This window comes from Neomonachus schauinslandi, chromosome 2, assembly GCF_002201575.2.
Source record: "Neomonachus schauinslandi chromosome 2, ASM220157v2, whole genome shotgun sequence".
NCBI classification, from domain to species: domain Eukaryota; kingdom Metazoa; phylum Chordata; class Mammalia; order Carnivora; family Phocidae; genus Neomonachus; species Neomonachus schauinslandi.
Window position 1 is genome coordinate 46,494,326 of NC_058404.1, and position 72,089 is coordinate 46,566,414.

Sequence of the window (72,089 nt, forward strand, 5' to 3'; positions counted from 1 at the left end):
GGAGTGGCCCAATTAAAATTACAAATTTAAACATAGCAGTGAATAACCATCTCTGATAAATAGTAGGTGGCTAGTAAATGGTAAATCCTCCTTGTTATTATTAGTAGTAGTAGTTTAAAAAGTATTAATTAAAGTCGTAGCATATATTAAATTATCATATTTAGAAGCGATACACATAAAAATTCAATCTATAGCAAACCTTTAAGAAGAGCTAGATACCTTTGAACTCTATTTACTATTTGTTAGTTAGAATCACAGAATCCTAAAAGTTGAATTCGCTTCTGATTTTGAACTCCCCTTTTTTGTGCCTGAAAAGTAGTTGCCTTTCCTATAATGGAGCACCTAGAGTGACAGGAAAAGTTACTTTGTCCTGAGGCATGCATCAGGCAGCTTTAACTGTTTGCAAATCCTTCTTTCCACCATTCCAATATCTGACCCCCTACACTGGTGCAAGTTCTGAGGAGTCATATCAATCTCAATTCCCTTTTTCCTAGAACGGACCTTCAGAAAGGTGAAGGCCCAGGCCCAAATCCAAATAACTCATCACAATAATAATTGTGAAGCTTATTATATGCCAGGCACGTTACATGTAATAAATCATTGAATCCTCATAAGAAATATATGTGCAAGTATTATTTTCATTGTCATTTTTTGCAGATGTTTGGGCCTAAGGATTAGAATTCAGGCCTTTCTCATATAAAGCCCATACCTTTTCCACTACATACATTTCTAGAAAAGATAGCAAATATATATTCTGTGTTTGTTCACCTCTGGAATGAATCTTTGTCCACTGGGCCTCGCCTGCCCTAAGCAGTCCCCATTGTTCTTTTTTTGTTTTTTTTTTAGTTTATGGAGGAATTAACTGACCTCCTGGAGTGTTCGTTTATAACTCATTGCTGTATAAATGGCAGAAACATCACATCCATCATCAGTTCCCCTGGGTTATCAGCTAGGTTCCATTATCCTCTGCTTGAATATGTAAATTTACTTTGTGGAATCCTCTTTACCAAATAAAGTATATTAAGGTTCTGACTGGTACATGAAACACCTCATGTCCCTATTTTTTCCATTTCTCACACTCTAAAGAAGGCAATGAGCAAACAAATGAATGTTTCTTCTATTAGTTACTCACCTATAACATAAGTATTCTGTAGGGTACAGCAACTGTACCTGCCTATCATCTTTGATCAACAATTTGTTCCTTAGAGAAAACAAGGAAAAGTATTTTGATTGGATTAAAGTGATTATTAGGTATCAAGTGAAATTATTTCTATGTATCTATCATTAAATAGGTTTGGACAGTTCTAATAAAAAGTGTTTCTTGAATGTAACCTGTTGGAAATTTGGACAAATTTTGTTATTTCACTTCCATAACCCACTCACTGCAATCTGTTACTATCATAACTTGAGATGAAATTTCCTTCGCTGGGCATTACTGTCTATCTTACTAATCACCATGTCCCTGTGAAAGAAGTTAACCGTGTCCATCTACTGGGTTCATTCCCTTAGCATATTAGAATGAGTATTATAAATAGAAACAAATCATGTGGTCATGACATTTGGAGGACTGATGCCCATCTCCATTCTTAATCAGCTGCCCATGAAATAGCCACCAATATTCCTAAAGTTTTCACTTTCTCATTGTCAATTAGCAAACTGCTCTGCTTCATGTCCTTTGTGAAGGATATGCTTATAGTTCTCAGGAAGAGACATGGATCTCAATATTCTCATTAAAAGATGCAAAATGCAAGGTCTGGGGGGAAAAAGTGAAAGAGGCCTTTCAAAGTATTTACCTCCTCCTCAAACTGGGTAAAAAGAAGTGAACTCTTACTGGAGAAAGGAGAAAGACTTGTCAAAGGATGAGAAAATTAATAACATTAGAGACTTATACCTTGCCCATATTAACCTTCTATAATTCCATGTGTTATCAGAAAAGAGAAAACTATATAATTAACTGCCATGCTAACACTCGATTCAGTTCCACGCTTGGCATTTCATCATATGATACATTTCATGATGTTGGCAAGGAATATCAATTTCCACATTGCACAGACACAATACCCCTGCCCCCCTTGCTGCAGCATTGGAGCAAGGCCACTAACAAGAGTCATCTATCTCTATGCATACTCCCAACCTCTGCCCGTAACTACAAAGGCTGTGTCTGAAATGTCATATTGAGAACTTCTCAAAACTTGAAACTTTTTTTTTTCCTATTTCCATCCTTTTCGGTGGTACTGGTCAGACAGAGCCTTGGTTTCAAATTATTTACTTGGCTCTTCCCCCAAATCTTCCCTCAAATCTCTGCAAACAATGAAAACAATCTAAGAAATACAACATAGCTTTTAAAAACACAGATTTTGGTTTGGAATCTCAGGTCTGAACTTCCTAGCTGAGTTGCTAAGTCAGAGGTCACTCAAGAAAAATACAAAAACATTCTAAGGGTTTCAAACAGCATGGGAATCAATGCAGGGAAATGGTAACACAAAGTTAAGGCAAGGTTGAGAAGTGAAAAGGGGGTGAATTAGTCAGCTCTGGCTGCCGTGACAAAATCTCCTAGACTGGGTGGCTTAACAACAGAGTTTATTTTCTCATAGTTCTGGAGGCTGGAAGTCCAAGATCAAAATGCCTGTATGGTCAGGTTCTGGAGAGAGGTCTCTTTCTGGCTTGTAGACAGCCACTTTCTCACTGTGTTTTTACATGGCTGAGAGAGAGAGAGCTAGATCATTTCATTTGTCTTCTTATAAAGCCACGAATTCTATCAGATCTGGGCCCCATCCTTATGACTTCATTCACCCTTAACCATTTCCATAAAGGCCCTATCTCCAAATATAGTCATACTGAGGGGTTTGGGCTCCAACATATGAACTTGAGGGGGACACAATTTAGTCCTTAGCAGGAGACAATGAGGCAATCAGAAATTAGTAACAGAAAGAAGCCGTTATCATCTCTGGGATTGGAGTGACACAAGTAGATGTTGTTACCAGAACCCAGAAGCCAGGGCCATCTGGCAGAAGCTTAGGCCCCTGGCGGCAGAGGCAGCCTGGTGAGAACTGAGACTATGGGAGGGAGGCCTTGTCCAACGGAAGCCAGACTCAAAAGGGAGATGCAAGCACCATGGGATAGGCTGCCTAAAGCAGGGCTGGGAATGCCAGGGAAAATCCTCTGATTCTCCCCTCTCCCTGTCCTCCACTCTTTCACCAGTACCTCCCATTGGCCCATACTCCCTGGAAGCTATTCAGCAAGGGAGTCTGGGATATGTGGTTCCTCTACAGAGCAGAGCAGGGCCAAGGTGAGGTATGGAGCTGAGCGCAAACTGACAAATGACTGGCACACTCACTGTGTGACCTTGGGCAACTCTCTTTTCTGAACATCAGTTCTCTCATCTGCAAAATAGGGCCAATAAAAGAGTTATTTGTAGATTAAGGGATATAATTCTTGTGAAGCATTAGGTCAGAGTAAATTCTCTATCCTGTGATTAGAGCTCAAAAATGCTATTTGTCAATTAGTCAGGGGATATATGTTTATTTTAGCTTGTCTTAACAATGAACAATCAGGAAGCTATGGTCAAGAGAACTAGTCTCAGGATCAATAAACCAGGAAAATCCAAATGCAAATTTGAACTAAGCTATCTTTAAAGTGAAACTTCTAAGAAGGTTAAAATAACTACAAAGTGCCCATCCCAGCTTCCTTTCTGCTGTCTGCTTCCTTTCTCCTTATACACTTCCATTTGAGGCCCCTGTCTTTCTCTTTCCCCTTTGTCCAAAAGTTCCAAGGTTGTGTATAAAAATTAAGATCATTAATCACTGGATCAATGAATTAAAACCAATGCATCATTAATCCGTTCAGATTTTTCCTCATTTCCAGCTTTAGACCAAGGGAATGTTTAGGCCCTTTATATAGATCATCTTCTTTATGGAATGACTCATCTTACTCAGGAACAAGGGTCTTAGCAGATGCCCTTTGTCTCTAAGAGACAAATAATGGCACTATTTGGAGCCATTCAGCATATGACCCCCTCACCATGAACTGCTTGCCAAGGGGAAGGCCATATCATTCTGCCAGTGTCACATCTTTCCTAAAGAGGACACAGTGCAGTAAAGATGGCAGATGGAATGAGTCTCAACTTCTCTGCATCTCACTTCCTGGAAAAACTGCACATCTCAGACCAAAGGAGGCCCAAATGCTACCCACAAAGCTGAGGTCCCCAGGTGGCAGGCATGGGCTATTTCTCACATGAATCAAGGTAAGGGCATCTGATCAGCTTTGGGACTAAAACAATGGTAGGATTTGAATGCAAATGCAGAAAATAATCAGGACACAGGTGGGTCTCAGGGACAGAAGGGTTATAGTTAACAGATTCAAAATCTAGTTTTTACCTACTTGAAAACAATGCTCAAGCAGGAATCATTTCAAAAGTAAGCTTCCAGGAAAACCAGAATCTTGTTGTAATCAAGGCCTTCTTCCAGGCCTACCTCCTTTGGAGTTGGACATGAGCATGTCCAGCACAGTCACCCAAGAAGCACATGAGGCCTGGCTGTGTTTGTGCCCCCCCCAAAAGACAGAAGGTCAGAAAATATGCTGGAGAAGAGTCATATCAAAGATAGCTGGTCACATGAGTCTCTATGCAACGGCGACATCGTCTCTACAGCAATGCCGATAATTAAAACACCTAAAACTTGTCTATTTCTCTATAGTTTAGAAAAGAGCTTCAGATACATCATCCTGCTTAAGGCCTCACAATATGTAGGACAGATATTGTGATTTCTCTTCTCAATTTGTGGAAATGGAAGCTCAGGGAAGTGATTTATCCATACATATAAGGGGAGAATCACCAGTGGGTCCTACCACATGCATTCCTAGGACATTCTTTAAAAGAAAGGATATTTAGGGCGCCTGGGTGGCTCAGTTGGTTAAGCGACTGCCTTCAGCTCAGGTCATGATCCCAGGGTCCTGGGATCGAGTCCCGCATCGGGTTCCCTGCTCTGCGGGGAGCCTGCTTCTCCCTCTCCCACTCCCCCTGCTTGTGTTCCCTCTCTCGCTGTGTCTCTCTCTGTCAAATAAATAAATAAAATATTTAAAAAATAAATAAAAAATAAAAATAAATAAAAATAAAAGAAAGGATATTTAACTTTTACATTCAAGTGTAATGACTTTTTCATTGTGGAATATTGGCATTGTAGAATATTCTTCCATATTCCTGCCATCTTAGATAACTGTTATATTTTAGCACACTTCCAACTTTTTTCTATGTACAAATCGATATGGATGGATGTGATCATGCTGAAAATATCATTAAGTAACCCACATTTTCAGTAACAAATTCAGTAACATTTTTCAATATATTATAAATGTTTTTTCATTTTTTTTAAATTAATCACCAGACTAGATTATTACATGGATGCAGCATTTATCATATCCCACCATCTTTCTGCAAACAGCTCCCTTGTCTGGTCATTGTAATCTATTTGTTCCAGTTCATTCAACAGTTTCAAAGCCACAATACTACAACCCCAAACTGTATAGATTATGAAAATAAAAAGATTTGGTTGACAAAAATAATCTTTATTATTATTATTATTATACTTGGCCCTTTCTTAAAGTTCAAACTACCAATTTATAATCCACGGATGTTCATTGAGCATCCAGTTCACGGGGGAGTCATATCAGCTATGGAAGTGAGTAACTGATATTTGATTCATCTGACTTGAATATGATGCAGGGGAAGCAATCTGTGGTGAGGTTGTTTTTGGCTTAAAAATTGACATTAGGCAAAATAAGTATCAATAGCCAGGGTCACGATGTAGGCGAAACAGGTTTGAGGAAAAAAGTTCAAAAAGGACAGCAATTCAAGAGACCAAAGGAGGATCAGGAGAGGTAAGAATCTTACCATAACTAAGAAAGAAAGCCTGAAGAGAAAGAACTGACAATGGAGTTTGGTGGGGAAAGCATGATCTAACTAATAGTCAAAAAATACACTTATCTCTTGGGTGGCCTTGGGCATGTCCCTCCACAGATTCTCAGAATCCTGAGGATGGAAGCAACATTATCATCACAGTTATATTTATGTTTATTATGCATTTAGTAAGTGTCAGGAAACAGGCTAAAAGGCTTTACATAAATGACTTTGCTTAATTTCAAGGTCATAACCACCCTATGAAAAGAAAAGTATAAAATCCATTGTAACAGATAAGGAGTTGAAGATCGGGGACTTTGAGAAACATCCAATGTCACACAACCAGTAACACTCAGAGAAAAGACTTAGACCAGTTCTCTCGGATACATGCTCTCTACTCTACACCAAAACACTGTCCTTGAAAGGACATCAAGTTTAGTCCTACCCCTGTGATCCTTAAGTCCACTTTATAACAATCTGCCAATACTGGAAAAACCCCGGTGATGAGGTCTACTGTCTACCAAGCAGTCCATTCCATCCTGAACAACTCTGAATGCATTAACTCATTTAGTCATTCAACAAATATTTGTAAGCACAAATATTTTATGGGACAGGCATAGCTCCAGGCCCAAGGAATATAGCAGTAAATAAATTGAGTCCTTTCCTTGTGGAGCTTATATTCCTGTGGGAGGGAGAAGGGAAAAACAAAACGAAACAGAAAACAAATATAAAGGATTCAGAGGGTGATAAATGCTTTGGAGAAAAGGAAAGTAGAGTAAGGAGATTAGGAAATATTGAATGGGGAGAAAAGAGTTGCTATTGTATATAAGATAGTTAAGGAAGTTCTCTCTAATACATAGGACATATTGAAGAGATAAGATGCAGATATCTATGAGAAAGATACAGATACATATGAGAGAATCCATTTCAGGTCAAAAGAACATCAAGTGCAAAGGCTCTAAGTGAATCCTTATTTGGCATGTTTGGGGAGTAACGAGGAGGCCAGGGTGGTGGGAACAGAATAGTCAAGAGGGAAGTAGACATTAAAGAGAGGTGGGGCCTGATCCAGTGCAGGATAAAGTGCAAAGCTTTAGAGGGTTCTGAGCAAAGGAATGACACAGGTGCATTTTGAAAGAATCACTCTGGCTACTATGTTGAGTATGGATGGGGGACAGGAGGAGCTGAGGACAAAAGGGCCAGTCAGGAAACTACTGCAAGTTTGGTATCAAACTTAGAATCAAAGAGGTAGCACCGGTGATGGTGAGAAGTACCAGGTCACTGGTCATATTTTGAAAGTAAAGTCACTAAGGTTTGTCAATGGAGGATTACAGAGAGTAGAAGAAAAGAGAAATTGAAGGTGACTCCAGAGTGTTTGGCCTAGGAAACAGGGAGCATGGAGTTTCCATATTGATATGAGAACACAAGGAGAAGACTAAGAGGGCAGGTTTAGGGAAAAGGAAGGGAAATGGGACAGACGCTTTGCCATGGGAAGTTGACTGCCCATGAGACATTGAAGTTGAGATGGTCTCTCAAAGGAAGCCAACTGCCACAACCTCTGTGCCCTTATTTAACCCGTAAAATGTGTAGAATGCATGTCCTCCGAGCTCTCAGTGTTATGAGAAAAGGTGAAAGTGCTATCAAAAGTAAAACACACTATCAAACCTAAACCTTGTGATGGTGATCATTTTTATAGTCATTGAAATTGAAATCTCAGCTGCGAAGAATGAAAGGAATGCACAGATGGGGACTTTATCCCCATATGGATAGTAGGATGGGGACAAAGGAGAAAACAAGCTTGATGACAGAGATGTAAAATGAATGTGTTGGCTTCCACCGTGTAACATGGCCTTAGAGCTGATGGCATGCATGGGCTGCTTGCAATCGCCGGGCAATTATTTAAGGCTTTCCAAACAATTTTCTGATCTTGATGTTTCAGAGTCAAGTCATTCCTGGTCAAAAAGTTCTGCTTCAGGAATTACGATTGGCAATTTGCTTGCTCTGAAACAAAAAGCTGGCTTTATTTTCTGGTCCTTTAGCGTCATGCTTCAACTCCATGTCCCACATGCGTGCCCTGGGAGAAGGGGACTCTTACAACAGACAGAGTCCCAGATTCCATGCTGCTGGGGTGACAGCCACACCCCTCCAAAATGACAGCAGTATATGGCTATCCCCACATTGATCCCCACACTGGAACGGCAGCTGCCCATCTTCCAGGGGACAGAGCACAAAGTGAATTCTCAGTGTGTGAAGCCGGAGTCACTCAACTAGTTCACTGAATTGAAAACTAAGCACTTAAATTCAGCTTGTTTATTTTACAGGCAAGTGTCTGTTTAAGAAGAAGAGAATTTCAAGTGGTTTCTCGAACTGTATGTTTTTTTTACATGAACAACTCACTGTTGATCTGAAGAGCAAAAGAAGACAGGTGAGTGTCAAACGCCTTGAGCTTGTCTGATTTATACACTTATTTCCAAGGCAATAGGTGACCCCTGATAGAACTATTTCATGTGTCAGATATCAAATGATCAGTAACAAATTCAAAAATCCCAGAGAGGAAGAAAAGGGGAGAGGGAGAGAAAATCCCATGTTAAATGATACCGATCTGTCCACTATTGAACCAGTGTTGCGGTAACCGAAAAGACTACAACACAATCTACTGATATCTGGGCCCATCAAAAAAGAACAAGAATAACAATAGCATTATTTTTGACGGGACAGCACTATATGGTGCAGGGAAATACACCGGAGTCTTAGACTCTAGTTCCAGCTCTGCTGTAACCAATTGCATCATGTAAGTCACTTTATTCTTCTGAATCTCAGTTTCCTTGTATGTAAAACAAGAAATATCTTAGGTAGCTTCTCACTTTGGAATTCTATTATTCGATGAAATTTTGCACCCATGGAGCTCTTTCTTTGAAGGGCTAATGATATTGAAGGGGAAAACTTCAAAACACTAGCAAGATTTGTACCCCAAGCATTGAACTTCAAACACACATATCTGATTGCAGCCTCACATATAACATGGACAAAACCTACCCTTGATGTTGCCCCGGCTGCAAAACCTGCTGCATCTTCCCCCATTTCACTCAGGAAAAACTCCATTCTCCCAGGTTCTCAGATTAAAAACTTTGGAGTCATCCTTGACTCCACTCATTCTCCCACATCTCACCTTCCAGCAAATTCCACTGGCTCTACTTCCAAAATCTATGCAGAATTCTACCCCAACCCAGAGCCCCCAGCACAAGGATCTATGAACAAATCATCATCATTACTCGCCAACTGTCAGGAACCTCCACACTTGCCCCCTTCACTCATCTTCAACACACAGCCAGAGTGATTATTAACACACAAGACACACCATGTCACTGTTCTGACTGGAAGCCCTCCCAAGACTTTCCATGGCTTACCATCTCCCGCAGGGTAAAATTGAAAGTCCTCACTCCGTCTGCAAGGCCTCACCTTGCTTACCCACTACGTCTCTTGACCTCACCTTGCACCACTTCTCACCTCAGCCTCCTTATTCTTATTCCAACACACTGAGCAGGCTCCCACCTCAGAGCACCTGTTACCTGCTTTCTTTCTCACTTGTTTCAGGTCTCCGACCAATGTCACCTGAACAGAGAAACCTTCCCTGACCAACCAACATAAAAGGGCACCCCCTGATCAAACTCTATCCCACTTACCTTACTTTATTTTTCTTTATTACCCATATCACCCGAGATAGCATATATGTTTTTTAAAACTCATCTGCCTCTATGAAAACAGGACGTTTTTATTGTAAATGCTGAATCCCCCAGGGCCCAAGGACAGTATCTGGCCTATAGAAGGTACTTGTAAATTATCTGTTGAATGAATGAGTGAATGAATGATATAAACTTCCTGGAACTCTTACCAGCAGATGTGGCCTACAATGAGCCCCTGAACCTGGCATCCAGCCCCAGGACAAAGACTGGCCCAACATATGGGCTCAGAGGCCTTGAGCCCTCTTCTGAGCCTCGCCTTCTTCCTTCATTGGTCCTCCCATACACCAGCGCTGACTCTGCCTGGTCCCAGGCCAGGCTAAAGCTCTCCCTGGGGCAGATATGAGGTCCAGAGAAATTTCTAGTGCATGTTTTCGAACCACCACCCACCCCTGGAAGAGAGCGAGAGAATATTATACCAGTAATTTTCACCTGGGTTCTCCCATGTAAGTTTTCCCACAAGGGCCTGGGCAACCTCAAAGGGTCTGGGGGATGAGGGCCCCAGGACATCACAAAGGGAAGTACCAAATGGCCTTACTTCGGCAGGCCTCCAAATGGAAGTGAGTGCTGGCCCTCAATATTCTACACAAGTTCTTCCACCGAAACTGTCTAGGATAATGAGTGAATGTTTAGAAGAAAAGACATGAAACGAATGTCTAGCCTTTGGCCAATGTGTAGCTTATAACATGCAAAGGGAGAAAGCTGAGCCTCTCTTCCTGCCTCCCTTTTGTTATACAGAAAGGCGTACTACCTTCTCCGCCTCCCTCTCCACACCCAAGAGTGGGAGTGAGCTGCAGATCTAAACTGGTTCTTCTCTTTACTAGGGCTTCTCACGCTTAATGCGCACCTGAATCACCTGAGTTCTGGTTAAAATGCAGGTTCTAGTTCAATAGGCTTGGGGTGGGGCCAAGGCTCTACATTTCTAACAAGCACCTAAGTGATGCAAACGCAGCTGGTCCACGCCTGTCACGAAATCGGAAGGTGGTCGCATCAAGCCCGCCTGGGCCTGAGCTGCTTTCTCCGGGTGTGGTCTCCTTCCTCCAGCTCCCATCCCCACCGCAGCACTGCCGAAGCCTCAGAGTCCGGTTTCTTTACATTAAAATCCGATTCCTGAGCGGCTTAAGCTTCAGGGCAGGCCTCCGAGGGAAGAGAACAGCCTAGTGTGACTGCGGTTGCCCCCCTAGCGTGTTCCAGCCTGGGCTCCCGGAGCCGCCCCCGCCCTGGCTGAGACGCCTCTGGGCTTGCTGAGAAGGACCGGTGACAGAAGTTTCCCGAGAGGCTGCGTTTCTGGAGAGACGCCGAGTCGCGCCCGCCCGGGGACAGCAGTGGGGGCTCAGTGCCGCTGCGGACCTTTCCGGGCTGTCCTCCGGGCGCGGCGACCTGGAGAAAAATCGAGCAAAAGATGGATTCCGAGGGCCTCTCCCCCACCCCTTCCGTTCTCCGCCCCATCCCCAAATGACTGGGCTTCCTGCCGAAAATGTGTCACCCAATCTGCTCTAAAGCGTTTAAGTCTTGGAACTTCACCGTGTGCGGGGTGGGGTGGGGGCGGGGGTCCCAGTCGCTAGAGAATTTGCCGCGGCCGCATTCTGCACTTTTGGGGGGGGGTCGCTCTCTCTGGGGGACTGCGGGCTGCACCGGGTCACTGCGCCACGCCGGCTTCCCCTCCAGGAAGCATCCCTGGGCTCTGCCCATTCACTGCGCGGATAGAAGCAGCTGGTTAAGCGCCCCCCCCCCCCCCCCCCCCCCCCCGGCCCAACCCGGTGCTCTGGGTCTCTCCTGGTAAGATGGAAAGAAAAAAAGAAAAGACCTGTGACCAGCGGCGGCCGGAGAGTCTGGTGGCGCCGAGGCTACCCGAAGGCGGCTTACAGTGGGGGAAGAAAAGTGACATTTGGCCTTCTTAGAGAACATTTTGATTTTTCCAAGACTTTCATCTCAGCTCATTAGATCCTAACAGGTTACGGAGGTGTATTGTTCAAATTATTTTTAAAAGTATGAGACGGCTACATGTTTTCAATGTAATTCTGAAACACCATCAGATGCGCTGGGTTCTATCTAGGAACACACCAGCTCTTGGCTGAGGGGCCCGGATCCTGCCTCGCGTTCTTCTCTCCGCCACACTGCGGGGCGAGGGGAGGGGAGCCGAAGGTGTCGGGACAGCGTCTCGCCGGCCCCGGGCAGACGAGAAGGAAAGATCCTGAATCTACAGTTAGACCTTCAGCTCCTCAGGAAGGACGCCCTGCCGTTGGGCGAACGGAAGTACTGTTCTACTCATCTTGCTTAAATGATCCCTGAGTTGGAGCAGTGTTGTTTCACAAGCGGGCAAGGAAGAGGTGCAGGGCTGCGAAGGCTCCTGGCTTCTGCGACTTGAACCGAGAGACGCCTGCCGCACCCCCTCTCAGAATAACAAACTGAGGGGTGAGTGCCCAAATAACACTCTCCCCCACCGCAGAAATACGCCGAGTGGATTGCTTTGCGTGACTTGGTGGTGGGGGGGGGGGGGGGGCGCTTTGTTGAATGGCTGTTTGTCATCCCAGGAAAAGTGCCGCAGTGCTGTGGAAGCTGCAATCCGCCTCCACTCCTCATTTCTGGAGACTTCGGCCGAGTTCTGGGTTGCTAAAGCTCTCTCCGGAGGCACCCTGGCCGTTTTCTAATTTCCATTCTTCGGTGGGACCGGAAGGCATTGGGCGCTGGCGCGACGTTACAGGGGGGAATAGAGAACAAGCTGTCTCTGGCTCCATCTTTCCCAAGTGCTCCGACTAAGTCACCAGAGTCACTAAGGCCCTTTGGAGATCTGGTTCACACTCTCAGGCCGAGGCTGCACACACATTCTCGCACTAAGTGCAGCATTACCAGGACTCTGCGTCCTCAGAACCAGGCCAGTCCCCCGGGGCACCAACGGACAAACACGTTGCGCCTGTGTCTGGGGAAGGTGGTGCATTTTATTCTCGCCTCAAAATCGCCCTCTGATTTCACATGTCTGATACCAATTCTTCTGTCTTAAACTGTGTGAATGATATGTGGCTTACAGTTGAGATTCTCCTTCACACATAGGCTCCCGTGAGTGTGCTAGGTGGGGGAGGAGAAGGAGAAAGCCAGAGGTTCTCTCTAATGGGTGTGTGCATGTATGCTTGTGTGTTTTAACCTCTGCAGTAAAAAGGTGGGGTTTTCCAGTGACTGAATAATTAGAAATAAATCAACAGCTCAGAACGAGTAGATCATTCCTTCCTCTCAAACAAGAGATGATTAGGTAAAACACAGAGTTTTAATATAGGGTTTCTGTCTTTAGTAATAGGGGAGATACAGAGTAACAAAGGAATATTAGTTTTGCTGCACCGAAGCATCCTGCTAGGGTTTTGTTTTCTTTTGTTTTGTTTGTTTTTTAGTGGTCATATCAGGAAATGGCCCGTAGTCTATATGAAATTATACAGATGTGGGTGGTTATAGATTGAAAGAGTGGCATTTAGCTAAGAGCAGAGGGATTAAAGGCCATCGATGCACAAATGAAAATGTCTTTAATAGCTACAAGAAACCTGAGTCTCATCTACAGCCTCTGAAGTTTTTTTCTAAAGCCACTTCATATTTAGGACTAGCTGTAATCAACATAACTTCTGCTTATTAGAAGTGTTTCATTTAAAATTATGTGTGTCCTATATCAGAATCTAAGGTATTAAAAAAAAAAATCTGAGGTCAACTGGGATAGGTTTGACCACCTCACAAAACAAGAAACATTTTTATTTTCCCGTGACAACCTACCCATATGTCATGTATTAGTTCCCACCATATTTATCCCAATTAACTAAAATAATAGAGATTTCATTTTAAATGAATTCACACAGGAAAGCTAAGACCTTGAAGTACAGCAATCAAGCTTTATAGAAAAATAATATGGGGATACATATCAGGAGCTATTCAAATGTGCATAATACCCTTTTAACACATAATCCCCCTAGGGGCTTTACTAAAGAAATACTTCAATAGAAGGACAAACGTGAAGAAATCCATTGATAAAGATATTCATTGCCAAGCTGTCTATAATTTTCATGAACATATTTTCAAACTTAAATTGGGACACCTGATCAATTAAGTATAAGTTCTCTGATGAGAAAAAGAAGAAAATTTGAAGCTGGAATTGTTTCAGAATCTCTTCAATGGATGATTATTCACAAAAGAAATCATCACATGCCCACTATTTTGTGGTGACCTCCAGTGATCTTCACCTCTTGTTTGTGTCCTTTTGTAGTTCTTTCTCCCCCTGAATCAGAAAGACTGGTCTCTGTGACCGAAAGAATATAGTGGAAATGATGGTGTGTGACTTTCAAGGCTAGGTCATAAAGATATTGCAACTTATGCCTTGGTTTCCTGGAAGCCTTGCTTTGGGGGGAGGTCAGCTGCTATATTTTAAGGATCCTCAAGTAGCTCCCATGGAAAGCCCCACATGTAGCAGAAATCGCCAGCCAAGTCAGTGAACCACATTGAAGTAGATTCTGCAGGCCTAGTTAAGCCTTCAGATAATGGTAACCTCAGCTGTCTGACTGCAGCCCCACTGGAGACCCAGAGTGAGAACATCCCAATGGCGTCACTCCCAAATTCCTGATCTGCAGAGACTAAGAAATAATGGGAGATTGGGATCGTTTTAAGCCACCAAGGTTTGGAGTGATTTGTTACACAGAAATCAATAGCTAATGCTTACTGCATATTAATTTGATGAATATTGTGTACTTACCAAAAATAAGGTACCGTTTACTACTTTCCCTCTCCGTGCATTCACTCTGTCATTAAAATATTACCTCAAGAATTTCCTAAATCATCCCACAACATGCTACGTCTACTACTGCTGCCTTCTGCTGAGTCATCACACCACCTTCTCTCATCTGGGCTAAAACAGCCTTTAAGTTAGTCACTCTGCTTTGCTTCTTGCTTTCCTAAAATCCGTCCTCTATGCAGGAGCCAGAGTGGTCCTCATAAAGCAGCAATCAGATCATGCCACCTTCCCCTGCTTAACCCCTTCAAAATGTTCTTATTGCACAAGGAATAAAACTGAAATTCCTTGACCTATAAACCCCTGCATAATCTGGCCTTTGCCCCATCTTTTACTCTCCACCCTGTCTTTTCCTCTCATTCTTAATACTCAGCAATGAGCTGAAGGCATTTTTCTGGGTTCAAACCAGCCAAGCTTTTGCACTTGGTCTTCCCTCTACCTGGAACACTCTTTCCCCAGATCATTGCATATCTGGCTTGAATCCAATGTCACCTACTTATTAACTAATTTCCTTGTTTATTGTCTGTTTATGCACACACATACCCCACTGTAGTCCCTGAAAGCAAGGATATTGTCTGTCTTACTCCTTGTACTTAGAACACGGCCTGTCACATGATTAATATGAGTGAAATGAATGGACAAGCTATGTCTAAATATGCATAAATAGAAGCAAGAAGACTATATAAATGAAAATAATGGTGTTTGAATGGAGGAAATGTGACTTTTTCCATTTTAAATTTGTTTTGAATACAGTGGTTACATTGTATTTTTAAAACCCTCTATACAAGTAATTATCTACATTGAAGTAGGATTAAAAGGCTACCAATAGTTACATTCTGGGGCTGCTGAAATTTTCTTTTTCTCATGATGCTTTACCTTTTGACTTCCTAGCTCTCATATAAGACCTTCACTGGGAATTTTCTAGAAGACCTTAACTGAAAATGGCCCCCATGCATAGTTTGTGTAATTCACTGCACTCCATTCTGCTGGACATTTTCCAAAGATGAAAATACCCAGAATTATCCACTGGAACCCCCTTGCAAACATGAACCATGGCTGGACCAATTCTGATATCTCACACTCCGTTTCCAAGAGAGAAAGAAGAAATTCTTCATCCTGGCCATATGTATGGTAAGTTCTTATAAACATTAAACCTTTACCATTCCAGAAATATTTATTAAATGCCTACTAAATGCAAGGCACTTTGTTGGATGTTGTAGAAGTAAACCAAGACATTTATTTATTTAGTCAACCTTTTTCCACTTCCCAAAATGATTTGGAATAGCTTAACAAGAAAACATGCAAGAGGGAAGAGGAAGGAGGATGAAGAAGAGAAAGAGCAGAAAGAGAAAAAGCAATAGAGCCAGTGAAATATGAACAAAACTAGAAAGCTATGACCAAATAGAATAACACCATGAGAATCAACATCCCTGAAAATTGATGATTGTTGAAGATAAACTTCAAATTTATCTCTGTTTACAAACCCTGGTTCCAGCCTTCCAACAGCTTACAGTTAAGCAGAGGAATTAAGATACGGACATAAATAATCAAAGGAATTAAAGAAAAGCTTGAGCATCCCAAGGAACTACAGTGAGATATCGTAAATGCAAATGTGCCCCTTGACCAGTACAAGAATTGCATTGTGAGAATTCCAATAATTGTATGCAGATTCCCAGGCCACTGTCACAACACACGCCTGTGAAGATCTGCTCTGATGCCACAAAGATGTATCCCAACCTGACTGCCAAGGAGAGGCAGTGGATGTACTGGTTAAGAGCATGGACTTTAGAGCTGAGGCTGAATCCCAGCCCTTCCACAAACTGCGTGACCTTGGTCAACTTACCTAACTGTAGTTTCTCATCAGCATAATGGGGATGACAATCATGCTGGACTAAGGACATTGACGTAAGAAAGGAATTGATGAGTTAATACATATAATGCACTTAGATTAGTGCCTGGGACACAGCAACTATTCTGACAGCATTAAAATCTCCATGTGGAGAAAAAGAAGTAATCAGAATGGTTGCTTACCAATTTAATACTAGGAATGAATCTTTACACTAAGTTGAGCAATTCCCTTTACATGATGGATAAGTGTGCACATCATAATTATGTGTATATTTCCCATTTAGCCTAAATTTCCACAAGTTTTTCAGGAATTTTGAATCATGAATCTAGAAAGGATCTGACACATCAACCATTGAACCTATATGCAGCTAAAACAATGAGGCTGGAGTGGGGTGGGGATGGGGCTATGGCCAGGTTTCTGAACAAGAACACTAGAATCCAGAATAAATTCTTGGATTTCTGCTCTTTCCACGAGGTTTTGGAACTGGGAGTGGGACTGCTTAACAGCATACTCTTGGCTTTCTAGGCATTCTAATCTGTCAAGAAGTTATTAATTCAGTATTTCTTTGTGCTCTACTATGGTAGAAACAATGCTAGATGCTTGGGATAAAATGGTGAGCAAGAAGGCTGATTACCATTCTTCTGAATATCACACTCTAGCAGGGAATGCAGACATTCATCAAACGATCATGGAAACAGATGCTGATTACAAGTGTGTAAAAGTCTACAAAGTCTACATGGTCTTAAGAACACATTTAGTAGAGGAATTTAGCCCAGTTAGGGAAGGCATCCCCAAGGGAATGACAACTGAACCTCAACTGGGCAAGAAGGAGGGAAGGAAATAAGAGTGCTCCAGATGGAGAAATCAGCAAACCCCCTGTAACAGGCGGAAGAACAGAGGACCAGTGTGACTGAAGCACCGGAAGTAAGGGATAAGGGGATACAGAGAGGATGAGATCTGAGAAGGAGGTTGGGTTCAGATCAATGCAGTCCTTCAAGATCAGTTTAAAGATTTTGATTTTTATCTTAAAAGAAATGGGCAACTGGGGTGCCTGGGTAGCTCAGTCGGTTGAACATTTGCCTTCCGCTCAGGTCATGATCCCAGGGTCCTGGGATCGAGCCCCATGTCCATCAGGCTCCCTGCTTCTCCCTCTCCCTCTGCCTGCTGCTCATTCTGCTTGTGCTCTCTCTTTCTGTGTGTGTCAAATAAATAAATAAATAATCTTTTAAAAAATGGGAAACTATTGGAGGGTTTTAATCAAGGGGATGACATGATCAAAATGTCCTTTTTAAAGGATGGCTTACTGTAATGTTCTAGTCAAGAAAGACACTAGTAGACAGACACTGGGAGGTTCCTAGGGTGGTGTCAGGGTAAATGGAGAAGTGTGGATGGATAGATTCAAGATATATAAGCAACAAAATCAGTAAAACTTGGTTAGAGTAGACCAGAGGGATCAGGGAGAGGAAATGGGGGGCATGATGTCATGCTTGCCCAGTCTCTGGTTTGCAGCACTGGATGACTGGGGAGTGGTGTCATGAACTGGGAGCGGGGATACTAAAAGAAAACTGGAGTTTTGGGGGAAGCAGAAGAGACAGAGGTACTGAGCCAGGTACCAAACTTAAGGAAATGTTTTTAAAGACTTCAAATCCATTTAGTTTAGTTTTTTTTAGTATTTTATTATGGCACACAGGATAGAATATGGTACAGTGTTGTTACTTCAAGTAATTCTGAAACCAACCGTTTCCATTTGGCTAAAGTTACTTTTTTTAACATGTAATTTGCATCTGTCTTAGACTTATCATGTGTAGCATCCCATATTTAATGAACATAAACGTGAAATGCTTGGTTTCTCAGGCAACTCCTCATCTTTACAGAAACCAATATACTGAGAATCTTCATAGTTCAAATCCATAGCATCGTGATGAATTATTTTACCTATTTGTGTGGTGACATATATTTAACTAGAAATAGGTAGTGTGAAGAATCAGATAAATTTAAATGGAGACCACTCTGCTCTGAGGTTAAATTCGCTGACTTTTGAAAGTTATTTAAAAAACAAATATGGAACAAAATCAGCTGACAAAGCAATTGTGTAAGAACAAAGGCAGAACAGCGGATAATCAGTAATTTCATCTACATTCCACATCAAGTGCAAGAGCTTTCATGACTTTACAGTGAACAGGGAGGATGAATGGGGTGTGTGTTTGATGCAATGTCCAACCAGTTAGAGCTATCACTGAAATCCAAATATTTCCCAATAAAGACATGCAGAGCAATGCAATACAACATACAGGTATAATCTCCTCCATTTACTGACTGATAACAATTTTATTATCTGTTATCTGTAGTTTTTAAAAAAGTTTAAAGTGGGTGGCATTAAATGTTGTGTACTTGAGGCAACGGAATCAAGCTATTAACACACTGAATCATGAGCTCAGGATTGCAGGCAACATGTTTGCAATGGCAAATGATCTTTGATATTCTTACCCCCAAAATTATACATGGAAAAAAAAGATTTCCTTCTGATTATATCAATTGCTTGGGTTCCCACTTCTGCCCATGATATTTGGACTATATTAAAATAATGTAGTTCTAGTAATGGATGGGTGGGATTCATATTCTAAACACACTGCATTAATTATTTAAATCACCTATTTACCACAAAAGGTGTATTTATCATATTACACCATTGCCTCCCAAGAAAGCCATTCCCAACATTATATAGTACCTTTTATGGGACAGAGTATATTGCTAATTATAAAAGAAGAATCCCAGAGACTCCCATTTACTCAAGTTTATTATCAGCAAAATTTTTGAGGGGAGCGATTTCATGAATGGTCATGACCTAACTGTATCCCTCAGAATTACCAATCGGGGGAAAAAATATCCATTGTAATTGTTAAAACTGGGGACTTAAAAAAAATTTGGAGGTTGATAGTCCCCTTGGCTTATACTGGTGCTTTAAAATATTTTAATTAAGTCAACAACCACAGCAAGAAATGTCATTCAGTGTAACTTTATTTACTATGTATTGCACATGATGCGAGGTCTTTAATTTCTAACCACCAAAGGGTCAAAGGACTATTTTTACCATGAAGTTTAACATTAACATCAGTGAATTCATTTATTCATGTGTGTTTTTTTTTAATTGTAAACATCTGAATTATTCACATTGCCATAGATCCTGAACTCGTAAGCGTGGACCATGCACAAGCTGGCAGCAAGCCAGGAAGCCACTCTGCAAGCAAACAGATACTCTGCATAAGAAGAAAAGTCATAGCACAACATTGAATGTCCAACCTAAGTCATCTCTGAATTATACATATATTGAACTTCTTAATTCATATAGTATCTGGAACTCAACTGGTTGGTTGGTGATGGGGTTGACCTGATTTCGGGAGAATTCTTCCTGGAAGGATTAAGGACAGAGGGGCTCAATCTTTCTTTTTAGTTGCTTGCTCCTCCCCAGCACCTTCGTCTTTTTTCTCCTCCTCCTCTTCAGCTTCTTTGGTTTCTTCTCCTTCTTCACCTTCACCTCCTTCCTCTTCCTCCTTCGCCTCCTCAGATTCTTCCTTGGCAGCTTTAACATAAAAAGAAAATGTACAAACTCCAAATCCAGGGCAAGGCATTCAAAACATTTCTGCTAAGTTTTGTGTGTAACTCCAGTTGTCAGAAAGCTTCCCCCAAACTTCTCAGCTCCGTCCCCCGAAATTCTCAGCTCCATCCCCCAACACACATACAACTGACGGTGCTGGCCACTGAACTCAATACCTTCTTCTTAGAAAAAAGCCAAAAAGCAAACAATTATTTAAAAAAAAAAAAAAACCAACCTATTTTTGTTCTTAAGGCCACCAAACTGCTGGGTCAAATAGATTTTTTAAATGTTTAACAAGAATAAAAAGACAGCAGGAGGAGGATATTTTGAAATGTTATTTTCACAAAGCTACCAAGCTAAGCAGAGAGGACAGCCAATGTGAGAAACCAGGTACTTACTAAAGGTTTGTCGAATAACTAAAGGTGTTAATTAAGATTCTAAAGAAATATATGAAAAAAACTTCCTCAGCATAAAGAAGGCTTCACTTCTCTTAGCCATCTCCTAGCAAATTCCCATGCCCTGATTGCACTTGACCTTGTAAGAATTTCCTTTTTACCATACCTTCTTCCTCTTCAGCTCCTTCCTCTTCAGCAGCTTCTTCCTTCTCCTTCTCCTCCTCCTCGGCTTCTCCTTCAGAGGGGGGTTCGTCCTTGGCTTCCTCAGCCTTTGCAGCCTCAATGGTCTCCTCCACCTCAATCTGCTCCTCCTGGACGTGGCTGGTGTAGTAAGACGGGAAGGAGCGGGCAGACATCAAGTAGGAGCTGGTCTGTAACCCACCATAGGCAGATCGGCCGAAGACCTGAGAGCTCTGGGAGTAGCCACTGGTTATGCTTCCGACGCTGGTGAAACTGAGTCGGGTCTCCTCACCTTCCAAGAGTTTCCTGGGAAGGCAGGGGAGGATGGGGTTAATAAACAGGAACACAGGAAGTGTGCCAGCTCTGAGCCCACCACTCATCATCCTCCCCTAATGCCACCCCTAAAGGCAAAGGAGAGCAGGAACAGGGCTGGGAAACTTCATGACTGGGGATGTCATGCCTGGCACCAGAAAACAAAACAAAACAAAACAAAAAAAACAGAAAAACAAACTTAAAATAGCCCTGTCTATTCGATGTAAAATGTAATGAGAAACTAAGACTATAACTCTTTATGACACAGGGTCAAATTCTTCTGTATCTGTCTAAATACCTTCTTAGAAAAATCCAAAAAGCAAACCATTATTTCAAAGGACTGTTCTTGAAGGTTTCTGACTCAATATAAATGAAATCTGATTTTCTTCCGAAACCTGAATGGCTGCTACCACTCCACTCTGTTCTCACCTGTAAGCTGCAATCTCAATGTCCAAAGCCATCTTCACATTGAGGAGGTCTTGGTATTCTTTAAGGTATCGTGCCATTTCACTCTTTGTGGTTCTCAATTCATTTTCTAATTTGTTGATTGTGTCCTGTTGGAGCACAAAAAAAATCCAGTCATAAATCCCACCTGCTATCATTTTACTGTAGTACAGCTGCAAAGGCCTAACCTACTTAAAACCAAAGTGCACCCCTCAGATAAAATCTCCCCTAAAGCAACTGCCTTTTCTATTTTTCAACCTTTCCTTCCTTGCATTAAAAAAAAAAAAAAAAAAAATCCAACTCGGAAGCCTGAAAACAAAAAAATAGTTAAAAAAAAAACCTGATAGAAGAAATTTTTTTGTTGTTTTCTTTTAATTACTACAGTCTAAGAATCATCATAAAATGTCTGCAAAATTTTTTTAACTGATTACAAAAAACTTTGTTTCATATTCATTAGTTAACTTTATCCAGGTCACGAGCAAGAAATTACTCCATTTCTTTACAGGAGTAGGAAGTAGCTAGATAAAAAAAAATAGTAATAATCGTATCTAAAATATTTTCTATGTACCTATATTATATTTTCTCCTTCCCAGAAAATGGAGATCCTTAAAAAGAAATGTCTTATTGCGAACCTCTTTACCTACTACAATTTTGACTGCATTCTTGCCTACCTAAGGGCAAGGACTGGTTGATAAAACTAGTCTTGAGCATGCTTGGTCACAGGTATCCTTCAGAACTAATGAAAGCTCTCTGCTGTATTTATTAAGCAGATGGTCCAATCTGTACTGCAAAGTGACTTGTGGTTAACGAAGGACATGAGAGAGGCAGGCCTGAGGCAACGCCCAGCTCCCACCCCTTCACCCACCCCACCCCACCCCACCCCACCCAACCCCTGCAGGGCTGGGCAGCTCTAATGCGGAGCTAGATTCAGCAGCACCAAGCCCCGTCTCCCCAGGCTGCAGTGGAGCCCCCCCACCCCCGCCCTCCAAGTGCCCCACCCCTGCCACACAGTCTCCGAGGAGCCAAGTTCTACTCCCTAACAGCTGCATGCGGATGTCTCATCTCTGGTCTCCACTTTCTCCGCGCGTCCTCAACTCTCCACCCTCCCCCACCCCACCCCCACCCCCACCCCCACAACTTGCTCCCGCAGCTCCCTCCCCGCCCCCCACTGTGTTTTGCATGGTGCCGTACCTGCATAGCACTAATATCGGCGTTCTGCTTATCCTCCAGCTCCTGCAGCTGCTTCTCCAGCGCTTCGTTCATGCCCCGGCATGCTTCGATCTCCAGCGTCTTGGCCTTGAGCAGGCGGCGGCTCTCGGACACTTCGTCCTTGGCGGCGCGCACCGCGTCGGTGTTCTTGGCGGCGCTCTCGGTCAGCACGGTGAAGCGGCTCTTGAACCACTCTTCGGCGTTCTGCATGTTCTTGGCAGCCAGCTTCTCGTACTGAGCACGGATGTCCTTGAGCGCGGCGGAGAGGTCGGGCTTGGAGGACACGTCCATCTCCACGGAGATCTGAGCGTACTGGATCTGCGCCTGCAGCTCGGCGATCTCCTCTTCGTGCACTTTCTTCAGAAAGGCGATTTCGTCCATCAGGCTGTCGATGCGTTTTTCGAGCTCGGCGCGGGCTAGAGCGGCCTCGTCGGCTCCTTTGCGCGCTTCCATCAGCCGGCCCTCGGCGTCCTCGCGGCTCAGCACCTCCTCTTCATAGCGCGCCTGCAGGTTGCGCAAAGTCTCCTCCAGCCCTTCGCGCTCGCCCTGGAGCGCCTGCTTCTCGTTGGTGGCGTCTTCCGCCGCCAGGCGCAGGTCGCGGATCTCCTGCTCGTACAGCGCCCGGAAGCGGGAGGGCTCGGAGTGCTTCTGGCGCAGCACCAGCAGCTCGGCTTCCAGCACCTTGTTCTGCTGCTCTAGCTCGTGCACGCGCTCGATGAAGCTGGCGAAGCGGTCGTTGAGGTCCTGCAGCTGCGCCTTCTCTTGGGTGCGGATCGACTTGAGGTCGTTGCTGATGGCGGCTACCTGGCTCAGGTCGAGGTTCTCGAGACTGTGCATCAAGGAGCCGGAGCTGGAGGAGTAGCTTCGGCGCACGGACAGCGAGGAGGAGACCGGCGCGGAGTAGCTGGAGTAAGCGGAGCGCGCCGTGCTGTAGCCGCTGCGCACGCTGGAGATGTGAACCCGGGGCGTCTCCACGTAGCGCCGCTTGTAGGAGGTCGAGTAGTACGGCTCGTAGCTGAACGAACTCATGGTGGCGGTCGGAGCCCCTCCGGCTCGCGGCGGAGATGGGGGCCTACAGAGAGAGAAGAACGGGGGAGAGAGGGAGAGGGGAAGGTGGATGGCTGTGTGCGGCTCGCCGAGGTCCTGCCACCCCTATTTATACGCGGGGAGCATTCTGACGCAGCCTGCGATCGATCACGGCGCGCCGGGCCAGTGGGGGCAGCGCGCTGCTGCAGCCAAGGGGAGGATTCTGCGCAAAAGGGAAGGCGGGGGCGAGCGACAGGCAGCTCCGGTGCTGCGGCGCTCGTCCTTTCCACTTGTCTCCGGGGCTCTGGATTTTTCCCTGAGCCCCCTTACCCCTCTCTCATTCCCTTCCCCAACCCTCCCCGCCTCCATCCTAGCTACTCCCTTGACCCCGTACCACACGGATGCCGCGTCCCCAATAATAGGTTCTCACACCCCACTGACACCTTAGATTTCTGTATCCCCGGTTCCACGGAGACACCCTCCCCCCTCACTTGCCCCTTCCCCACCGGGGGCCTCTGCCGTCATCCCCCTTGGGGTTTAAGGTGACAAGGCAGTGCCTCTAGGGCTTTCGAAATCAAAGTGAAAAGTTTAAGCTTGCGTGAATAAGGCCTATATGGGAGGAAAGTTTTGTATTTCTTTGTAGCTGTTTCTGGCACTTTCTTTAATTCCTCTCCCTTTCTCCTGGCGGTTTTTCTTTTTCTTTAATGCGCTGCTTCTGCACACACACACACACACACACACACACACACACGTGAAACTGCGGCACTGCAGGTGTTGGTTTTAGCATTTCTAACGCCTTAGAGCAGTTAATAGAAGCCTTTCAGTGTTCCTAGATTTTACCATTTCTTTCTAGAGAATGAAGCCGCGGGTGTTTTTAGCGTGTTAAAGCATGTAGGTGGGGGAGAGCCGAGAATGAGTTTGAAACTAACCGGGGGAGGGGCGGGGGCGGGAACCGACTTGCAAAGGCAACCCGAGCTCTGCAGCCGGGTCCTAGACTGATCCACGCTGCCTGGATCTTCATCAAACTAAACTCCTGCTTGCACACCACCACCTCCGACACACTAAAAGTCCCTTTCCCTCTTTTTACACCTTGTAGCATCCAACCTCATGATTTCCACATGTCAGGCAGGTGGCTGATTGTCAGAGGGAAGCTGCGGCTGCCAGCCCCGAGTGCGGAGGGCCGTCTCCATGGAGGAGAATTCAGACCCGAGACCTCTCGTGCTGGGGCGAACGGCAAATAGCTGCATGATTTTTTTCCCGGTTCACTCTAATAATTAGATTACAGATACAGTCAGACATCCGTGGATTTTCTTTAGGAAACACCCCGATACCTGAAACAGTGTGCACGCCTTAATGCACATTGATAAAGCCCTGCGGTTTGCAGAGTATTTCACACACATAATGCTGGGGAGTCCTGGTTTCCGGGAGGGATTGCAGAGACTTCCATGGGATAACTAAGATTTTTTTACAGAAGCATTTAATTTCTGCTTAATTTGTTTAAGGGGAACATTTGACGTGCAACTTACTAATTTTTTAAATAGCAAACTAGGGGAAAACCTGCTAACAGTTTTCAAATAGAAAAGCCGGCGCTGCTTTCCCGGTGAGGCTGAGAGGGTGAAGTGCTTGGAGCACCGGGTACCACAGTTGCTCCCAGAGGTACTGCACTCCTCGCCCGACAGGAGGGCGGGATGAGGCTTAACCTCCGGGGTTCTTTGCAGCTCTAAAAAAAACGCTGCCTTTCTGATACCCCCGCTCTTTGTGGTAGAGCGAAAGATTGCAGCCGAGCACTTGCATGGGGTTTCTAAACATTATAGTCTCAGGTAATGCAACTTTAGAAACATGAGCATTTGTTGTTTAATCTATCAAGAGGTCCATCCACATCAATCATTCTAGGATTTCAAGCCTGAGCCATGAGGCTCTCCCTGGTTGGCTTGGCCCTGACAGATATGTTAGGGCCCTTATTCTGATGACTTCCTAAAGCCCACATATCCTTGGCCTTCACATTCATAGGTGATCCAACAGTGGGAAAGGTTTCTCTGGAGAGAGAGAGAGGGAGTGAGGGAGAGAACCTACATAAGTCATAGTTTTGCCTGCTCCCCATTACCCAGCGTGGCTGAAATGCGGCAGAATGGATTTGTTTTAACCTCTCCCATATAAGCCACAGTGTGTCACACTCACTGTGTGTGAGGCTGCCTACAGACACCACACTCTTAAGTATTCATGAATTCATTTTCTTTCTGCCAGCTCTCTTCCCTCGGAGTTTCAGGTCACCCTCCGAGATCTTAAGTCCATCAGCGTTTTTGCCACATCTCCTGGCTGAAGCCTTTGACTGCAGAGGAAGGAGGATGCTGCCCCAAAAGGGGGGAGGCAGCCATGGATGATGGATGCTGCAGGGCCCCTGGAATGCCTTGTAGGGAAGAAACCTGTGGGGAACCTGCTGCCATCCTTTGGGTGGCTGAGAAAGGAGGTGCTCTGGAGTGGAGTGAGGAATGGAGTGGAGTGGGGCAGTCCTCACCCTGGCTGGATGCCATAAGCAGGGAGTCAGGAGAAGGGCACCTCAACTGTATTTCTGAATGTAGATCTTGTCTTTTTTAAAATAGCTCCTGGCATAGCCACCTCAGTCTCCCCTACAGCCTGCTTTCTGGGGGCTCCTGAACCCAGCCTGTGTCTGGGTTTTGGTTAGCCTACTTTCAGCCTTCCTCAGCTAGGCGCCTGCAGCTTTTTAATATTCTGTCCAGTCATCCTCCTTTTAAATCCTCTTCCCAGCATTTTGTTCTGAACGCCCATGTGGCGTTTGCTCTGTGTCAAAGCAAAGGTAAAATGAGCAACTTTAGACAACCTGTTTTAAAAAAAGAATCTTGACTTTTCTTTCCCCTACCAGAAATGTTTCTGCATTAGTGTTGTTTGTAATGGTGTCATTATTTCTTTAGAAGAAGCCTTTTGGGTCTTGATACACACTGGTGCATTTATTTTCCTTTAAGCATATTCTCCACCAACATGAAATGGATTGAGTGCTGCCAACAAAACACACTCTTAGGAGATACAAATTATTTTAAAAGCAAATGTAGAAGTATGTGGATGAAACTCACTAATAGAACTCTATCTGTAATCCCCTAAAGGACTGTTTGAGGTAATTTAGTTAAAAAGTAAAATATACTCACGTTACCACAGAGCTCATAAAATATAACTCTTAGAACCACTGAGAAGCTGTTGCTTCTCCAGGGCCAATAGAATCAGAAAGCTTCAGATGGGTAGGACCGGGTCAGTTTCGATTGCACTATTCTAAAATTCTGGTACAGCAGGAAGATCTGTATGAACATTTGTTTTGAAAAGCACAGTCTGAAATTCTTACAAGGCGGGCCTCAAGAAAGCATAAGTCTGGGGGGACAAGTGAACAAAATACTCCTGCCACCAGTGAGCTATGGAAATAGTCCTAGTCCAGAACAACAGACAGGTCCCAGTCACCTCACCATCATGTAGACACACCAGTGTCAGCATCCTTTTGAAGCAAGGAGGGATGAAGGAAATAAACATATGGAAGATCCCTACCCTATGACAGGCCTTTGATATCTACTATATAATAATTTAAAAATCCCCCTGAGATGGTGGTTATTATTCAGCAAACAGCTGAGGCCCAGAGAGGTTAAATAATTTGCCAACCCACACAGTTACTTCAGACCAAAGCTCAATCTGCTTCCAGTCTGCATAGTGCTCTACTCATAACACACACTGCAGCCCGTGGCATTTGCTGCTTCCATATGTCTCTGTGGAATTTGATAATTGCAGCCCGCAATCTGCAGTGTGTGCATGCAGTAAACCTCTCGTGTTTTGAGGACACCAATCTGAACTGATTTACACCAGGAAGACTGTTACCGAGCACATTTCCTTTGGACAGCTATTGGCAATTGACTATGATTGTTGTAGATTTCTTAAACCTCCCAATCTAAAAGAAACTGGAGGCTACCATTGGACCCGTAACTGGTGATGTCCCCTTTTAGGCACTACTCTAAACATCGGTTTACAAAACACCTTTCCTGGGATTCATGAGCTAGAATACCACTTAGCTGATCTAAACTCTTTAAAATGACTGCGTTGTGATTTCTGCCTTTTTTTCTATTTAAAATCCTTTCATTTTTCTGCCCTTGTAAGTAGGGTTTCTTTGATAAAGCGACTTGAAAAATTGCTATAAAGAATAAAAGAAAAAATGCTGGCACTTAATCTCTCATTATTGGAGTTTATCATGCTTTCTATAGATCTTTAACTTTTTAAAGAGAAACATGAATAAAATCAACAGAAAATGTCTAGCTTGGGGAAGCCACAAATAGATTTCCTCTGTTTCTTGTCACCAGTTTCTTTATATGTTATGCTCACCCTAGGAATCACCATCTTTTGGGAAATATGTTTGAAAGAAAACTTTCCCCATTGTGATACAAAATATGCCCCATTTTATAACACCACGTTGTGAAGGAATGCATCATAAAGTGTGCTAAGCGGCTATATAAAATTTAGATTGCAGCAGGAAAGGAATGTCATTTGAATAGCTTAAGGATGAAAAGCATGTTTGTATTCAAAACACGTGCAATATTAGAAAGGACAGGATCTTGCTGCTGTCCGAGCAGAAATGATGGTGATAGGATCAAACCCGAAATGCTTGCTCCACGGAACTAGCCAAGGTAATGTATTTCCTCCCCCGAGGCCTGCTCCACGGTGTCTTGCCCTTAATCACAATCACCAGACACAGAGGTAAGAGAGTATGCCGGGGACATTAAAGGGCTTAATTGGCAGTCATTTCAGGCAGGTCCCAGCCATCTCGGGCACAACCCACAGTACTAACCCTGTTTGTTCTGCCGTGACTGCAGGGCAATGCACGCCACCGCTGCTGTAGTCTGGGTACTAACTGGCCACCAAACATTCCATGCGGCCCCTGGCTCTCTGGGCTGACCTTTAAAACGGTGATTTAATAAATCAAGCGGAGGAGTGTGAGGTTTACAGTTTGCAAAGATAGAGGATATGCATTTCCGCCCACAGGAGACAAAGCCCAGAGGTTGACTCTTTCGCAGCCCTGCTGGAGCCGACCCAGGGCAGCAGTTGGCTTTCTCGCCAGTACCTCGCCTCTACACGAATGCAGCAAACACTGCGGTACGATTGCAAATGGGCGGATCCCTGGATTCCTACAGGAGAGCAGGCAGGCTTCTTCACCCCAGGATATGTAACACTGGTGTTTGTGAGCACATAAGAGACTGTCTGGGTTAGAAAAGTGAAACTGGACTATGTCTAAATGTCTTGTTGATTGATTAAATAAGTCATATGTTCGTTCATCCACTGAAGCACCAAATGGCAGCAGAACACTTCCAGTGTGCACGATTCTGTACAAGTGCCATGGGGCGGGGGATGGGGAGTGCAAGGAGTCATGGCACAGTCCCTGTCTCCAAAGGGCTTGGAAAGGACCTGAGCACAATAAAAAGACCAGCCACTGTGACACACAACAACATGGGTGAACCTCAAAAATGGTGTGCTGATACCAGGTAAGAGATACATGCTGTATGACTCCATTTATATAAAATTCAAGAACGGGCAAACTAATCTGTGATGGACAAAAAATCAGAACAGTGGTTGTCGCAGAGAGTATGAGGCGGGGAATGACTGGGCGGAGGCACCAGGGCACTTTCTGGGGTGAGGGTATTGTTCCAGATCTTGAGAAGTCTGGATTGTGCAGGTGTGTGCGTTTGTTCAAACTCAGAATGTAACAGGATTTTGTGCATTCCACTGAATGTAAATTTTACATCAGGAGAAAAAACTGTAAACTGTATATCCATATAACCAATCACTTTAAAAATAGCTGAACAGACAAAACCCATGCATGTGAAACTCAGAGTACTATGCAAAAGTTAAATCATAAAAGGCAAAATCCTAAGAGGTGTCACAAGGAAGAGAAGAACGGTACAAGCAGTATATTGCTGTGATTTTAGACAGGGGAGAAGTCAAGTGAATGAAATGAATCAACATTTCTGTGGCTGGTTACTATGCTAGATGCTTTGTGGAGGTATCATGTTTAATCCTCACAGCCGCTCTGTGGAGTGGATGTTCTTACCATTTTTCTAAAGACGAGATATTGTATTTCTATTAGTCCATTCCAACACAGCACTAAAATGTTTGCAATCTTACATTGCTGTCTCACATTGAATTTGTATGGACTTAAAAAAAAAACTTGGGGGGCGCCTGGGTGGCTCAGTCGTTAAGCGTCCGCCTTCGGCTCAGGTCATGATCCCAGGGTCCTGGGATCGAGCCCCGCATCGGGCTCCCTGCTCAGCAGGAAGCCTGCTTCTCCCTCTCCTGCTCCCCCTGCTTGTGTTCCCTCTCTCGCTGTGTCTCTGTCAAATAAATAAATAAAATCTTTTAAAAAAAAAAGGAACTTGGAAAGCTATGGCTATTAATTTATACTGTGGCTTTTTAAAAAATGTAAAAATATGACTTTCATTTATTTTCTTTAAATCTAATCTTTAAACATCTATAGTCCATTGTTCAAATCTGCTGTCATAGTTTTAAAACCTTTTACCTTTATGTCAAATTCAATAAGAATGAATTTCCCATTTTTTTTTTAATCAACACCATTAGAATTGTGTTCTACATGCTATGCTTCACAGGCTTTTGGGATTAGGAAGTAATTTCAATTTTTCCACTCAAATCCTCCACCAGCTTCATCCTTGGCAACTCATAACTTTTGCTTTGGTCCTCCCTTTTGCGGAGTGGATTACCTCCCTTCACACTTTAGCCATTGGACATTACTTCTCAACAGAGCACAAATTCCTGGGGAGGTTGAGGCATTGGTACCCAAGAGAGAGCTCTGGTTTTTCACTTTCTGTTTCTCACTACATTCGGCTTTCTTTTCTATGTGATTCTCATGGCATCCTCGATTAGCAGAGACTATAGTAGTGATATTTACATGGAGAACAGAGGTTTTCTGGGCATTTCTGTATCATATCACTGGGTCCCTGCAGCAATCCTGTGAGCAGACACAGATCTGCAGGTGTTACCACCCTCACTTTCTAGATACGCATGCTGAGAAGTCTGCAGAGGGAGAGTGATGTGCCCCAAACCATACCTCCTATAACAGTGGTGCCAGGGCTATAACCCGGGGTTCCTGTCATCAAATTCAATGGGAATTTTCCCCTTCAATCTCACAGTTTCATATGTACCAGGCCTATCCTTTTTCGGATCCCTTCTTTGTGCCATTCCAAAAAGATAGGGAAGCCTTGACTGCTTCTTACCTTCAGATTGGATATCTGTGGATAACTACATTAGCTTTGATCACTGTTAAAATACCAATATCAATGGAAGAGGTAAGAGTGAAAGCTGATATAAGTCCTTTATACCTAAGATTGTACCTGAGATTGGTAACAGCTTTTGAAAGAAGAGAAAGAGAGACAGAGAGAAAGCTTGAAGGCCTTGAGCAGTGAGCATAGTGTGGGATCAGGGAAAGGACAGTAAGTGTTACAACGATGAAATGGATGGTCAGAGAATGTGGTGGCAGGATTGGCAGCAAAATATTTTTCGTAGGCTTTAAGTTCACCATGCCTGAAGCAAAGCCTCTATTCCCGTGGTATGATTTGACTGGGATATAATCCATATTAGTTAAAACAAATTAATCCTGGGATGGCCAGGATGTATTTAAATCAGGGAAGACTCCCAAAGCTTTATCTTGGGGTGTCTTCTCCCATCTGAACTTTTGGCCAAGGAAATTCTGTGCATTGACAGGCATTAGTCTGAGCTTCTCAGCTCTTACATACTCGAGGACAGGGCTCACCAACCAGAAAGGACCAAATGGAACAGGAAATAGAGAAGCAGCAAAATGGCAGAATAACCTGCCTACCAGGTAACCGAACCCGAGGATAACTGATAGAAAATGAAATCATAATTCTTTAATTTAAGAGCCGAAGGTGAAGGAAAATGTGCATTTAGTGAGTATAATTGTGTGCAATATAATAATAGCTTTGTGTCAGGCACTGTGCAAGTTCGTTTAGTTGGATAATTTCATTTAATTATCACAAAGTCCGGATGAGTTGGGCATTAAAAATCACACTCATTTTAAACAAGCAGACAGTAAGGTTTAAACTAGAGCCTAAACTGTATGCCTAAAGAACTCAGCTATCTTGTGTCATTAACCCTCACAGAACTTTAATGAGGGATGTATTATTTTCATTCTATAAGGAGAAGAATGAGGTTCAGACACTTCAAGAATGTTGGTCAAGGTCACACAGCTGGGTCAAGGTCTGTCTTAATTCTCTCACTTCCTGCTATGACTGAAGTATAAGGATGTTCTTGAGAGGTGCTATGCAAATAAGAGCTCTTACTCTTTTTCTTTCCTATGAAGTTTAAATTTGCATATTGATGCAAGAAAATGCTGCCATAATCAGGGTCAAGGATGCTCGAATCACATACAAGTGAAGGAATCCATATAATGGTCATCTAGGCAGAACACCACAGACACAAACCAAGTAAGTCAAAGCTCTGCCTTATTAGCAGGTTCCAAAAATAGACATCCATCACTGCAATAATTTATAAGAACCAAATTGCACTTGAACATCTCTCTCCAGATACAGGCTGAATGCCTTATTGCTAACTAGCAATTCCTTTTATTACTATATTGTCTGGAAGAGAAAAACACACACTAAAAGAGGTTCCCTTCACCTTTCAGTATCACTTTATCCAACAAATTTAATAAGCTGCACTATCAAATCGCATTAGAATAACAGATATGCTTTTGAATAGATCTGAGATATTTCAATTTGCAAAGTGTTTTCTTTTTCTTATGCCAAAAAAAAGGTTTTGCCCATTACATTGATAAATACTTACTTTAAAAATTATCCAAATTAAAATTTTCTTGCAAACCAATCCCCCAATTTAGAAAGATTACTCAAGTAAGGCTCACAGATCTGTCCTAACACTTAAAGGTGCAGATGGGTGGAAGGCTCAGCGCTATATAAAATCCAGAGCTGTCCAGAGGTGAAAGAAACAGCTCCAGGCACAAAGCAACAGCAGTTCAAAAGGGAATCAGCCCACCTCTGAGCTGGCCTTGACCCTAGATGGTCTCTCAGGTCTTCTGCCAACCTGAGATTCTCTGATTCTAAAATACTCAAAAGATGAAAAGCATTGGATAAGCTAGGACTGGGGAGCATTCACATCTCACTGTGATCATGAATAAGAGTCTAAAAGCATAGCATTACTCCCCAAACTGGGACCTGCTAATAACTTAGTTGAGATATGAGCCAGACAAAATATGAGCAGATGCCTGCAGAATGAGATTTTGGAGGGAAGAAAGATAAGGTTACTAATTGAAGTTCTGGAGGAATACGTATTTGCTTTATTTGCATTAAACTCATCTTTCCAGAATAGATGAGAGCTAATAGAGAAGAGAATAAAATAGAGCTAATAATAAACAGCTGAACAACTGTCAATATTTTTATCAGTTGAATTGGTTCCCATTCACCTAACACAATAGAATTCACTTTTTTCTCACTTCTGATCATTTCTTTTCATGGGTTGATGATAAAAGAAAGGAGAAAAAAGCAGATGCTTCTCCTACCGTTGCTTCTGAATTAAATGTTGAAACAGAGCATGTATTAGGCCCATTTACATTTCTCTCCTAGAACCCAAACCCCCACATGAAAAATAGATCCCATATCTTTCTCTTTGTCTCTGTCTCTCTCTCTCTGATTCTCTCTCTCTCAAGTCTTTGCTTCTTTATCTCCTCCTAAAATTTGTGTACTGATAGTTTCCTTTTAAAGAAAGGAACCTCAGGATTAGGATTTGAACTCAATCCACAGGGAATAGTAGAGTGTGCAGTCTGGGGTTAGAAAGAGGACATGCAAACAACCTCCAGGTATCATTGTGGTAACCATCCTAGATGATGAGCAGAGCCTGCTGTTACTTCAAAGAAGAGGGGGAAACCATCTAATTCAGCAAAATGCCACAAGGATCATCTTTTCCAAATAACTAAATGTTTTGTACATGATGTTCTTCAGATAATTTTGAAAGTCCACATAGTTTTGGGAAACAACATAAAAGAACAGAAAAAGCACTAGACTTGAGGTTGAGAATTGATCCTAGATCTAGCTCTGTCGCTAACTGAGCACAGCTGTCCTCAAATTGGGCCACATCTTCCTCTGGTGGGGCTGGAGGACTTTCCAAGGGGGGTGCACAGGCATAGATAGTACTAAGGGAATCTATCTGCAGACCCCTGATGGCCATGTGCAGTCTTCTGTAAAATCTGTTTGCTTGCAAACTTGTGCTAATTCTCTTTCCCCACCTTCACCATAAATTGAATGAGCTAAATCTGCAGCAATAAGCTTTTGACAAAAATGCATTTAAATCACATAGGATGATAAAAATAATTTTATTTTCAACATCGTATTGATAAAGATGTATTGAAATGAAAAGTATTCTTAGTCCAACCCTTTCTAAGTATGATGAGTTAAATAAGGCGCCTCTAAGTGAAAAATAAACAGGTATAGTCCATAGTCATTTGGTGACTATTATCAAGAGGCTTGGTGAAGTCTCTTTTGGTATTGTTCCCAGAAATGAAGTGAGGAAATTACTTTAATCAACTAGAGATAAACTCATATGCAAGTTAGGTGCTTGCTTTTAACAAAAGTCTTTGCATTTAACAAAATTAAGGGAGAATTTAATTGATTAATTGATAGATCATCAAAATATTTTTTATAATAGGTCAGTATGTGCTTTTAGCTTAAAATTTAGAAAGATTTCAAATATTAACTGACATTGTTGAAACGATATAAAACAACATAAAAACTACTATTCCTGTATACTCATGCTCACCTATATTTGTGTATACTTGTATACTTTTATACTTATTTAGGTAAATAAGATTTCTCAGCAATTTCATAGTTTATATACATGTGTCTATGTGCCCACACATGCACACGTGTGTATTTTTTGAAAAGAAAGAATAGAATTGCTTTATTATTTATTCTCGTAATCAGTAATATTCATTCATGCATACATGGATTAAGAGATGCATTGTAAATAAAAGTTTATTCTTTATTTTAATGATTACCTATTAAAATTTGTAAGATAGCCATGTTTGAACAACTGTGTACTAATATACTCATAATCCTAATTCAATCCAGAAAATTTTATAATATTTAGATGCTTATGGCTACATGAAATAAAATATTTAATTTACAAGCTTATACTTATCTGTACAGCAGAAGAGAACAAACAATTTATAAGCATAAAACATATTATTTGGGGATAAAATAATGTGGAAAAGGGTAGTATCGTAAATGACGATGTGTGTCTTTATTGGTGCCATCCTTGTCTTCTCACAACATATTACATTTTTTAGTTCGTCAGTTGGCTACATTTGTAAGTTTGAATAATATATGTAAACCTCTACTGGTTTATCAGATAGAGACGATGAAGAGCTCCACTTTTTAATATGAGAATGTTAACATTAAAATCTGTGCTCTTCACTTTGCCTCTCTCCCCCTTCCCCCCCCAACGTTGCTATCTGTACTTCTACTTGAACATTGTTAAAGCTGGAACCTTTAAACTATGTTCTGTATTAACTGAAAATAGTCTTCCATGCTTTGTCTAGGATGATTCCAAAAGTCAAAACCAATCTGTGGGGTTTAGGTTCTTATAACTATGTAAATATTGCTCGTTTTAGAGGAAAGAACTATGCTATAAGTATATTTCCTTTCTTGACCATCTTCTCATTCTCTTTGGAGTTTCTCATTTCCTTTCTCTGTTTTTCTTCAGTCTTGGCCTTTTTCATGCCCTCAGTTTGCCCAGTTTCCTTATCACAGTACCTGGGACAAAAATATTTCTTTAGTCTCAAAGCCCCTTCGCTCTCTTGCTGCAGTCTGAATTGACTTTCCTCCATGAACCCAGGCATCCTGGGTTTCCTTTATTTTCAGTCCTGGTTTGCATCCATTCCTGGGTCACATGTTTTCTCCTTTCTCTATTTAAAATTTTGGTTTTGGGGGCACCTGGGTGGCTCAGTTGGTTAAGTGTCTGCCTTCAGCTCAGGTCATGATCCCAGGGACCTGGAATCAAGCCCCACATCGGGCTCCCTGCTCAGCAAGGAGGCTGCTTCTCCCTCTGCCTCTGCCACTCCTCCTGCTTGTGCTCTCTCACTCGCTCTCTCCTCTTTCTCAAATAAATAAATAAAATCTTTAAAATAAAATAAAATAAAATTTATCCATTCATCTGTCGATGGACATCTTGGCTCTTTCCACAGTTTGGCTATTGTGGACATTGCTGCTATAAACATCAGGGTGCACGTACCCCTTCGGGTCCCTATATATATACAATGGAATATTATGCAGCCATCAAAAGGAATGAGATCTTGCCATTTGCAACGATGTGGATGGAACTGGAGGGTATTATGCTGAGTGAAATAAGTCAAACAGAGAAAGACATGTATCATATGATCTCACTGATATGAGGAATTCTTAATTGTAGGAAACAAACTGAGGGTTGCTGGAGTGGGGGGTGGGGTGGGAGGGATGGGGTGACTGGGTGATAGACACTGGGGAGGGTATGTGCTCTGGTAAGCGCTGTGAATTGTGCAAGACTGTTGAATCTCAGATCTGTACCTCTGAAACAAATAATGCAATGTATGTTAAGAAAAAAAAAAAGGAAGAAGATAGCAAGAGGGGAAGAATGAAGGGGGGGAAATCGGAGGGGGAGACGAACCATGAGAGACAATGGACTCTGAAAAACAAACTGAGGGTTCTAGAGGGGAAGGGGGTGGGAGGATGGGTTAGCCTGGTGATGGGTATTGAGGAGGGCACGTTCTGCATGGAGCACTGGGTGTTATGCACAAACAATGAATCATGGAACACTACATCTAAAACTAATGATGTAATGTATGGTGATTAACATAACAATAAGAAATTTTTTAAAAGACTAAAAAAATAAAATAATAAAATAAAATTTTGTTTCTGTAAAACTCAACCTCAAGTGAGAATCAGCAGGAGGTAAACTTCCTGAATCCCCATGTGTCTGAAAGTGTCTTTGTTTGCCCTTACTGCAATGACACTTTCCCTGAGTATATAGAGTTCATAAAACAACGCATCTTCCAACTAACTTATTTATATTTTCACTAATTTATTTGTATTTGTATATTCACTTGTATTTCTAAGAGCTCTTTCTTATTATCTCTTTTTTTTTAAGATTTTATTTGAGAGAGAGAGAGAGGGTACCTGCCCAGGAGCTTGAGAGGGAGGGGTAGAGGGGGAGGGGCAGAGGGGGAGGGGGAGGGGAAATAATCTCAAGCAGACTCCACTGCTGAGCACAGAGCCCCAGCTGGGGCTCAATCTCACAATCCTGAGATCATGATCGGAGCTGAAACCAGGAGTCTGACACCTAACCCACCGAGCCACCCAGGAAGCCTCTGATTCTGTCTTTATCACAGCATCTGATTCTTGTTTTACAGGAATAATTAGTCTTTAATTTCTTTATGAACAGTAGTAATAAGGTTAAAAAAGAATCTGACTTCCGTTTTACTGAATTACCTGTTTCCTCCAGGGTTAGATTTTCCATTTCCTTGGCTTTCTTTTCTTTACAAGGGTTTCTTCAAAAGTCTGCTTTGAACAATCCATGATCGCTTATTCATATTTAAGGCTATTAAAATGGAGACGCTCCCTGGGAGATGTGTGGATCTGGGTGGGGTTTGCTGAATGATTTTTGTGACAGGATGAGATTTGGCCTTTAGAAGTTGCCTAGCACCACTACCGCCAAAAATGTAGACGATTTTATTCTGAGGTGCTAATACCCACGCTTCAGTAGTTCTCTCTACACAGTTTGGTCAATTTCTTCAGAAAACCTTTCCTTTTCCCTTAGTATTTCTGTCACGGGATGAGGCTTGGAGAGGGGAATTGGTCCACATGCCTGAATGCCCACAGTCCTGCTTGAGGCTGGTAACAGGGACTTAGGGCTCATGGAACGGGTCAAAGATTCCAGAAGACCACCCATCAGTCTCAGGGTTCTGTGACCTCCCCCACTCCTGCCCCTCTGTTTGACCTGCGGTCTCTGCAACGGGGCCTCTCCATGGTCCTTTCTGAGCAGGTCAGCAGCCTCCTTACTGTGGGAAGTTTGGGGGTGCTCCATGCAAATTTAGGGCTTGGCCTTTGTTCACTTCACTTCATAGGTCACAACGCTTTCACCTGCAACTGACTTTCCCAACTGTGTTGAACTCTCTTGTTCCCTAAGAAGTCCTGTAAGCTGTTGTGAGATTATGTAATTTTTAATTTCTTAATTATCATGGCAATGGTGTCTCAGCAGAGAGGACAAATATGTTCAGTTCACATCTTGAATCAGATAGCTTTATTATTTTTTACATCTCATATGTAGAAAAAAAATTTACACACAAAATGTTTAAATCAGCTCTATCCACATTTCCACCAACCCCAATCAAAAGACCCGTATCAGATGAGTTGATAATCAAAAGCAGTAAGCATCAAGGGCCTAAAAATATGTGTGTCTCTGTGGGTGTGTGTGTGTAGGTGTGTGTGTGTATTTCATGGGCCATATTTTCTATCTATATTTTAAAGCCATACCTGTGCACAGTCTGTTTCTTTCAGGATTGCATAATGGTAATGTGCCTTTTAAAAAATGAATAACAGATTTTTATTGAAAAAATTCTAAGCAGGAATAACCAGCTCCCAGAAAAATCTTTTTTTATTACAGCCTGCAGAAACATATAAAGAATATTATAAGAAATACCATCTATCTCTTGCTCGTTTGTCAAGTACTAACATTTTTTTAAATATTTTATTTATTTATTTGACAGAGAGAGACACAGCAAGAGAGGGAACACAAGCAGGGGGAGTGGGAGAGGGAGAAGCAGGCCTCCTGCTGAGCAGGGAGTCCGACGCAGGGCTCGATCCCAGGACCCCGGGATCACAACCCAAGCGGAAGGCAGCCGCTTAACCGACCGAGCCACGCAGGCGCCCCAGTATTAACATTTTTGACAGATTTACTTAGGATCTTACAACAAAAAACTATGGGCACAAAGACCCCTACTTAGTTTTCTTCAGTCCCTTTTCTCAGACTCCTCATCTTTCTCTCCCAGAGGCAACCAGTACACTGAGTTTAGTATTACTCACTCCTTTGTGTGTTTTTGAAATTCATATCTATAAGCAATCTGGATATATCTATAATAATATAGACATATTAGTCACTAATAAATACAATCATATGTTCCTTTTTATTTTTTTGAGAGAGAGAGCGTGTGCGCGCGTGCAGGGTGAGGGCACACCCAGTTGCGGAGCCCGATATGGGGCTTAAACTCACGACCCTGAGATCAGGACCTGAGCTGAAATCAAGAGTCAGATGCTTAACTAACTGAGCAACCAAGCGCCCCTACAATAATATGTTATTTTCCTTGATTTGGTAATAATTTTCTAATGTTAACTTATCTTTACATTCTTGTAATCAGGTAGTTAGATGATAGATGCATGCATGTGTAAAATTGTTACATCTTTCTGGTAAATAGTTGCTTGTTTCATTATTTATTTATGGTTTTTACTCCTGAGTAATCTCTTGTAAACAGCATATAGCTAGATTTTGTTCTTTTCATCCAATCTGACGCTCTTTAGTTTTTAATTGTTACATCAATTCACATTTATTATAATTACTAATATACTTGGATTTTTTTCTACCATGTTATTGTATGCTTTCTGTTTACCCTGCTTTTCCTATGCTTATTTTTTTCTCTTGTCCTGCCTCCATTTGGATTAGTTGGGTTTTTTTTTTTAATTTCCTTTTTCTGCCTCTTCTGTTTTAAAAATTTTAAACATTGTATTTCTAACAGAAAGTTGGAGTCACTGAAGTCTAAATTTAGTCACTGTGAAGTACCCAGTGTGGCCCATCAGCGCCCCCTTTCCACCAGCCCACTCAGGCAGCTGTACGAGGCTTTGTGTTCCCGGGTGCATCATTTCCTCAATGAAAATACCCACTTAGTGGCAAGACCCTGGAAGAAAGATGCTGGATTTTAAGTCCAAAGCCTTGCATTCCCATCCCAGGCCTACAACTTACTAAATGGAGGGTCTTGAACAAATAGCTTCTGAGTTTTAATTTTCTTATCTGGACATAGAGTCAAGTATGGCCATTCATGTGTTGGGAGCATGAAGGAAGATAAGTAATGTATGTAAACTATTGCTTTATTTGGATAGTAATAAGTAGACAATTTTGGGCAGTTTCTCAGTTGGCTTGTTTTATTTTCAGTCTCGATCTTGAGTCCTAAAAGACTCATTAAGTTAAAAATGACTTTATGTTTTGATTCCTGTGTAGGTAAGGGTATATTGTTGTTTACTTTGTGTACTACTTATCGTTTCATTTCTGTGTTGGATATGAAACATCAGCACCAGTTTCCAAGCTATAATCTTGTCTATCATCTTCTAACAGACCTCAACCATCTGAGATTTATGAATAATTTATGTTCTCTTCTTTCAAACTGGACTGTTAAAATTTCCTCAGCTTTCCTTCTACTTGCTAAGTCTTCCTGGACTTACACAGATGTAATTGTTCAGGCATGATCTTGATGGAGTAAACATTCAGACCAACAGGGAGCGAGGAACGGGTCCATTTTACGGTTCATTTATTTTCTTACTTCAACTTGGTTGCTAAAAGGAAGTAGGAAAAAATTCAAAAAGGCAGCCTTCCTCAATGAACTGAGAACAATTTAATTCAGATAACTTAAGTGCCAATTAGCTCATTGCAAACCGCATGCCGATAAGTCAGATGGTATTAGCCTCCGGGCAAACCCACAGGACTCGGAGGCCCAGATTCTGTTAAACCCACAGTAGACCATCCAATGACACGCACAGCCCTCTGAATGAAGATTCAAGTACAGCTTTAGGGAACCTTGGCTTCAATCTGTTGCATGAATTTTCATACAGTTCTCTATTTGTTTATGTATATCCTATCTATTAAGAATGAGTCAGATTAGTTAGATCTTTTAAAGAAGTTTTCTGTATCTTAAAAAGTAACCTTTAACGTTATTTCTGAAGGTCAAAACAACTTTTTAAAGCTATCAAAACGACAAGACCAACATCTAGTGGTGAAGTACGTATACTGCAGGATGAATTCAGGCTTCTAAGTGTCAGCAATATATGCGTCTCTTCCTGAGAGGTATTCGCTTTCAAAAACCAGGATTCCTAGAGAGTCACCCCAAAAGACTAAAGTATTAGTGGTAGAATTCTAGGCATTTGACTGTGACATAAGGGACATCGGGGGCGGGGGGTGGGGAGGGAATTAGGGTGGCTTTTTTAGTGCTACTTAATTTATATGATAACAGCAAGTGATTTTCCAGTTTGTTTGTTTGTTTAAGATTTTATTTATTTATTTAATTGACAGAGAGAGAGAGAGAGAGACAGCGAGAGAGGGAACACAAGCAGGGGGAGTGGGAGACGGAGAAGCAGGCTTCCGGCCGAGCAGGGAGCCCGATGCAGGGCTCAATCCCAGGACCCTGGGATCATGACCTGAGCTGAAGGCAGTCGCTTAACCAACTGAGCCACCCAGGTGCCCCTCCAGTTTGTTTTTAAGAGCTCTCCAGGGTGAGAGTTTCTCTACCAAACTTTAGAGGAACTTTATATCCAGTGTAAAAGACACAATTTGAATATCACTGATAATTGTTATTGATGTCCTTGGCCATGCAGTAGAGTTGTTATTGCTTTAAATAAATTTCTGATGTAAAAGTCAGCTTCTAACCAGGTAGTTAATTACTTAATATATAATTTTTGCCACCAGACTGCCTTAGTAAATAAGTCTGTTTCTTCTAAATCTGTAAAGCTCATTAAGAGCACTTACATGGTGTACTCCTCATCACTTACATCTCGGCATCATTATTATTCTGTTGCATAAAATTGTTCCGGGCGGGCCATGGAAGGTTCAGCATAAAACAGGAACTCTGAGACCATCTGAAGGGCCCCAGTCATGCCAGCATGTTCTCAGGGATCCCTGCCCACTGCCTCCCTCCTCTTTCACCCTGGATTTTCTGAACCCTTTTCTTTGCTCGGCTACCTGAAGCCCCACTTCTCTCTCGGCCATAAATACAAAGACTGCCAGAGCTAGACGAGCCTATGATTCCAAGCCAGTTTAAGTAGCAGTGGGAGGTTATAACATCTCCTCCTGGCGTACAAACCAAATGCAAACTTCATCCTCCAGTTGGTCAGCTCTAGCTGGTTTCCTCTAAAGAAAGCATTACTTCAGGGCGCCTGGGTGGCTCAGTTGGTTAAAGTGACTGCCTTCGGCTCAGGTCATGATCCTGGAGTCCCTGGATCGAGTCCCGCATCGGGCTCCCTGCTCGGCAGGGAGTCTGCTTCTCCCTCTGACCCTCCCCCCTCTCATGTGCTCTCTCTCATTCTCTCTCTCAAATAAATAAATAAAATCTTTAAAAAAAAAAAAAGAAGAAAGCATTACTTCATCCAAACGTATGTCTCTGTCTGTCCATCCCAGGAACAGAATAAGAGGGCCTATTAAGTCTACTCGGTGGGCTCCTAGGCTGTAGTTCTAATGTTGCCTCTGACCTGCCTCTAACGGGGAGCTGGCTGGCTTCTGCTGCCGGGTCTCAAACTGCCCTCCTCCACCCCACAGTGCGAGAATGTGACACTCCTTAGTAAACGGTGCTGGGTATCACTCAAGGGTTGTTATTTATCCGGGCCCCTTTAGGCTTCATTATACGTGCTTTGTTCAGCCCATGCATCAAGAAGAAATGGGGGAGGGGGACATTTAAACAAATGGCTTTTTCATCCGGTTATGTCATTTTCTGGTTTGGTGTTTCTTGCTTCAGGTACTCAAGGGCAGAGGAGCCATGACTTAGCCATTATATGGTTTTTCATCACTTCCCTAATAATTTTCTGTATCTGGATTTTGATGTTAAAATTAGCATCAGGACGGTTTAATAAAAGACCCAACGGTGAAGTTATGAACCTGGCTCCATAAACTGAGTATAAACTACTTGTGGGAGAACAGGCACCCATGGTCCTCTGACTCTTCAAACAAGACACTTATCCAGTGTCATCTGGCTGGCTCAGTCAGTCGGTAGAGCTCTTGATCCTCGGGGTCGTGAGTTCAAGCCCCACACTGGGTGTAGAGCTCACTAAAAAAACAAAACAAGACGAAACACAAGTATCCAAAGATCTCCGTGCCTCAGTTTACCCCTAATGCACCCACTGTTGCCAAAGGAAACTGGAGCACAGATCTGGCATTGTCCTCAGCCCCTGCTCAGCAGCATCATCCTTGGCCTTTCATTGCTGTCTCCCACTCCCTCCCATGAGCTGCCCCCAACCTCCCTTCGCGTCCCCCAGACTGAGCTCTGTGGTCCGACTTTCTCTGTTCAGCCATCACCAGCCCTGTTCTTCCTTGCCCTGCCTTTTCCCCACCCTTCAAGACTGAATTCTAATGTCTGCTCCTTTCTCTCCTCTGAACTGCAGTAACTCAGCCCCCACAGCCTTCCATTGTGTCTTAGAATAATTTCCTTACTCAACTCATTTTCCTCTTTTGCAGAGATTTGCCTGAGGTTTATACCGTTTTATCGCTTTCACTTCTGAATTCCCCACCAAGCCTGGTACTTACTAGGAGTTGAGCAAATCAATGAGCAAAACATCTTTTAAAAAGGGCGGAGATCCAGTGACTTTAATTTTTGGAGCTTCTTACAGGGCTTATGTTTACTTTCAATCCTCGGCTGCAGCATGAGAGCAAAACAGAGGGCTTCACCCTCTTTAGTGGAGAATGTATGATGTCCTGACAAATGATTTCCACCCTCCACCCCCTCTCCAAGTTAAAACGGAGCAATAAGAGCAGATCTTGAGCTATATTAGAGAAACGGTCCGTGACTGGCATAAATTATGTTGTTGGACGGTGAAGGATGCCGCAGTGCAGGCACCAGCAAACTCAGGGGCAGACAGGGCTGGAAGGCAGTGTGGAGCGATGCAGACAGTCCTTTCCTTTCTCCACGGCAAAGTGCCCTGTGATGCAGACCAACACCCACTGCCATGCTTGCGTTGCTCTATTAGATGGGCTGGTTGGGCGTTACAATGCCTCCTGTGGGGTTTGGCTTCTGTATGGTAATGAGGGACCTCTGTTTCATCCTCACGGGAATGGCTACCGTGTCCTGAGCTCTCCCGATGCTTGGGACTGGGCCGTCCTGGGATAAAGGTACTGTGGTTACCAGCACTTAAGGATGAGAAAATGGGTGCTCTGGACAGAAAAGTAACTTGGCCCAGGTCACAGCTGATGAGTAGGAGAGGTAGATTTTGAAATCGGGTCTGGCGACTTCCAAAGCCCAGGATCTTAATCTGTGTTCTCCTGAGCCTTTTTTGAAAGAGCACTGATCACTTGATCAAAACTCTTCAGAGTATAGGCATAGAGGGTACATACCTCAATATCATAAAAGCCATCTATGAAAAACCTACAGCGAATATCATTCTCAATGGGGAAAAACTGAGAGCTTTCCCCCTAAGGTCAGGAACGCGGCAGGGATGTCCACTATCACCACTGCTATTCAACATAGTATTGGAAGTCCTAGCCACAGCAATCAGACAACAAAAAGAAATCAAAGGCATCCAAATTGGCAAGGAAGAAGTCAAACTCTCACTCTTTGCAGATGATATGATACTTTATGTGGAAAACCCAAAAGACTCCACCCCAAAACTGCTAGAACTCATACAGGAATTCAGTCAAGTGGCAGGATATAAAATCAATGCACAGAAGTCAGTGGCATTCCTATACACCAACAACAAGACAGAAGAAAGAGAAATTAAGGAGTCGATCCCATTTACAATTGCACCCAAAACCATAAGATACCTAGGAATAAATCTAACCAAAGAGACAAAGGATCTGTACTCAGAAAACTATAAAATACTCATGAAAGAAATTGAGGAAGACACAAAGAAATGGAAAAACATTCCATGCTCATGGATTGGAAGAACAAATATTGTGAAGATGTCAATGCTACCTAGAGCAATCTACACATTCAGTGCAATCCCCATCAAAATACCATCCACTTTTTTCAAAGAAATGGAACAAATAATCCTAAAATTTGTATGGAACCAGAAAAGACCCCGCATAGCCAGAGGAATGTTGAAAAAGAAAAGCAAAGCCGGCGGCATCACAATTCCGGACTTCCAGCTCTATTACAAAGCTGTCATCATCAAGACAGCATGGTACTGGCACAAAAACAGACACATAGATCAATGGAACAGAATAGAGAGCCCAGAAATGGACCCTCAACTCTATGGTCAACTCATCTTTGACAAAGCAGGAAAGAATGTCCAATGGAAAAAAGACAGTCTCTTCAACAAATGGTGTTGGGAAAATTGGATAGCCACATGCAGAAGAATGAAACTGGACCATTTCCTTACACCACACACAAAAATAGACTCCAAATGGTTGAAAGACCTCAATGTGAGACAGGAGTCCATCAAAATCCTAAAGGAGAACACAGGCAGCAACCTCTTTGACCTCAGCCGAAGCAACTTCTTCCTAGAAACATCGCCAAAGGCAAGGGAGGCAAGGGCAAAAATGAACTATTGGGACTTCATCAAGATAAAAAGCTTTTGCAAAGCAAAGGAAACAGTCAACAAAACCAAAAGACAACCAACAGAATGGGAGAAGATATTTGCAAATGACATATCAGATAAAGGGCTAGTATCCAAAATCTATAAAGAACTCATCAAACTCAACACCCAAAGAACAAAGAATCCAATCAAGAAATGGGCAGAAGACATGAAAAGACATTTTTCCAAAGAAGACATCCAAATGGCCAACAGACACATGAAAAAGTGCTCAGTATCGCTCGGCATCAGGGAAATCCAAATCAAAACCTCAATGAGATACTACCTCACACCTGTCAGAATGGCTAAAATTAACAAGTCAGGAAATGACAGATGTTGGCGGGGATGCGGAGAAAGGGGAACCCTCCTACACTGTTGGTGGGAATGCAAGCTGGTGCAGCCACTCTGGAAAACTGTATGGAGGTTCCTCAAAAAGTTGAAAATAGAGCTACCATATGATCCAGCAATTGCACTACTGGGTATTTACCCCAAAGATACAAAAGTAGGGATCTGAAGGGGTACGTGCACCCCGATGTTTATAGCAGCAATGTCCACAATAGCCAAACTGTGGAAAGAGCCAAGATGTCCATCAACAGATGAATGGATAAAGAAAATCTGGTATATATATACAATGGAATATTATGCAGCCATCAAAAGGAACGAGATCTTGCCATTTGCAACGACGTGGATGGAACTGGAGGGTATTATGTTGAGTGAAATAAGTCAATCAGAGAAAGACAAGTATCATATGATCTCACTGATATGAGGAATTCTTAATCTCAGGAAACAAACTGAGGGTTGCTGGAGTGGGGGGTGGGGTGGGAAGGATGGGGTGACTGGGTGATAGACACTGGGGAGGGTATGTGCTCTGGTAAGCGCTGTGAATTTTGCAAGACTGTTGAATCTCAGATCTGTACCTCTGAAACAAATAACGCAATATATGTTAAGAAAAAAAAAAAAAAAGAAGAAGAAGAAGGTAGCGGGAGGGGAAGAATGAAGCGGGGGAAATCGGAGGGGAGGACGAACCATGAGAGACGATGGACTCTGAAAAACAAACAGGGTTCTAGAGGGGAGGGGGGTGGGAGGATGGGTTAGCCTGGTGGTGGGTACTGAGGAGGGCACGTTCTGCATGGAGCACTGGGTGTTATGCACAAACAATGAATCATGGAACACTTCATCTAAAACTAATGATGTAATGTATGGGGATTAACATAAGAATAAAAAAAAAAATTAAAAAAAAAAAAAAAAAGAAAGAGCACTGATCAGAGGGTCAGGGCACCCACAGTTGAACCCCCATCTGTGATTTGCTGTTGACCTCAGAAAACTCATTTCATTCTATCCTCAGCTAGAAAATGTGCTTTTTCTGCCATGCCTATCTCATGTGAAGCTCAATTGAGATCATGGTAAATAAAAGGTAAGAAATAAAGGAATAAATAAACTATAAAAGTTCAATCATTCCTTTATTTATTAAATGCCTACTATATATTAGGTACTGTACCAAGCCTTCAAAATGAAGAATTTAAGTTCACAGTCCCTGCCCTTGAAATATTTCCTGCCTAAAGGAGAAAGACAAACTGACGATAACTAGTATAGTAACCGCTATCCTAGACCTAGCGCACATGCAGGTGGGGCATAAAGAAGGGGCAGCTTCTTGAACTTAAGGGTGGGAAAAGGACTGTCAGGTTACCCCCGCCCCCCAGACAATCAGAGCCAGCATTCACCGAGTGCTTAGCTATGTGCTACTCATTATGGTAGATTCACATGAATTATTTAATCCCAACAGCTGCTCAACGTTGAGGCTTCTCCTCTTGTTCCCCTTTAACAGATGAGAAGACGGATGCTTACTGAGGTTAGGGTGCTTGCTCAAGGCCACAGGGACAGGATTCTGAGTGAGGTCTGTCTGATATCAAAGTCAGTGTGCTTGGCCACTGCACTGCTGTAGATCTGCCTTTCTTCAGAACAACCTGAAGACTTGACAAATGCATATCCAATGGTCAGGCCAATAAGGAAAGGTATTTTGGATAGAAGGAATAACATGCGCCAAGCACAGAGATGACAGCAAGGGGAGTTTGTGGCTCAGTTTGGCAGGAGTGTACTGAGAAAAACAGCCAGAGTGGGTGTGGCAATTAAGCAGATGCCTGATTGAAAGCACTCATATATTACTCATTAGAGCTATGAACCTTGGCCTTTCTGGTGGCCCGTTTAGAATGTCCCAGGCTCTCAGGAAGAAATGAGATTCATTAGATGACTCTGGTCAACAGACTCTGCTCAGAAAAGGGGGGGTGGGGAGCTCCTGGGTGGCTCAGTGGGTTAAGCATCTGCGTTTGGCTCAGGTCATGATCCCAGGTTCTGGGATCGAGTCCCGCATCGGGCTCGCTGCTCAGCAGGGAGTCTTCTTCTCCCTCTCCCTCTGCCCTTCCCCCACTCATGCTCTCTCTCTCTCAAATAAGTGAATAAAATCTTTTTTAAAAAGGGGGTGCTAAGAGAGAATAGAAGAGAGTTTGCAGGACTCCTGATATATTGCTCTCCTTGTGTGCCTTAAAACATTAAAGCAGTCACTTGGACTAATTATGGTGTGAAAGATCAATCAGACCCAAACATACAGTCTGCAAAATTGCAGGTACAGTAATAAAATAAAATATTGGATCACCAAAGCATTCATTTTGAGAATGGTATTTTTGACAGGTTTCTGTGTTAATGCACTTTTCTACTCCTCGACCAAGCTGGGAGACGCCAGTGTCTTGACCCTCATCTGGGCTTTTCATGACCGAGAGTGTGACCTGCTGATGGGAAAGAAGCCTGGGCTTTGGCAGCAGCCAAGCTGACTCACCGTCGGTATCTCCCCCACTGGTCCTTGCTGTGACCCAGAGCAGGTCACTTAACTGCCACGAGCCAGCGATGTACAGAAAGCCCATCACAGTACTTAGCATGTTGTAAGGCCGCAATGAATGCAAACGTTATGATCACGGAACCATGAGGCCTCAGCAACAATTCGGATCCCTCCACCCCACAGAACATATCAGCTCCACAGAGAAGGAGTCCAAGCACCACCGGTCTCATCCCCAAACCTGCATCACAAAGCACTTCTCTGTGGAGGGCAGGGACAGCGTTATCCTCTCCCCACCCCCAGCTCTAATCAGTCTGTGATATGCTGAGTTCGGTAGTGCAGAGACCTGCTGTCAGTCTGCACTGCAGCTACTTTCCATTTTTGCCAGTCATGGGCATGGTTCCTCCACCCTACTTCAAGCTCAGCTCTCGCTGCTATCATTTTAAGCCAACAGTGGTGGCGGTCGGGGATGGGTGGGAGGCAGGAATCACTCCGAAGGACATGGGAGAATGCCAACAAAGTATAATTATGAAGCATTCTGGGTTTTTTAAAAAATATACTTGCAGCCAAGGATTTAAATTGAACATATGCCCTACAAGTGACTCCTGAAATAAGTCATCAGATCTCTGCACTTTCTATTCAACATTCACTCAGTGTCCATTAGCATCTACCTGGCTCTCCAGAAAATATGGGTATTAATAAAAGACTGACTTAGCCAGTTTGAGCTGCTATAGCAGAATACCATAAACTGAGTGGCTTAAACAACAAACATTTATTTCACAGTTCATTTTGCAGTTACGGAGGCTGGGGAGTCCAAGATCGAGGTGCCAGCACATTTGGTGTCTGGTGAGAGCCAGAGCCTATTTCCTGGTTTGTAGATGACATAGCAGGTATCCATATCACCTACCAGCAGCACTATCTACCGAGGAATTATGTCATGTAAGTAAATCATCTTAAGTCAAAATAGAAAAACAGTGAATACTGTAGGAGAGAGAGAACCAACAAGCTAAAGTTGTTCATGAGATTGAGAAAGATTATCTCCGGTTGGGGAATCTAAAAAGGTACCCTGAAGAATCCGCATTTGTGTTAGGCCTTGAAGGATGGAAAGAGGGCTGTCCAGGAAAGGGGAGCACTACATGGAGGGACAGAACTGGAAAATCTGGGAGCACGGTTTAGTTTGGTTAAAGCACACAGGTTTGGAGCAGCTCATAGAAGCTTAATAAAGATCCAAGGACTACTTTTGAGTAGGTGGGTTCCAGGAAGTGTCCATTGGCACCAGTGGTTGGGCTGGACTGGGGATTGGTGGGGAAGGGAAACCGAGGCAGAGAGACCACTGGGAGAGCACTCTGCCTCAAGAATTGGAGGACCCTGGGTGCCTGTGCCTTGTGTTTTTACTCATTTATAGAACCGGGTTCTTGCCTTCTACCGTGGGTTCTTGTGATGCATAATCTAGAACTCTTGTGTTCATAAGAACATCAGCATCCAAATAATGAAATACAGCAGGAAGAGGAATAGAGAGCCACCACGAGGACTCTCCAAGGTCATAGTCCTCTTCCCATGAGGGATTAAAGGAAACAGATCTCGGGGCGCCTGGGTGGCTCAGTCGTTAAGCGTCTGCCTTCGGCTCAGGTCATGATCCCAGGGTCCTGGGATCGAGCCCCACATCGGGCTCCCTGCTCGGCGGGAAGTCTGCTTCTCCCTCTCCCTCTCCCACTCCCCCTGCTTGTGTTCCTGCTCTCACTCTCTCTCTCTCTGTCAAATAAATAAATAAAAATCTTAAAAAAAAAAAAAGGAAACAGATCTCAGCCAGTTAGTTAACATATAACAAGATACAAGGGGCCATTTGTTTAAAATGTCCCTGACTTCCATCTTGAAGAATGAGCTCGATACATTGGTAGGTCTTAAAGATCAAAACAACATCGCTAGACTACAACCCTTAGAACAACTTAGGACTGCCATTTTAGGGGACTCAAAACGTATTCTACACTGGCTGTGGAAGTGATGGCGTCCTGTAAAAGCCACTGAGTTCGCAATGATGTGGGAAATACTTGGAAACTGTTTTCACCTGATTTTTTTTATATGTCTCTTAAGTCTTTCTTTTTTTTAAATTTAGTAAAATACACATAACAATATTTCCCGTTTTAACCATTTTTGAGTGTACAGCTCAGAGGCTGCATTAAGTACAGCCACGTTGTGCAATCATCACCACTCTGACGGTTCGATCTCTGCAACTTTTTCATCTTCCCAAACTGAAACTCTGCCCTCATTAACCAATAACTCCGGGCGCCTGGGTGGCTCAGTCAGTTAAGTGTCCGCCTTCAACTCAGGTCATGATCCCAGGGTCCTGGGATCGAGCCCCGCATCGGGCTCCCTGCTCAGCGGGGAGCCTGCTTCTCCCTCTCCTACTCCCCCTGCTTGTGTTCCCTTCTCGCTGTGTCTTTCTCTGTCAGATAAATAAAAATCTTTTAAAAAACAAACAAATAAATAAATAAATAAATAACCAATGACTCCCCACTAGCTCTCCCCCAGCCCCTGGCAACCACTGCTCTACTTTCTGTCCCTATGAACTTGCCAATTCTGGGTACGTCCTATACGTGCAGTCATAAACGTGTGTCTTTTTGTATCTGGCTTATTTCACTCTGCATGATGTCCTCAAGGTCCATCCACGTGGTAGCCTGTGTCAGAATTTCCCTGCTTTCTAAGACTGAATGATCCATTGTATGGATAGACCACACTGTGTTCATCCGTCCAGCTGTGCTTGGGCATTTGGGTGGTTTCTACCTTTTTGCTGTCGTGAATAATGCTGCTATGATCGGTAGTGTTCAAATACCTGCTTCAGTCCCTGTTTCCAACTCTTTTGGATATACACCCAGAAGAAGAAGTTCTGGGTCATATGGTAAGTCCATACATAGTTTTTGGGGAACCACCAGATTGTTCTCCACAGCATCTGCACCATTTTCCATTCCCACTACCAGTGCACAAAAGTTCCACTTTTCCAGGTCTTCACCAACACTTGTTATTTTGGTTTTGTTTGGTTTTGTTTGGTTTTTGCAATAACCTCCTAGTGGATGCAAAGTGAAAATCTGATTTTAAAGTGGGGCAGAAATACCCATTCTTTATCAAGAAGTGACACAGTAGGGGAAATAGACCCAGCCTATTAAATGCTTTCTAAAATCCATTTCCCACCTCACTCCCACCCTGCTCCCCGCCATTTGGCCCCTTGGGAAATTGTTTACTTACATACTTATAAATGTCTTGGGGTGGTTTCCTACACTATGTCCTGTGGGGTGAGAAAGATCCTTCCTTCTTTTGTCTCATGATGTGGTTCTCAGGATAGTCAGCGTAGGGCAGGGTGGGCTGGAAGAGCAATGTAGAGAACAGGGGGTGCCCCTCACTGACCCAGTAACCCAGTAACCATAACTGTGGGGGAGATACAGCTGCTCTCTGCACCTGCAGAGCCCACATCTCAATATCATGGAGATGGCCTCACTCATGTGTAAGAATCTCCCCTGGGACCAAGAATGTGTAAACACCAACCGTTAAGTACCCTATCTTCTCCACTTTGTAGGAAATCTGCATTTTATTTTTTTAAGATTTTTTATTCTTAAGTAATGTCTACACCCAGTGTGGGGCTTGAGCTCACAACCCCGAGATCAAGAGTCGTAGGCTCCACAGAAGGAGCCAGTCAGGTGCCCCAGGAATTTTGTATTTTAAAAGAAGACTCTGAAGACCAGTAATTCTTAAAAATATTAGGGTTTATTCTGAATAAAAATTAATACATTTTTACCATTTAGGAACTATAAAAAATTGAAATAATGTATAACTTGAGAGATAATCAATCTTAATATGTTAGCATGCATTCCTCCAGTCTTCACTCAAGCTCCTAAAATGGTATTATTTTATTTTGTAGTTTCCTTTTTATCACTTTTAGAGCAGGAATACCTTTCTATCTCATTAAGTATTCTTTTATACATCATATTTACTGGCTATATAACATCCCATTATAAAGATACGCATTTATATTCATATGTCATAATTTATTGTATCTGTATCTTAATTTTGGGGGAAAAAAGATTAATCCAAAATCACAAATTCAGGGGCACCTGGGTGGCTCAGTCGGTTGTTTTCCTTCGGCTCAGGTCATGATCCCAGGCCCTGGGATAGAGCCCTGCATTGGGCTCCTTGCTCAGCGGGGAGCCTGCTTCTCCCTCTCTCTCTGCACTGCCCCCCCCAGCTCATCCTCTCTCTCTCTCAAATAAATAAATGAAAATCTTTAAAAAAAAAAAAGGACAAAATCACAAATTCAAACATCACCCTCCCCAAACACAACAGACCCTCACTTCAGTTCATGTGCTATATAATTATTACAATTCTTGAACATCATCTACACCACTGACTCCACCATTTTCCCTCTCCTATCAATCCATTCTCCTGTCTTTTTTTTTTTAAGGTTTTATTTATTTATTTATTTGAGAGAGAGGGTAAGCTAGAGAGAGAGAACACAAGCCAGGAGGGAGAGGCAGAGGGAGACAGAGGAGCAGACTCCCAGCTGAGCAAGGATCCCGATGTGGGGCTCAATGCCAGGACCCCGAGATCATGACCATGACCTGAGCCAAAGACAGACAATTAACCAGCTGAGCCACCCAGGCACCCCACTCTCCTGTCTTGATGTCCACTTTATTTAGCACAGTTGCCACAATCTACCACACTCAACTCTGCCCACCTCTCCCTCTGCTGCATGATCGTTAAGGTAGCAAAACTCCAGCTGTGGATAAACCCAGATATCTGACTTTTCTGTCCCAAGTTCTGGTTTGCTGGAATGTTACTGAAGAGAAGACAACTAGACTGTTACCTTTCTCAAATGGGCACTCAACACCGCCCAGACATTGCAACATGGTTCCTTAGTAAACTTGTTCTCACATTCCCCACCGATAAACATTTCATAATCTTACTTTAATCTTCAAAATTCCTACCCATACTCTATCCGTTTTTCCTCACTTTCAGATACTCTCTTGCATTGCATGGATTCATTTATTGATGAACAAGTATTTTTTCAGCACCTAACAGGAGGTACATCCTGTTCAGTCACTGGAAATACTGCAGTGAACTAAATGAAGTCCCTGTGCTCATGGGGCTGCCTTTCTAGAATTTGAAGAGATGGACCAGGAACAAGTAAGCATAAAATACATAATGATGATAGGTGGTGTCAGCTACTGAAAAGAAAGCTAAAGCAGAGTGGAGAGTCAATGGGAAAAGGGGAAGAGGGTTCTAGACAAGATGGCTCAGGGAAGACTGTATTCAAGCAAAAACATAAATGCTGTGACAGAGCAAGTTATTTGAAGCCCCACTCAAAATTACTCAACACCTCTTCGTGACCTGCTTCTCAGCCTATGTTCAATGACTTTTGTGAAATGCCCCTAACTTTCCTTATGCCTCAACCACACCCTGTGGTGCTCCCTGATTTCTGCGTTCTGTAAGAACGTTCTGTATCTTCCCGTACAGACATCTTTTCCTGGAATACCCTTCCCTCTCCCTTAAAGAGCCGAGTCCAGTGTTCCACCACCTGCTCTTTCCTGATCACTGAGCTCACCTGTTCTGAAATTCTTCTCTTGGCTTTGGTGACCCAGCCCTCCCCTGGTCTTCCTACCTCCCAGGCAGTCTCACGTCTCCTCTCTCACCCCTGCTCCCTGGATCTCAGCCACTCGATGGTTTAACATATCATCTATGTGCAATAAATCAGGAATTTATATCCCCCGTCCACACTTCTCTGAGTGCAAGGTCACTTTATATCTGTAATTAGATTTCCCCCAAATTTACATCTCTGAAGTTTAAGCCTGGATCCCCTTGCCTCTGTGGGTAACCCGCCACCCACCCTTGCCGTACCAGAAACCCGGGAGGCCACTACTATCACACTTGGTAGCATGCCCCACACTGTTCACCCGAGCAGTTCTCAGCTTAGATTATACTTCACTCACAGAGAAGGTCCATGGCCACTCAATCAAGAGTAAGCCCCCCTTCCGCTCTGTTATTCTCTCTCATAGCATCTTGCGTACTTCCTGCATAGAGTTACTGAAATTGGTAATTCCATGCTTTGTCCACTTCCTTTTTTTTACTGTTGTCTTTTCCCAATAACTCTATGCTTCCTGAGGATAGGGATCATGGTTATCTGTTTACTGTTGATGCATATCGCCTGGCTTATAGTAGATGCTCAAGAAACATTTGATGCATGAGTATTAATGTTTGAGGATTCACAGACTTCTTTCTTTCCTTCACTTGGCCAAAACATTATATTCACGTACTGCTTGCTTAGCTTTCTTCTCTGCTCTTGATCTGTAAGGATTAAAAGAAAAGAAAAGGAAAGGAAAAAAAAAAACAAAACAAAACAGAGTCTGGGCATAAGAAATTATATTCCTCAAGTGGCTTCACAGGGTGGGGTAGGAAGGAGGATTTAGGGACCAAGATAAGGAGGTAGGAGAATAACGGGCTCTTAGAAGCTTGGAAGCACTTGAGAAGGGCAGTGGACAAGTTCTATTCATATTTATCTATACAACTATGTGCACTTGGAATTCCTGTTTGAAGAGTTTATTTATGTATTTATTTGAGAGAGAGAATGAGAACACATGTGTACAGGGAGGGGGCAGAGGGGGAGGGAGAAGGAGAGAGAATCTCAAGCAGACTCCTCCCTGAGTACCAAGCCCCACGTGGGGCTCAGTCTCATGACCCTGAGATCATGGCCTGAGCTGAAACCAAGAGTCAGACGCTTAACCGGCTGAGCCAGCCAGGTGCCCCTGACTTCCCCTGTTTGTAAGAGACAACATAAATATTAAATATTACTGCTCTTGGCTGGACCGTTTTCATTTTTTATAAAAAAAAAAAATCCTAGGGCACCTGGGTGGCTCAGGGGGTTAAGCATCTGCCTTTTGCTCAGGTCATGATCCCAGAGTCCCGGGATCGAGCCCCACTACGGACTCCCTGCTCCGGGCGGAGACTTCTTCTCCCTCTGCCTCTGCTCCTCCCCCCTCTCATAGTCTCTCTTTCTCTCAAATAAATAATAGAATCTTAATAAATAAGTATCCCCAATCCAAGCCTGATAAACAATTAAAAACTATCTCAAATAACAGGAATCACACAGATGGTACAATCTCCAGAAATGGTTGAGTCAGAATTTTTGTTCCTTTCATTGGCGATTTTAGCAGTTCAACAATGACCAAGATACTAAAATTGCTCCATCTCTCTGCTCTGCCCTCCTCAGGGTTGTAAGTAATAAAATGTCAGTTTTTTCATATTCTTACCAAGCCTATACATTGTTCAAATTTCACTTTAAACTGTGTTTTGATTATTAATGAATATATATGCTTATTTATTTACTAGCAAGATCTATTCTTTTAATGGATTGTCTGTTCTTGACTACAGTAGATATTGCTATTTGGCTACTCAGCATTCTCCCCTTTTCATTCATTAACAACCCTAATTCTATTGGAGGTGGTACCTGGCTAAAAATGACATTACAAAGCCTACTTTGTAAATAGGGATGCTCGTGTGGCAAAATCTGACAAAACAGGTATACTTGGAATTTGTAGGCTGAGGCTTCTGCAAAATCTCCTTAAAGGTGGGGAGGAAATTTGGCTGGCATACACCCCTTTGTCTTTCCTCCTCTTCCAGCTTGGAAAATAGTCAAAATGCTGGAGAAGTAGCAGCCATCTTGTGACCATGAGGAAACGGTCAAGATAATTGCTGAAAACTCAGGGCTGATATCTTTAACTGTTGAAGTAGTGTCAGCAACCACCTACCATCAGACTTCTCATTACAAGAGAAAATAAACCCTTATCTTGCTTGTCATTGTTATTTGGATTTCTGCTACATATAGCAGAATTTAATCCCTAACTAATACAATGCTCCTTGCTATTTTCTATTTAGGCTTTTGTTTTCACTTGTTGAAGTTCTTTACACATTTAGTTTTCAAAAATATGCTTGGCAGCTTTTTGTCCATATGTGTCCCAAATCTTTGTTTTCCAGATATGATTGACATATAACATTGTATAAATTTAAGGTGTACAACATGATTCCACTTACATATATTGCAAAATGATCACCACAGTAAGTCTCGTTAACATCTATCACCTCATATCCTCACATTTTTTTCTGTGATGAAAACTTTTCAGATCTACTGTCTTAGCAAATTTCAGTATACAATACAGTATTGTAAACTATAGTCACCATACTGTACATTACATCCTCAATAAAAGAAACAGCACAGAATTGCAAACTTTCTTCCTGAAAAGTAAAAGATATTTAAAAACACCATATAGTTAGCCAATTATCCCAACATCATTTATTAAATAATGCATTTTTTCCTGAATTGATTGGAACTACCATTTTTTTATCCTACACCAAAATATTGTGTAACTAGAGTCTACATTTGTGTTTCTATTCTCTGTTATCTATCTGATGTAGAATCTGGCATGATAATTACCTATCATTGTTTTCCTTCTCCAGAATATTTTTAGTCATTCTCAAGTGCTTATTCTTCTAGAAAAATTTATTCTTCTTAGAAACATTTGTCAAGTTAAAAATATTTGGGTTGGCATATGATAGTATTGTGCCATATTTATAGCTTATTCCTGGTAGAATAAACATATTTCAGTATTAATATCCCCAGTATGGTACACTCTATGCAGTGTGGCACAATAAAAAAGCAAGGCAGACACGAGTACTTGACCCATCTGAGCTGCTGTCTCCTCTGGCTCCCAGATTCTGGCATCAGCCTGAACATCTGTGCTAGTTTTGGAGGTGGTATATTTGCACCTTTTAAGTGAATGAATATTTTTAGTGAAAAGGTGGGAAAAGCTATACGAGGGGTGGCTGGCTAGATTCCATTATTAGAAAGAAGTCCCAGAAAGAAAGCTTTTAAGACAAAAAGGGAAGAGATTGCTCCGAGGGGGTTGATACTAAAAGGGCTATGAGTCAAAATGAGAGCAGAAGCCAAGGGCTTGAGCATCAGAGATCAAGGCCACACGGGAATCTAGTGCTAGACAGGCTTTCTAACACTAAGAAGATTTGCTAGGAGCTTAGGGATGTAGCTTTGGAAGGTCAGAGTAAAAATGCATTGGGAATGCAAGGCCTTACTGGAATTCCATGTTAACAAAGTGACAAGAAAGAACAGGGCCCATCTTTTCAACCCGGGGCAAAGTTCTCCCTGGGTGGGTGTCAGAGCCCAGGGATGGGGGTAGCATAAGGAGGGGTACAGAGGAACTCTGGGCATCCTCAAGACTGGGTCCTGAAGGACTTGTTCCTGGTCCTAAGGGCTTCTGACTTCCAAAAGTGCTGTACTATGAGTGTCTGGGAACAATCTGGGCAAAGAGATAGGTGGCATTCTAATCTAAAGCAAGTCACTGCCCTGTGGCTACAAGCCCATGTTAGTGGGTGGTGGAGGGCCACCTCTAGGAGCTTCTCCTTTTGAATCAATGGGCAAGATGGAAGCAGAGACTTGGTATTTTTCACCATAGGGGTTTACTATCTCCAGAGTAAATACTAAAGACACTTCTGAGAAAAATGGAAAACCTCTGTGTTCTTTAGACTCAAGTAAAGTTTGGATCTTCTGGCCCGATTTATTTATACAGGCTCTTGCTCACAGTGTAACAAGTCTTACAGAGTGCCTGAGATCAGGGTATTAGGTGCCCTCTAATTACCTAAGCACCGTTCCCCTGCTGTAAATCACAGATGCCAGGATAGAGGTAATAAAGTTCTAAGGATTGCATTTTCAGTCAATTATTTTTGATGATATGCTAGGAGCCAGGTCATCAAATTGAAATCCCTCTGTATGCAGTGGAAATGTCTCATAATGCGTTTTGTGAGATCAGGGCAAAGGCCTCAAAAAGACACACTTTTTTTAACCAACTCTTTTTTTTTCTGGTTATAAAAATTACATATGCCTATTGTAGAAGCTACAGAAATGTATATAGAAGAAAACAAATATTATGGTTTTAATAAATTTTCACTCAATCACAGTTCATTTTGGTAGGCTTCCTTTAAATGGATGTACCTTATAATCAACTAGAGATATTTACGTCATTGTCTATACAAACAATCTGTGTGTGGTATTTTTCACTAGACTTCATATCGCAAGTGTGAAAGAGGAGTGTATTTAGAACTCGAGTTCTATGAAGACCAGATAGCACTGAATTGAATTAGATGGGCTCTACTACAGATACTCGGATACTTGGATAATACGGTACTAAACTGATTTTAGCACTATTACGTTGGAAAGTAATACAGCCAGATATGTCACTGGCATGCCAAGAAAGTGGCGCCCAGAAAGAGTGATAGATCACCACCGTCTCAGGACATCTGGAAATATCTTCTGAGCCTAAAAATAATGGGCCACATTAGCTAATGCAGAACAGTTATTTGGCTAAATTAAACTTCAGCTACTCTCAAGAGACACATTCCAAAATGGGATTTTTTTTTAAGTAATAATAATAGTACCTTATTAATTATTCATAAAGTAATTATATTGGAGCCCCTGCTGTTTCCATCCATCAATGATACTGACACTGAGGGAGAGGGAAGGAGGAATAGATGAATATTATATTCCCATTTTTCCATCAAAGAGAGTATTTGTCTAGGCTGAGAGTGGTCCTTAGAAAAGGGTATAACCAGAAGTTTTTCTTTCTTTCCTGTAGATGTGTTCTGTAGAGATTGTGCTCATCCCTCGTACTTTGCTGCAGTTTCTGCCATTCTAGGATGTGACAAGCCTTTCTTTCAATCCACAGCCAACATGGCAAAGCGCACACAAAGCAAATGGGGCAGAAGCAAGAAAAGCACAGCACATTTGATCACAGAACAGCGGCAGCCAAGCTTTAGGGGCAGCCGACAGTCAGCGTGAGTTGTCGCTGAACTGCCATTTGCTTTCCGTCCCCAGAGACTCAGGACAGAGGACATGGATCCCCTCCAGACAAACCCACTAAATGGACTTCATCAGGCCTCTTGTCTAGAAAGCCCAATATTAAAAATCTGGAACACAAAAATGCCCCCAGTGAAGCACCAAACCAACAAGAAAAGAGGCAGCCAGTTGTCTGACAAATAAGACCCTGGAGTCAGATGCTGGTTTCCGAGTCACAAGCATACACACATCTGATGAAAACTAAGTGAATGATCAGTGATGATCTTACCAGACTCTCTTCAATTCACAAAGGCTGGGGGGTGGGGGGGGGGGGGGGCTGAAGAGTCCTACATACCTAGCATAGAAAATTCAAAACATAAAGAAGAAAAATCTTCCTGCCTAAAGAAATTCCCTACTAATATCTCAGCATATCGCCATCCAGACTTTTCAATGCAGACATATATATTTATCTGAAATTTTGCCTTCATTGAGATCATGCCCTATGTAATATTATATCCTAGTTTTTAATTTAATGTGATATATTTTTATTTATTTTTTTTAAAGATTTTATTTATTTGACAGAGAGAGACACAGCGAGAGAAGGAACACAGGCAGGGGGAGTGGGAGAGGGAGAAGCAGGCTTTCCCGCAGAGCAGGGAACCCAATGCGGGGCTTGATCCCAGGACTCCAGGATCATGACCTGAGCCGAAGGCAGACGCTTAACAACTGAGCCACCCAGGCACCCCTATTTTTATTTTTTTTTAAGATTTTTATTATTTATTTATTTGAGAGAGAGAGTGAGTGAGTGAGAGAGAGAACACAAGCTGGGGGTGGGGGCAGAGGGAGAGAGAGAAGCAGGCTTCCTGTGGAGCAGGGAGCTGGACGCAGGGCTCCGTCCCTGGACTCCAGGATCATGACCTGAGCCAGAGGCAGATGCTTAACCCCCTGAGCCACCCAGGTGCCCCTAATTTAATATTATATATTTTTAAAGAATATTTTCGAGTCATTAAATATTACATGACTCATTTAAAAGACTTCTTAATATTTTTTCACATGTATGAATCATAATGTTGCTTAATTTACCTCATCTTGTTGGACATGCAAATGATTCCAGGTTTCTTATGAATATTAATAATATGGCAATAAATATCCTTATATATAAATTTCTGTCCCATATTGTACTCTTTCCTCAGGATATGTCCCCATACTTTATTTTATTTGGTGTATATGGACAATTTTTAAGCTCATACTCCCTCCAGCAGAGTATGAAAACACCAAATTCTTCAAATCCTAACATCAAAAATAATCGTTATTTAAATCTGTTTTTTGTAGACAAAGCCTATATTATCACTGCTTGAACTTGTAGTTGCCTGGTTACTGAGGAGCTAAGCGTTCTTTTTTGTTTTGTTTTGTTTTAGTTTGTTGGCCATTGTACTCTTTTTCTGGAAATAGAGCATTTATGTCCTTTCCTTTCTTTTCTTTTGGATCGTTTAATGTCTTATCAATTTCTAATCAAATGTTTCTCTTACATTTGTGGCAAATAACTAACTTGTAAATAGACGAGGATTTTCCCTTCACAATTCCTTTTATTGCTTTCACATGCAGGAAGTCTTGCCTCGTGCTGAGATAAGATACGTCTTTGCGGTTACCTATTAAAAGAAATACACACATGCAGAATCCAATGAATTCAATCCTTTTGTATTCATTTCTGCTTTGCTCTCTAACATCTAGAGGTTACTTTCAAATGAGGGAAAACTGTTTCCCCATCCTGAAGAAAGCTGTGATAAATGCCTTTCTTTCCTTTATATCTGAGGCTTAGTTGAGCCACCGCCATGCGTGTATGTGTAGTCAGCAGGTGTGTTCATGCTATGAAGCCATCTGGGGCCAAGTTAATATCAATCCGCATTCTGCCATCCATTCTTTCCTGTCCCTGGCTGTGATGTGATACAAGGAGAGACCATTTTTATCCTTTTGAGAACTGAGAGATTAAAGAAAACTCAATTATTCTACACTCAGAACTGGTCTTCAAAAGAACCCTAAAAAATAGAGGCCTAGATTTGAATCTCAAAAAAATTATGCCTAAATTCTCTGTCTTAACCAAATACTGCTGAGTGATTTTAGACAAGGGTCTCACCTCTTTAAGCGTCGGCTTCCTGATTTATAAAATCCAGACAATAAGCCCTACTTTACATTGGTGCCGTGATGGTTAAACAAGATCATGTTCCCAGCACAGCCCTCAGTAAAATAACACAGGCCAATAAATGTGGGCTGAATTTGAATTTAAGGGAGGGCGAATGAGAGTGACAGCTACAAGGCTTTAAATTCCAATCTGGCAAGATTAAGGCCTTTTCCGGAATTTTTTTTTTTTACGATTTTATTTATTTATTTGACAGAGAGAGAGATAGCGAGAGCAGGAACACAAGCAGGGGGAGTGGGAGAGGGAGAAGCAGGCTTCCCGTCGAGCAGGGAGCCCGATGTGGGACTCGATCCCAGGACCCTGGGATCATGACCTGAGCCGAAGGCAGATGCTTAACAACTGAGCCACCCAGGCACCCCCTTTCCAGAATTTTAAGGTCCTTCCCTAGAGTGTAATTTACTGCCATAACTGGCCCAAGATGTGGGGACACTGGAATGATATATTTGTCAAGTGACTTGAAAACTTTTGAAAAGAAAATTCTTAAGGAAAGAAAACCCAGGCAAAATCAGTATATAAGCAGGAAGGCTGGTCTCCTAGGTGTGTGTTCATTTGTCACAGAAAAATGATAATGTCCAGATTGATGGAGGGGAACCACGTGGTGGACACTGCACGCAGGCTCTTTCTCATCCTCTCTCCAGTCTGTTCGGAGTCAGAGCTGTTGCCAGTACTGTGTTACAGGTGAGCAGATGGAGTCTTGCCCGAATGCAAGCAGCTAGTGTGTGAGAGAGGGCACTCTGTGCAGGTCTCACACCAGTCTCCAGACTCCTCGAAGCTTCACGAATACAGCCCAGCACCTGAAGGAACATGTGAGCCATCACTGGTCATCAGATGAGACCACACCCCGTAACTGGCCCAGCGTCTGATCCTTAGCAGAATTATTTCCAAGGCGTTCCAGAAGGAATGCCTGTCTCCCAAATACCTCTTCCGTCTCTTCTTACGATTCAGAATATGTTATGTTCTGGAATCCAAACCTTTTCACTTCAAAATCAGCTATGTTTTAAAATGCCCCTCCCCTGGCTTCTATTTTGATGTATTTTGGCCCATGAAGGTGTAAGTGACTGGTAGAGTCTTTCCTGAGTAAGGGTTTGGCTGGGTGAGAGGAAGAGAGTGTGACAGAATAAAGGGCAGGGAGGGGCGCCTGGGTAGCTCAGTCGGTTAAGCGACCCCCTTCAGGGCTCAGGTCACGATCCCAGGGTCTGGGATCGAGCCCCGCCTCGGGCTTCCTGCTCAGTGGGGAGTCTGCTTCTCACTCTGACCTCCTTTCGTGCTCTCTCTCTCTCCAATAAATAAATAAAATCTTAAAATATATAAATAAATAAAGGACAGGGAAAGGGCAGATTGGCAGAGCCAGGGAACCTCCAAACAAAAAACTTTGAGGATTCCACAATTTTGCCCTGAACTGCCCTGAACAGGACGTATCATTTTTTAGAATGTATTGGAACCAAATTGGCAATTTGCTGTATAAGAATTAACAAGGAAGAGAAAATCTATTTCTACCTTAATTGAATGGCTTTTATTTTTCCTCTTAATCAATAGGATATCCAAATTCTTTAATTAAACTCATTAACTAAAAACTTTCATTTCTTAAAAGTGCCATTTTTACGAAGATGGAAATACACAGAAAGAGGATTTTGTTATTTGAATACTTTGTGCCGTTTCTGATGGCACATAATCTTTATTCCTTAATGTTCTTTCTGGAAACTGTCGTGATTGAGTATACTCAGACCCTCATTCTGTGAAAACACAAAATCACCAAATGGTCTTTATATTTAATCACATTTCTAGACAAAGCAAAATCTGAACAAACTTAATAGCCATATTATACATTAAACTTGGTTTATCTGTTTCTCTCCTCCTCCCGTAATATAACCTATACATAAAGCTTGGAATTATGGTAAAATTTAAGACATCGTTTAGGGGCAAATGGATTCCTTTAGCCAGAGGGGTGACATTACAAGACCCAAGGGGACTGCAGAAGTGATGGCTATGGGATAAATATTCTTGAATTATTGATGTACTGTCTTTATGCATATTTTTTTTAAAGAAAGAAAAAGTAAGTGATGGTCAGGATGCCCGTATTTCTTAAATTATGTACATGTCTCCCTTAGTCTCTCTGATCCCATAAAGCCTCGGGGCTGACAGAAGTGTAGCATTATTGCCCATAAAACTCTGATGCATAGAAACTCTGTAAGAGTACACCAAGGACTAGGTAAATTGCTGAGGAAAAAGTCCGCGTGAAAATTGAGAATCTGAAGCCCATATGTCATTTTCCTCATAAGCCCCCTACAGCTGCCCTGCATAGCTCCCACTTTGCAAAACTAGATGCAACTGAATGTACTGGGACAGTACCTCTCAGCTTAGCTCACTCCTTATAGCTGACAAGTCACCGCCTGCACCGGGCTCACTTAGGAAAAAAGCTTTTAGATGGACTGAAATGTCAGACACTCGAACAGTTTAAATGGAGAGCTAGGGGTGTTTACCTAAGTGTGCAGCTGCCTGCTGCATAATGACGCCCCACTCCCCCGCTCCACTCCTCAGCAGCAAGAAGAGAGACGAAGTGGCTGAAGGATCACAAACAATACATCTTGCCGTGTCTAAAGCAATCGTCTGAGCGGCACACAAACTGGAACAAAGGCTGCCATGTCTGTCTTCCAGCCAGACTGTATATCAGGCAGGACACTATTTTCCCTTTCCTCTTCCCTTGCTGCCTCTCAGCCTCCCTGCCACCCCAGCGGCCCCCCTGTGCCAACTGCATACCCAAGAGACCCCACTGTAACAATTTTTTCAACACTCACTTCTCCATGCAACTCTCTTCTTCCCCCAAGACATGAATTTACTAACCTGTTATACTAAAAGAATTCGCATTCTTTTACTATTAAAAGTATTAAAAGATATTAATGCCTTAGTGTATCAGTCCTCCCAAAGGCGGGCGCATGGGTGTGCATTTGTGTGTATGCGTGATAAAAGAGCATCATCCTGGGTTTTAACTGCAAAAGAAAGAACTGAACTGTAGTAAAGGCGCAGCACAGAGAACTGAGTCTGGGGTTCTAAAGTTATCAAGGCTTTTAACTTCCCTGGTCTATTTCCTATTAGGCAAAGGACACGATTGATCAGTTCTCCAAGGTCTTGGGGGCATGTTTCAGGTTAATGGGAGGAGTATTAGAAGCACCGAGTCGTTTCTGCCTCACCTTCGTCTCTACCGCGTAGCTCTGGAAAACGCCTTGCATGCCTGCCTGTGACCCAGGTGCCTGGTCTCTCATGAACTGTATAGACTCGGGTGGGTCCACTTTGCAACCTGACTGTGCTGTCCTCAAAAGGCACATGTTTTGATCAGAATTGTAGCAGGAGGAAGCAGACACCAGTGCGCCTCACGGTGGTGCTGGCGAGAGTCCACAAAGAGCTCTGAGGTGGGTCTGGCCATTAACAGGTTACAGCCCAAGTTCATCTTCTCTGCCAGAGACATTATCTCATCGGCAGGTCTCGCCAGAGGCCGAAGTTATGTCTCATTAAGAGTCTCCCAGGCACTGAGATTCTGCTTTGTCACGGACACCCATTTAGTTTATAGTTCTGCTATGTCATTAGGCAACCTTTTCAGAGCAATGCAGGAAAGAAGAGCCTGCGATTAACCAATTCAAGACAGAAAGGAATGAAAAGAATCATAGATCCACAAAATGGCCAAGTTAGTGACAGAAAAGGAAAGGTCCAAATTTCTATATTAAAAAGGGGCCTGAGGGATGGGCTGCGAAGGGGGTGCTTGCTATATGTAAGAATGAAAGAATGAATCACGCTTTCTTGGCCAGGCATAGGTGAAGGAGGCAATACAAAGCACTGGAAGTGGGAAGGGGGGCATGAGGCCTGGGACCCCAGCCTAAAAGAAATGAAGAAAAGTCAGAGGAATCATGGATCTGGGTAGGAAAGGAGGGAAATAGAATTTTCCCATAAATTCTTGATCCTTGGTTGCACCAAGGGTAGGCCCTGAGATAAATGTTTAAGCAGGCTGGGCTAGAAAGTGGCATAATTTAGAAGGAAGGAAGGCAGCATCACTTCCTCATATTTTCTGCTAATTAGGCTGACTAACAATGAGAACTTTGGCCTTGCCACCAATGGGAGACAATAGAAACAGTTTATATGTCTTTCTTTTGGAAAAGCTTTCCAGGCTCCCTGTTCCATGAACCTGTGCAAGTGTCCAAAGAACGTTCCTTGCTGGGCACCGCCGCCTTTCTGAAGGGCCAAATGCCTGCCTCCCTCCCGAAAGAAGGCGCCTCGGCAACCACCCGCCGCGCACGGCTGGGTGCGGTATTTGCCCGCTCCGACAGCGCCCCTGCTGGTGAGATGGAGCAGGGCGGCCACAGGCCCCCAAGGCGTCCCCTGCAGTAAGTGCAGAGAGGTGGGGGTCCCCGTAATTGCGCTGTTTGATGCCGAATATGTGCGGGAAATCTTTGTTTTCCATTACCGCCCCTCCCCCCCGGGGTCGGAGGCCCGCGCCGGCACCCAAGCCCGCTCCCACTGCGCGGGCTCAGCGAATTTGCCGCCGCCGCGTCCCTCCGGAAGTTAGGTACTGCTGCAACTTGCCGAGAGAAAAAAAAAACAAAAAACAAAACAAAACTGGGTGAGGGAGAGCAGGTCAGAAGGCACTGCAGAGGGGTGAAGGGCAATCCCGTGGACTCGAGAGGCAGGTGGACTTCCTGCCCGCCAGTGACCAGCGGATTCGGGCTGCTGCGGGTTGGGGCGAGCCAGCTAGGGGGTTCCCTGGACCTGCACGGACCCAGGGGCGCGGCAAGCACTGCCAGGGAACCGCACCCAGAGCCGGTGGTATGCCGGGTCAAAGAAAGAAGGGACGGTCCTAGATCAAAGGAAACATGGAGGTTGGGGGTGACATCCCCAAACGCCGAGCGTCTAGGAGCTCGGGCTCAGGGCGGTGCCTGGCCCCCTCCCCCGTTCCTTGCCGCCGGAGGATGCTGAGTCATTCCTTCTCTGCAGCGCCGCCGCTGGGTCCTCTGGTGGCTCGCGGAGAGAAAGAGCCCCAGCTAGCGGCCGGAGTCCGGCCTCTGCACCATAGGCCAGCTGGGGGGATGCGCAGGAACCCCCTGAAAGTGCACCCCACTTGATGTATATTCGAGCACAGGCGCGTTTTTCTGGGGGAAAGACTCCCGAACTTTCACCGCAATTGGAAAGTCATCCTAGACTCAAAAAGAGGGCTCAGACTTTCAACTCGCCAGTAATCCCTTTGTTCTACAGTTGGGGAAACGGTGCACCGAGAAGGAAAGGGCTTCCCCCAGGCTGGCGTCTCCAGTGCGCCTTACACTACCTTGCTGCTGTAGCTTTTTGCGCTTTCACATTGACTTATCCCTGGGCTTCTGTCTCTCCCCATCTAATTACTACCCTCCATGGTTTGCAGGAAGCATCTTCTCCGTCCCTTTGAAAGTTATTTCTGCGATTTCCCCAGAGAGAGTTCCTTTGCCCGTTTCCAGTTCCTCTCTCCTTTTCAGGGCACCCCACCCTTTTGCCCTGCGGGCTCAGGCTCTTGGTTACTGCAGCAGGCGCCGTCAACATCCTGGGAAATGTGTGCTAACCAGCCCAGAATTCTGTTCTCACACACACACACACACACACACACACACACACACACACACACACACTCTCTCTCTCTCTCTCTCTCTCTCTCTCTTTCTCTCTCTCTCTCTCTCTCGGACCTCTTAGTAATTAGGCTTTTAAAGAATTTTGTGAAGTTTTTTCTCAGCCGGTTGGCAATTTCTCCAAGCAGAACAGCGTTATGACGGCTGCGGGTGGGAGGAAGAAGCCGGTCCTAGAGGATCTCCTATTCCCTGTAGCACAGTCCCTCCTTACTAAGGACGCCGCGCCTCGCGCCAGGCCTGAGGATCGGGGTGACTGTGCTTTCTGAGCGAGGTGTGGGTAAGAGCTCTCTCCTTGGGTATCCACAGGCCATGTGTGCCGTTCTTACTGTATGCTAAACTGCCCAGCCCCTCCAAATTAGCCGGAATCTTTTGAATTTAGCAGCGCTGGGCACAGGAAAGAGAGCGTGAGGTGCTCTGGCGGAGGGGGGCGCTACGGAGCGGAGACGGATGGAGCCTGCAGCCCCCGCATTTCCAGTCTCGCACCACCCCATCCCTCCACCCCGCCCCGTCAGTTTTCCACTTCTTCATTTCTATGGATTTGGTCCAGTCTTCCGGGCTCCCGTGCCTTCACACCAGTTTTTGCTGGTCGATTGAACAGGGCTCAAGATTAATCGCACGTCCTCCCAGCTCTTTGGAATAAGAGCCACACTCTAGCTGTTGAAAGCTCTGCTCTCTGTTCCAGGAATCAGTTTTTTTTTCTGCTTTTCTTATCAAATTTCCACAACTGACTTTAGATTTTTCTTGTGAGCTTCTCGCACATCCCCCAGGCAGATTATATTATTTACTTTGGCATTGTGGGGGGGGAAGGCTACTCATTTAGCTGTGTGTGGTTTGTTGCCTTATCTTTGTTCTTGAGAGATTAGGCAGTCTTATTCCATAATACATGAAGGTTTTATTTGTGAGCAGGGTCACTCACTCCTGCCAGCCACGGCAGATAAAATTAAATAGAGGGTCATACTTGTATCTTCAGGGCGCTTCCTTATTACCATAATCATACAAGTAGTGGACATTTGAGCACCTTCTCTGTGCTCACATGCTCTTAACCCTCACAGCTCTGGCAAAAAAGGAATCATCTTCCTCAGTTTCAGAGAGGGTAGCAAGGTCTGAATTTGAACCCAAACCTATTTCAAAATCTTTCCATGGTCTAGGAAAAGAGTTATGGGCATGGAGGCTAAGAGATCAAGACCATTAGGAGTTATTTATAGGGGCGCCTGGGTGGCTCAGTTGGTTAAGCCTCTGCTTAGGTTGTGATCCCATGGTCCTGGGATTTGAGTCCTGCATCCAGCTCCTTGCTCAGCAGGGAGCCTGCTTCTCCCTCTGCCTCTCTTTCTCTCTCTGTCTCTCGTGAATAAATAAATAAAATCTTTTTTTTTTTTTTTTAGAAAGGAGTTATTTATAATTCCAGGAATTCTAGGATTATGGAATCAAAATTTTTAAGATAAACATAGTTAGAAATAGGTACAGCGTAGTGGCTGGAAGCACAGACTAAAATCTTATTGTCTGGGTCAGACTCTGATTCTGCTCATTACCATCTACTACAAACTCCTTAACTTCCTCAGGCTTTATTGCTTTAATCTGAAGATGGGGCATAGCAATAATACACACCTCACAGGTTTGCTGATGGGATTAAATCAGAGGTGTTTGCAATGTTTAGCACAGGGGCAGACAGAAGGTGCTTAATTGATGTTAGTTCTTACAAATATTAAGGTTAAAGAAAGGGGAGTGAAAATTTGGCTTTCTGAACTACCAACACTTCTACTATTTCTATTCTCAACTTGTCCTTTTGGATGCAGATAGGCTAATGTCAGTCTAGAGGAAATCATACCGTGTACTATTTCCCTTTCCTCAACATTCATATGCAAGTAAAATCAGTTTAAACCAAGGACAGATTTGCAAGAGTAAGTCACAAAGCAGATAGCTTTATGAATTGTGTATATAGAGAGGGAGGAGCCGGTTCTGTTCTTTGCTGAGGTAGTCTGGTGTCCAGAAGAGTGTTCCAAAGTCATAGAGACTCACCTGGCTTCCAGACTTCACAATGGTCTGCTGTGAGCTGGTACAAATTATTTCTCTCTCAAAGCCTCCCATTTTTCATTAATTCAAAATGGGGATAATAGAATCACTGACCTCTACCTCTGATACATTATATGTTAATTGAATTTAAATAATAAATTTAAAAGATTTTAAAAATGGGGATAATAATACCATCTCTGCAAGTTTGCTGTAAGACTTAAATGACATTTTATATGTGAAAGTGCTTAGCAGAGTGCCTGACTCATCATTGTCTCCCAATAAATAAAGGTTTACTTTCCCTCTTTCCTTTGTCACGATGAGAATTAACTGGGTTATCTATTGATTATTTTGTAAGGGAGACGGTGGCCACTTTTCTCCAGTGCTTGGAAATGAGCACTTATATTAATGTTAACACAAATTGATGTTGTAAAGTATAATTCTAAAACCCCATAACCATGAATGGGGGGAAGTGGAGATTGTCCTGAATCATCCTAAGGAACAAAGGTTGTATGTGGGGCTAGTTGCAGAGTCCCAGAGGCTGTATCAGTCACTGCACTCAGGGAATGTTAGTTGGTTCATTTTGCAAATGGGCTGTGAACTGCAGCTGTCCCTGTGAGAGAAAACAGAAAATGACTAGCAGATCCCTCAGAGAGGCTGGCCTCTTTTTGAAGACGAGATGATACATGAAGCTGGGAGTTAGTGGCGAAATGAGAAATGGAGCCACAGACTATGAAAGATACCATCTGCCAAGAGGGTGATGAGGCTTTAATACTGGGGGGATTTATACTTCCAGCCATGATGGGGTAACTGGCACCAGACTAGTCCTCCCACTGCAAACAGCCATGAAACCGGATGAAAATTTTTCAGGCAACTGTTTGCCGGCACTGGACAGCAGGCAGCCCAAGACCATTATCCCTGAGAAAGAAAAACTTAAAGGTAAACCCACAGTCATCCAGCTGTCTATCGGCCAGGGACAGTTCTCCAAGTAGGGCACTGAAGTCCGGGCAGAGGTGGAAGCTGAGACAGAGAACAGAGTGTAGCACAGCTGACAGAGCTGGAACCTGCTGAGCAAGGCATAGGCAAGGAGGGAGCTGTGCAGAGAGGGCTCCCCCATGAGACCATGCCTGAAGCCCGTGCTATAAATGAACGGGAAGAGACCACCTGGGGTTCACCTGCTAGAGGCTTCTGGAGCATTGAAAATGAACAGATCCTAGCGATGCTGGAGGAAGAACAGTCCCCAAAGACTTTGGAGTTCTAAGCCCCAAAGAGTCAACAGGTCTCAGTAGCATTTTAGAAACACCCCTTGGAAACCAGCTAAGACACCAGGGAGGCCTTGCCTTTGGAGTAAGGACTATACTCTAGAGTAGGGTTCAGCAAACTTTTCTGCAAAGGGCAATGTAATAAATATTTTTTTTAAGATTTTATTTATTTCAGCGAGCACAAGAACAAGCATGGAGGGGTGCAGAGGAAGAAGCAGGCTCCCCACTGAGCAGGAAGCCCGATGCAGTCATTCACTGATGGGCTTAATTGCTTTTTGGAGATGGCAAGAAAAGAGAATCCGTAAACTTGAAAATGGATTAACCAAAATTTTTCACTCTGAAGAAATAAGAGAAAAAAGATTGAAGAAAACTTGAACAGAAACCCAAGGACCTGTGGGACAATACCAAACAGTGCCGCTGTGGGGGGCAAGGGGGACAGGGATGGACATGCATCAGCTGTATCAGTTGCTGCTTTCTAATGTTAAGGGAAAATGTTGCATTTATCAGAGATATATCATGGGGGGGGGTGGGACTTGTGTTGGGTAAGAGGCATAGCAGAGTGCCTCTTTCCCACATAGTGCTCTGGAGATAGAAGATTGAAGAACACAACACACCAGCTGGCAAGGAGCATATCACCATTCAGGAAGGCAAGACATGTGTGAATAAGAAGAAAACACACCTTCCAAGACAACACAAAACTGCAGTGCGGGGGTGAGAGCCATAGGTGTTCAGATGGGGAAAACAACGGAAGACTTCACTTCGCAGAGGAGACTGAATAATAGATTGAACTGGAATGGAGAATGAGCGGAGGAGAGGACATTCAGAGTTGAGAGGCAGAGAGTTGGGTAGGCTTCATGCAGAGTCTTCTGGAGATTTGTGAACCATCTAAGGTTACTTACAAACTCCCATGTATTTATACATTTTTCTGGAAAGAGGAGACATAGTTTCAAAGGGCAACAACCTCCAAAGTCAGAACCCTTACTGTAAGGGCTAGAGAGTTGTCAACAACTTTATCATTGGTCTTACAGTGAGACCCCATCTTACTTGGGTTCTTTTTTTTTTAGTTACCATAAGTAATTCAGATGCAGATAATTTCAACACTAGGGGGAGGGTGCCAAGGTCAGCAGTTGGGGAGACACTGGGGAGAGAAAGGTCTTTGGTGCTTCCAGCACACCCGATAAATGGCTGTCTCTGTGAGCCAGCTGTACTCACAAATTCTGGAATCATGGCACCTGTGGTCTCCAATAGGGAACCACGTGTCCAGATTTGGGAAACAGCAGCTATGGTAGTTTCCTGGTGTGTGTACGTGAATTGCATTTGTATAGAAATTAAAACGTTTTCACCTTGCCCTCTTCCTTCCACTCGGGGCACCTTCTGGAGGACTGTGGTTGGTGACTCCTGGAACTCCTAAAAAGCTTTTTTAATACTATTGCCCTCCTTCCCCCTGTCCCACCTTCCACTCCAATTCCAAACTGCACCTGTTCCGGGGAGCACTGGGGGCTACTGCATCTACCTTCCAGCTTTCAAGAATATTACCTATCATCTAAAACCTGAAAGCCGGGGCGCCTGGGCGGCTCAGTAGGTTAAGCGGCTGCCTTTAGCTCAGGTCATGGTTTCCGAGTCCTGGGATCAAGTCCCCATATCGGCCTTCCTGCTCAGCAGGGAGTCTGCTTCTCTCTCTCTCTCTTTCTCTCTCTCTGTCTCCCTCTGCCCCTCCCTACTGCTCATTCTCAATCTCTCTCAAATAAATAAAACCTGAAAGCCTTTCTCTTTAAATTTAGATGAAAGCAAAGAAAAACAGATTTGGAAATTTCTATACCAAACTTGACATGTTATTTTGAGCTGGGAACCGATTGATTGGAATTGACTTTTGTAGTGAAAACGAGGCTGGAGTATTTGATATTGTTCTAATTTCCTGGTTACACTCAGGAATGAATCACAACGCCCAAATTTCAGTGACTCATCACTTCAGAGAAAAAGTCTAAATTTGGATTCTGTGAAAAGTTTTGCTTCCCTAGAAATTTTACCGAAGAGTTCTCTTTGTTCTAGTTCAGACACTCACATAGGCAACCTAGGTTTTGCACGGGTATCAAATTTTCTTAAATAAAATCACACAAAGCAAGTGTATTCTGATTTTCAGGGCTGGATTTTTTTTTTTTTCCCTCTCTTCTTTGCCTCTTTTTGCAAGTGTCTTCAAACAGGAAGCCTTGAGCTACTCATAAATTCTCCCTAACACTGCAGAAACGTATTTCACTCAGAAACAGTGGGGACAGCAATAAGAGCCTCTTGGTTGGG

General features: G+C 43.2%; 1 protein-coding gene across 1 annotated transcript; it reads right to left on the reverse strand.

The window, feature by feature from the left end:
* Window positions 1–17,899: 17,899 nt before the first annotated feature.
* NEFL (neurofilament light chain) lies at window positions 17,900–23,485 on the reverse strand. Its single transcript, XM_021698782.2, has 4 exons — window positions 22,356–23,485; window positions 21,150–21,274; window positions 20,395–20,714; window positions 17,900–19,818 (listed from the first exon to the last, which is right to left on the reverse strand). Exons 1-4 carry the CDS (start codon window positions 23,400–23,402, stop codon window positions 19,673–19,675), a joined length of 1,638 nt encoding a protein of 545 aa, XP_021554457.1. The 5' UTR covers window positions 23,403–23,485; the 3' UTR covers window positions 17,900–19,672.
* Between the last annotated feature and the right edge of the window lie 48,604 nt (window positions 23,486–72,089).

Bases quoted from the DNA above. Each gene is read 5' to 3' on its own strand.
- NEFL (XM_021698782.2), bottom strand. From the start codon at position 23,402: ATGAGTTCGTTCAGCTACGAGCCGTACTACTCGACCTCCTACAAGCGG. The intron at 21,275-22,355 runs GTACGGCACCAT...GTGCTCCAACAG, and splicing joins CCGATATTAGTGCTATGCAG to GACACAATCAACAAATTAGA. The intron at 20,715-21,149 runs GTGAGAACAGAG...CTGCCTTCCCAG, and splicing joins ATTGAGATTGCAGCTTACAG to GAAACTCTTGGAAGGTGAGG.